Raw genomic sequence first — 72089 nt, 5'->3', positions numbered from 1 at the left:
AGTTAGAAATGTGCCAGGGGATTCCAATACAATCCCATCAAGGTGGCATGTACCAATGCCAGCTCACTAGTCCAAGTGATCAATTTCCGTTCAAATTTGATGGCTCTGATAGGTCTAAGAGTGAAAGGGATAACACAAACAAGACATGTGTCTGCTAATACTAACTGATAGAATCAAAAAGGGAGAGAAGAATCCAACATGGGAAGCGGGATACACAGTAGACTCATAGAATGGCAGACGTCCTAAACAACACTCTGGCCTCAGAATCAGCCCTTAAGGCATTCAGATCTGGCAGAAGAGCCCATGAGAGTATTGTAGGCATGGAAAGCCAAGATACCATGGAAAAGAAAAAAAAGGAAGAAGACCTAAATGAAAGATCTCTGTGAGTGAGATCCCAGTGGAAAGAACGGGGCCATCAAAGAAGGAGGTACCTTTCTCTGAAGGGAGGAGAGAACTTCCACTTTGACTATGACCCTATCGGAATAAGACCAAAGTCAGCGAACTCTAAAGGCTTTCATAGCCCTGGCAACTCATGACTAGAGCCTAGGGAGATTACTGACGCCATGAACAGGAGTGTCAAATTGTTAAGTCAGCAACAGGAGTCACTGTGTACTTACATCCCATGTTGGATCTGTGCTTAATGAGTTGTCTAATGTGCAGTGATGCTATAACTAGTACTGAAACAGTATTTTTACACTTTGTGTTTCTGCGTGGGTACAAACTGATGAGATCTTTACTAATTATATACTGAATCGATCTTCTGTATATAAAGATAATTGGAAATGAAAAAAAAACCTAGTGTTAAATTGGAAATGGCATAGAAAATTAATTAATTTTTTAAAAAAATATTATGTAGGATCTCTGTCTTTAATGTGCTGTACACTGTTATTTAATGCTATAACTAGTACTCCAACAATATTTTTTTTCACTTTGTGTTGCTATATGGGGGCAAACTGTTGAAATCTTTACCTAATATATACTAAACTGATCTTCTGTATATAAAGAGAATTGAAAATGAATCTTGATGTGATTGGAAGGGGAGAGGGAGCGGGAAAGGGGAGGGTTGTGGGTAGGATGGAAGTTATGGGAGGGAGGAAACCATTGTAACTCATAAGCTGTACTTTGGAAATTTACATTCATTAAATAAAAGTTTAATAAAAAAAAAGAAGTACCAAAGTGGAGTAAGACTTCAGGGCTCTGCCAGAAACCCTCAGGAGCTCATCAAATTTGATCATTTCATTCTGCCTGATTACTGGGGGCTTCTTTAACCCTACAGAACACATTGGGTCAAGGATTCTTACATGATAAACCCAAGCAGCAATGTGGCCCTGTACTAGCAGGGAAGCTACCTGGGGCCGAGGGAAACATGGGGCCTAGGGACATACATCTTGAGGAAGCAAATACAGTCAACCTTTGGTATCTTTGGGGTATGGTTCCAGGACCCCTTGCAGCTTCTAAGATCTAGGGATTCTTAAGTCCCTCAAATGAAATGGTTGGTATTTGCTTATAACTTACACATGTCCTCCTGCAAACTTTGTTACTTCTAGATTACTTACAAACCCTGAAACAACACACATGATCTCTAAATGGTTGTTTTAGACTGCATTGTTTGGGAAGCAATGTTGAGAAAAAGCCTGCTCCCAGGGCAATACAATGCCAGGGCTTTTTGATCCAGATATTTTCTATCTGCAGGTGATTGAATTTGAAGATGTGGAACCTGCAGATATGGAAAGCTGACTGCTCTGTGGTTGCCCTTTGACCTCCTGCCTGAGAAAAAGTCTCCCTTCTCCTGTGCTTCTCTTACTCTAGCTCCTTAGCTGACCCTTTTCTCTCCACAATGCTTTTTGGATAGCTCGGAAGGGAGAGGCTGGCTTCTCTCTCCACTAACTACTTTGACAGCTAACCCTCAAGGCTGCCACTAGTACCCCTCTATCTCAAGTCCAAGTCCTGGGTGGGTTTATAATGTGAGTACAGTATTTTTCTTCTACAGACTCTTGAAATCCTTACTCATGGCATAACCATGTCTTTATCTCTACTCGGAATTCTCCTTGTTAACTTTAGAAATAGTTTTGGTGGATGATAATGCTAGGCATGGAAAGCTAAAAAAAACTTGTTAGATTACAAAATAATCATTGGCAGAAAATCCTGGGAAACTCTCGCCCTAGTGGGAAAATTACTGGGTTGTGTATGGTATTAAAAGCCTTCACTAATCCGTGTAGGAGTTGTTAGCTGAGTTGCAAATGGGAAACCAGCAAAGCAAAATTTATTATGAAATATTACCTAAAATGTGGGCTTATGGAGAGCTGGAAATAGAGCTTGACTTTCCACATTAGACCCAGAGCAAAAGGAGCTCAAAGAGTCAGACTCCTGCGGAAGTCAACTCCTACAAGACTCTCATTTGGCAAAGGCAAAACAGAGGGCAAAGAGCTTGGCTCAAGGGTCATAAGGAGCCTGGATTCAAACTCAGATCTTCTAGTTCTCTGTTCTGATGTGTGATGGATTTTCAGCAATCCATTGCAAAATGAGACAAATATGGTCAATTTAGGCAGTTGTTTTTTTCTTAATTGTGAGTCAATTAAATTCAAAGCACTATCCTTTATCATCCCAGATTCATGCACTATCAGCCCTTCTAGCTTTTTATTATTATTATTTATTGTTTTGGTGATAAAATATTGTCTCTATTAGGAAATTATGACTCCCAATGGCTTTGGAATTTTGGGGGTTTCTAAGTATCCTTATTTTGGCAATCCTAAAATAATTCACGACTGCTGCCACTTTAAACAATAAAAATTGGAACCAGTGCAATAGAATGTCTGTACCCAAAAGACAACCGTGGTGTTCCTGTTCCTAGAGAGTAAGGCAGGGTGCACCGGCCTGGAGGGTGAAGGAACTGGAGAGTCATATATGAACAATATCCAGAGACAATGGCTGCCCCACGTTTCTCACCTGGGCTGCTCTGATCCTCCCTCTTCCTTAATCTTCTCTCCCTCATCTCTCAGAACTTCCTGGAGCTTTCCAGAGCCATTGTACATGACTCTTCATAGGGGGCCTTGTTTGATCACCAAAGTGGCCATGACTAGTCTGAGCCAAGACTCCTGGGTATATTTGGTAAGAGTGGGGAGTTATGGGAGTGATGCTCTTTGAGCCATCCATGGTTTTTCCTGCCTGTGACTTACTCTAGAATGCAAGAAGTATTAATGTGTTAGTTATTCCATCTCTTTAAAAGCTTTTTATGTATTTATTTGAGAGGCAGAGAGACAGGTGTGCATGCACACACACGCACACACTCATAGCTCCCATCTGCTGGTTCATCCTCAAATGCCCACTACAACTGAATCTGGGCAAGGAGCTGGGGATATGGGTGGCAGGCACCCAACAACTTGAGCCATCACTGCTGCCTCCCAGGGTCTGCATGAGTAGGATGCTGGAGCCACGTATGGAACCCAGGGGCTCTGGTGTGGGATGTGGGCATCTTAACTTGTGTCTCAGTTGCCACAGTAAACTCATGCCTCCTCCCATACTCGTAAGCTTTCCACCTGAGGAAAGAATGCTATAGTCCAAGGAAAGACTCACAGATATTATAGGAGTGGGTCTGAAACTGCTCTTTCTTTGTCCCATGGTTAGCCTCAAGCTCACTCTTGCTGCTGGGAATAAGAGGGTGAAGTGATTTTGCCAGGTTGAGTGTGCACCAGTGTCCTGATACACCAGCTCCACCAGACCCATCTGATTCCACATTTACGTTCTAAGTCTTCTGTAAAGGAGCAAGCCTGCAGCCCCACCATTGTCATCCACAGTATTTGGGGGCTCATATACCGTGAGCCTATGGGTGTCCTCCAAACCATGAAGCTCAGCAGTTCCCAGCCAGCCCTTCATAGAAGGAAGTTTACGTAGGGTTTTGAAGAAGGAAGGGGACAGTGAGATGTCTCAGAGATCTGAAAGCATCTCAAAAGAAAGGGAAATAAAAAACAGGGAAGAAAGGTGCTGTCCACATTTACCTACATCCTCGTCTTCCTGTTGAATTTCTGTTTGATCAATTCCTGGACTCACAGTTGTGTCAGAGGTCCATGTTTCTTCATCAGGAGATACTGTTCCAGTAACGTTACAGCTGGCCAAGGGCGAGGCTGGCTTTAGGTGGTCTCAGATGAGGTCACCTGCAGATACTTGCAACTCCAGGAAGTGGTAGCTGCAGAGAGGAGAGAAGGGAGAAACAATTCTTAACCTGATTTGCAAAAGGCCAGTTTGGGAGCTCTCCAAGTACGTTCTTGTGTAACCTTCACTGCAATCCCCTGGGGTGGGTTTTATTGTTCACAGAAAAGGTAACTTGTCCCAGCTCACAGGCTTCAAGAGGACAGAACTGGTCCTGTTTCCCCCAGGAGCAACCCAGGATTTGAATCCAGATCCTCCTTCCCCTACAGTGATCCAGGCCATTCGATGCCATTGCAAAACAGGGAAGAAGGGGAGTGTGGTCCCTGAGCACAGAGGGAGTGTGGTCCCTGAGCACAGAGGGAGTCTACAGGGCAGAGGCCAGGAAACATTCCAAGAACAGTCAGCTTCACCACACAAGGTCATGTTAACTGGCATCTCCTGGGCTTCCCATGCCCTTTGTCAACCAGACAGCTGTGTTGGACGGCAAACACACTTTTGATATAGGAAAGGGAGGAATCTATACTCCATAAAAATTAAAAACTTAGATTTCAAATTGTGATTCTTTTTCCATTCTTGCCATTCAGAAGATTTTTTGTGAGTTTGTCTTTCTAGCAGTTTCTGGAGTTAGGAGACATTTGACAGTCATCAAGATGCAGGTTAGGATGCCTGCGTCCCACATCACTGTGTCTCAGTTTGTGTCCTGGCTCCAGTTCCTGATTCCAACTTCGTGCCAATGCAGATGATGAGAGTGAAGAGTGATGGATGAAGTAGTGAGGCCCTGTCCCTGATGTGGGAGACCTGGACTGAGTTCCCCACTCTGGGCTTCAATCCCTGGGTTAGCAATTGCAAGCTCCTGGGGAGTGAACCAGCAGTTAGGAGCTCTCTCTCTCTCTCTCTCTCTCTCTCTCTCTCTCTCTCTCTCTCTTTCTCTCCCTCTCTGTCTGGGCCTCTCAAATAAATAGGTATTTTAAAAAAATGTTCATGGAAAAATGGGATTGAAAGATAAACATAGTGCGTTTTTTTTTCCTGCACAGGCAGAGTTAGACAATGAGAGAGAGAGAGAGACAGAGAGAAAGGTCTTCCTTCCATTGGTTCACCCTCCAAATGGCCGCTACAGGCAGCGTGTGGTGCTGATCCAAAGTCAGGAGCCAGGTGCTTCCTCCTGGTCTCCCATGTGGGTGCAGGGCCCAAGCACTTGGGCCATCTTCCACTGCCTTCCTAAGCCACAGTAGGGAGCTGGATTGGAAGAAGAGCAACCGGGACAGAATCTGGTGCCCCAACCAGGACTAGAACCCAGGGTACCAGTGCCACAGATTGGGAATTAACCTAATGAGCCATGGCACTGGCCTAAACTTATTGATTTTAAAAAACAGGGTAAAATTCTGTTACATCTTTATTATAGAATTACTGTTTGATCAATTAGTTCTTTCCTTTCAGATCATAAATATTAACTGATGTCAGGTATACCATGTATGTGAAGACAGAAAAAGAAGTGTACCTAACAAAGCCTGACTACACCTTGAGATCCAACAAGTGGACTTTGGACAGCTCAGAAAATCTGTTGGCCTGGGAGCTGAAGTCTGTTTACATACCATTGGGATTCCTGGGAAAGTCCAGAGCTCTCTGTGTTTTGAAAACCATGACTTATGGAGCTAAACTCCAACTTCCAGAACCTGAGAGGCCTGAGAGAGTCCCCTGGGCAGGACGGGGCCAGGACAGCATCCCTCCCAGTCTTGGCCTCTTTGCTCCCTGAGCTGAAACAAAAACTGGTTTGCAAGCCTGAGAACTCCTGCCTGCTGAGTGAAGGCTGGGCCTGGGAGGATGCAGCTACATCTCTTGTAATCAGTAGCAATTCTGCATGGATTTTCAGAGGCACAGCCACTCCCTGCACAGGGTGGCTACTCTTAAGGTAAGGGCACCTCACCCTTCATGGGGCAGCTGTGAAGACAGAGCCAGCTGGACTGAGTCCCTCCTTTGGAGGTGAGGAAACTGAGGGCCTGTCAGTTCAATCAACATCTTGAGGCCCCACTTTAGGTTAGGGCTGAGGAAAGGAGTCAAGCTTCATTTATCTACTTGATACATATTGCTTGAGCTTCACCTGATGTGCAAGGTGTCACTCGAAAATCACAACCAAGAAGATGGCTCTTGGACAAACTGAATTTATTGTGAGATGGAAAGGGTTCATGGATCTTTGAGACGTAAGAGATAACAGGAGGCTGGCGCCATGGCTCACTAGGCTAATCCTCCACCTGTGGCACTGGCATCCCAGGTTCTAGTCCCGGTCGGGGTGCCGGATTCTGTCCTGGTCACCCCTCTTCCAGTCCAGCTCTCTGCTGTGGCCCAGGAGTGCAGTGGAGGATGGCCCAAGTGCTTGGGCCCCGCATCCGCATGGGAGACCAGGATGAGCACCTGGCTCCTGGCTTTGGATCAGCGCAGTGTGCCAGTCATAGTGCACTGGCTGCAGCGGTCATTGGTGGGTGAACCAACAGCAAAGGAAGACCTTTCTCTCTGTCTCTCTCTCTCTCACTGTCCACTCTGTCTGTAAAAAAAAAAAAAAGAAAAAAGAAAAACATGTATTTTCTGTTTTTTTTTTATTTTTTAATTTTTTTAAAAAAGATGGCACTTGGGCCATCTTTTAATGTTCTCCCAGACCATAGCAGAGAGCTGGATCAGAAGTGGAGAATCCGGACCTTGAGCTGGCACCCATATGGGAGGCTGGCACTGCAGGCGGCAGCTTTACTTGCTATGCCACACTTCTGGCCCCTGTAACTCATCTTTAGAAGTCTGCTGGGACTTGTGTTTGGTTGTAAATCTAGAAGCAAGAAGGCATAATGGGGTTAGATTCTCCCAAATAATTACCAATGTCTTGTGTGGGAACTACCCCATGGCAACTATTTCCTTAGGCAATTAAAGGTTAATCCCCTCACAAGGGGTTGGAAAAGCCAATATTACTGTAGATTGGAAGGCTGTAGCCACCAGGTAGGGAGAATCTTCTTATGGGGATGGGAAGGCTACTTAACTAGGGGTAGGGAGACTTCTTTCACTGGCAATCACAACTTATCAGAAGTTGGGTTTCAATGTCCACAGGCTCATCAAGGTATCTCCACACACTCCCATCCCAACTTACAGGATACATTCATTCTCCACTAACGGTTTCATTTCATAGTGGACAGCCTGAGAGATTAGAAGCTCATCTTGTTTTGTAATTCAGCCAAATACAGCATGAAGTTTTGCCTTTGGTTTTCCTAAATTTCAGTCCTGGTCTTCAGGAGAGAAAACCATTCTTTAGGGCACATTAAAACCTATTGGGTTGTGTTTGAAGTGATTTGCACTGGGAATTCAAATCCCTGTCTTCATTCTTTTCTTCCCCAGTATTTCCAGCAACATTAATGCAACCCATCAAATTCATCATATCCCTTCATTTTACTGAAAAGTTAGAAAGTATTGTGGCTGGCGCTGTGATGCAGCTGTGGTGGCCTGAAGCACCGGCATCCCAGTGGGCACTGGTTCAAGACCCAGCTGCTCCACTTCCCATCCAGCTCTTTGCTATGGCCTGGCATAGCAGAAGATGGCCCAAGTCCTTGGGTCCCTGCACCCACGTGGAAGACCTGGAAGAAGCTTCTGGTTCCTGGCTTCAGATCAGCGCAGCTCTGGCTGTTGCCACTATCTGAGAAGTGAACCAGCGGATGGAAGACCTTTCTCTCTGTCTCTACATCTTTCTGTAAATCTTTCAAATAAATAAAAATAAAATAAAAAAGAAAGTATTATATGCAGAGTTACTTAGCTCCTTTGCTTCTTATGCATGGTTGAATAGGGAGGAATACCCAATACAGGTCTTTTGTGTTCCTCTAAAACTAGACTATTCCATGGACTATTTGTGCTTTCTTTACTGTTGGAAATTTAGTCATTAACATTTTAAATGTAATGACATTAGAGAACTAGCTCAAAAAATTCCAGAGACAATTCAGAAAACTCATGAAATTCTGTTCTCCTAGAACCATTATTGATATCAACATCAGTCAAGGTCCTCCAGAGAAACCGAATCAATCCCTATCTGTATATTTATACCAATATCTATGAATATAAATCTATAAATATTTCTCTCTCCCAGTTCTCTCACTCAGCACTTCCAAGAGCAAAAATGATAGATGACTCAGATTAGACATGTTCTCCCTTCCTCCATCTTTTTGGTTTATGTGTACCCTTGGAAAGATTGGATGATGCCTGCCCGCATTGGTAGGGGTGGTCTTCTTTGTCAAGTCTACTGATTCAAGTGCTAATTCCTTCTGGAAGCATGCTCACAGATACAGTGAGAAGTAATTTTTTTTTTCCAACCATCATTTAGCCTAGTCAAGCTGACACCTAAAATCAACCATCACACACATCATATCCTTGATGAGTTTGTGCATGAAAGCTGAATTTGTATTTCTCTCCGGGTATGCTCACTTGAGTAATGGCATAGGGAATGTGGGATCTGGGTGCTGAGATGCTGCTGAGGTCATGGGCACGAGACCTGAGATGCTGTGGGAGGAGGCCTGTAGTCCAGGATGGTAAATACATCTTCTATATAGCCTTATCTAGATTCACAGCATTCCTATCTCATATTACTTCTGCCGAGTGCCCTTCTTTGAGGTCCTGCTTTCTAATTGGGCAAGCATGTAAAGAAAGGAGTACTGTTGCCTGAGACATAGTGGTGGCATGGAGATAAAAAAAAAATCTTAAAAAGGTGGAGTGAGTTAGAGCTAAAGTGCCCAACTGCCTCTCTGGACACAGGATTCCTAATCTATTGCTAATGTTGGAAAATCTGGAGGTGACAATCTTCTTCAATGGGCACAACATAGCAACCAAAAACTGAGGGAAATCAAGCCACAAAGCTGCTAAGCAATGAGACTTTCTAATCCTCCACCTACCCTCTCACCGTCATCCGCTCTTGAAGGTGCTCTTGTGTTGATGGTAATATCCATGTGAACACTATCAATTTTGACTCCTTCCTTTTATTTCCCTGATTCACTGATTCCATTAATCACTAAGTTTAGTGGCCCCTTGGGCATGCATGACTGCGCATATGCTTCCCACAGACCTGGCTGAACACAAAGACTCAGTTAAAGTGAGTGTCTTCATGAGTGCCATGAAACTAAGTGAGGAAGAAATAATGAACAATGGATGATTCGCTCAAAATAACTTTGCTGAAATTTGGCTGAGTATCCTAGAAATATCAGCAGGGGAAATTATTTCCTCTGTTTCTCATTGCCAAAGACTTTCTCCCATAAGCACTGTGTTAGTAGTAGCTTCCCCGACTTGCTGAGACTACAGAGCAATATAAGCAAAGCTAACAGCATCTGCTGAAGATCAGAGACGAGTTTAACCAGGACTGGGGAATCTTGGAGGGCCTTCAGCTGGGGTAAAGCTCTGGAAGCATCTCCACTTCTGCTTTGCCTTCCTATTTCTCACAGTGAAGTTTCTCAGACATATTTTAGCCCACACAGAGGTGCTGACACTCCCCCTGACCTTTCCACTTCAGTTATTTCCAAGTTCATCTCCACATTTCCATCACTGTGGGATATGAGCTTATCACTCTGCTCCCAGCTGTTCTGGTCACCATTTGGCATGAGATGATGGGGAGTTCCGTTCCCATTGCCTACAAGCTTCTGATGTGCTTCTGCCTCAGTTCAACCCCCAGAGCCCAGGAATAAAACATTCCACCAGTTGTGACCTCTGGTTAGCCACTGATGCAACTTGCCTCTCTATTCCTTCTACATTTCCTTTCACATAGAAATCTTGGCTGGCTTCATAGGCATTCTGACCACCATAAGGGTATGGTCTGTCTCAGGATTTTTGCTGCCAAATGAAAGTAGGACTGTGATGGGTGACAAAAGGTCATTGTCCATACCATCAGACACCCCATGTGGTTTGGCAGCCTATTGCCATGAAATCAAGCTTTAAATTGACTCAGAGAAGCATTAGGCAGAATGAAAATATAGGAGGCACTGTGGTCTGTGACATAGGTGTTCTAAGGAGAATGGAACTCAAGTTGATAAAGTAGATTGGCCTCTGATATTCTGGGATCAGAAGTTACACAGATTATCATATTTTGATTTGCTAAGTTTAAAAATTTATTTCTGGAGGAGGCAGAGCCAAGATGGTGGAATAGTGAGGGAGAACACTGATAGTCTGAGAAAAGATAGTTTAATAAAAGTGGAGTTACTGTAGTTTCAGGGAAAGGTTCACGAAAACAACTGCGGAGCAAACTCTTCTGGATATAGTGGATGTGACACAGAGGACCTACGGGGAGAGCAAGGGTGCTCACAGCTTGGGAGCCCAGCCACAGAGTCTATGCAACAATGCTGAAGGGGAGGTGAGGAGAAACATCAGTAGCCTGAGACATTGGTAGGGAAATGGCAGAAAGAGCCTAGAGGGAACAAGGCTTGAAGCCCCACTGGGGAAAGTTCACCAGGCTAACTAGAGGAGAGAAAAATAAATAAATAAAAGGGACCAGCACAGACACGATCCTCTGTCTCCACTCACCTTTGAAATGCAAGCAAACTGGGTTGAAGGGCAAGAATATGAAGGGAGCACACTGATAGTCTGGGGAGAGACAGTTCAATAGAAGTGGAGATACTGCCAGTTCAAGAAAGAGTAGAGGAAGAAACAGCAGAAGACACTCTTCCAGAACTAGTTATTCAAAGTGAACCTGTGTGGAGAGCGTGGGAGCCCACAGTTCGGGACACCAGGGGCAGACTCAACACACCAGCACTGGAATGCAAGGTTAGCCTAACCTCAATAGCCCGAGACACCGGCAAGGAAGCAGAAAGAGGAGACTAGAGTGAACGAGGCTTGAAACCCCATGGGGAAAAGTTCACCAGGCTAACTAGAAGAGAGAAAAAAAAAGTGACCAATACGGACATGAGTTTCTCTCTCTCCACCCACCTCTCAAAGGTGAGCAAGACAAAGAGAGGTGCCATTTGGACATACGCCATAAGCAGGGTGACCTCAGGTCTGCACCGGCCCTGAGCCTAGCAAAAACCTGACTCTGGGGTGGGGGCGAAATAACAGGAGATTAGAACCTAATGAATGTGTGGTGCTAATGAACTGAGACTGTGAAAAAAAGAGACGGTGGGGGAGAGAACTCATGGAATTCACGTGAGTACTCTCCAGAGATGCTACAATTCAGTAACCTTGGCAACCCATTGGGAGACTGCAGGAGAATTTGAGCCCACACTGAAGGCAGCACAGACTCCCTGTGTGGTCCTTGGGAAAGAGCTTCTGATCTCTGGCTCCTGTGGGTATATCATTCGCCTGCTAACTACCTTCAATTCCATTCAGCTGTGTGGAATTACTTCCCTTTTGAATAAAAAAAAAGAAAGAAAGAGAGATTTACCATGCCTAACCTGGGAGTGTCACCTTTGGCACACCCTCAACACTGAGGAACCAAACAGAGCTCTCAGGCCACACCCATCTCAAGCCTCTAAGGCTCCATCGAAAGCAGACAGTCCACTTAATCTAAGGGATAGTATAAAAAGAAAAAACACCACAGTGAAGAAACCAAAGAATATCTCAAATATGCCAAACAAATGTAAAAACCGAGGTAACAAGAACAAGGAAGACACTATGACGCCCCGAAAAGAACAAGACACCTCAATTCAAGATTACAAAGATGATGAGATGGAAGAAATGCAAGAAGCAGATCTCAAAAAATTGATAAGAACACTAATAAGTTCTCAAAAACAAATTCTTGAGCTACAGAAATCCTTAATGGACAAGATAGAAAATCTCACTTGTGAAAATGAAATATTAAGGACGAATCAAAATGAAATGAAACTAGTGGAACATAAAACTGTTATCGTGATGAGAAATCATAATGAAATGAAGAATTCAATAAATCAAATGACAAACACATTAGAGAGCCTTAAACAGAATGGGTGAAGCAGAAGAGAGAATATCAGACTTAGAAGACAGAGAACAGGAAAGTATACAATGAAACCAAAGAGAAGAAGAGGAAATTAGAAATCTAAAAAATATTGTCGGGAATCTACAGGATACTATTAAAAAACCCAACATTCGGGTTCTAGGAGTTCCTGAAGGCATGGAGAGGGAGAAAGGATTAGAAGGCCTTTTTAGTGAGATACTAGCAGAAAATTTCCCAGGTTTGGAGAAGGACAGAGACATCCTAGTACAGGAAGCTCATAGAACCCTAATAAAGAACACCAAAAGAAATGCTCACCATGACACATTGTAATTAACTCAACACAGTGAAACAAAAAGATCCTAAAATGTGCAAGAGAAACGCCAGATTACTCTCAGAGGATCTCCAATTAGACTCACAGCTGAATTCTCATCAGAAGCCCTACAAGTTAGAAGGGAATGGTGAGACATAGCCCAGGCACTAAGAGAGAAAAACTGCCAGCTCAGAATATTATATCCAGCAAAGCTCTCATTTATGAATGAAGGTGAAATAAAGACCTTTCATAGCAAACAGAAATGGAAAGAATTTGTCGCCACTCGTCCAGCCCTGCAAAAGATGCTTAAAGATGTGTTAAACACAGAAACACAGAAACATGGCCATCAATATGAAAGAAGGTAACGAAGGGAACCTCACAGCAAAAGATCACAGGGAATTCAAAGCATATATTAGAAAATATCTTTGGCAAATGCAGGGCAAAGTTACCACTTCTCAATAGTCACATTGAACGTTAATGCCCTGAACTGTCCAGTTAAAAGACACCAATTGGCTGATTGGGTTAAGGAAAAAAAGCCATCTCATTGCTGCTTACAAGAAACTCATCTTTCCAACAATGATCCATACAGACTGAAAGTGAAAGGCTGGAAAAAGATACACCACGCCAAAAGAAATGAAAAAAGAGCAGTGTAGGCATCTTAATATCAGACAATATAAACTTTACCACAAAAACTGTTAAGAGAGACAAAGAGGGGCACTATATAAGGATTAAGGGATCAATTCAACAAGATGATACAATATTCAATGTATATGCACTTAATTACAGGGCACCAGTTTATTTAAAAGATTTCTTAAGGGACATAAAGTGAGACTTAGACCCCAATACAATAGTAGTGGGGGACTTCAATACTCCACTCTCAGAAATAGAAAGATCATCCAAACAGAAGTTCAACAAGGAGACAGTAGATTTAAATGACACTATAGCCCAAATGGATCTCTAACAGATATCTACAGAACATTTCATCCTACATCTAAGGACTTTACATTCTTCTCAGCAGTGCATGGAATCTTCTCTAGGATTGACCACATACTAGGCCATAAAGCAAGTCTCAGCAAATTCAAAAGAATTAGAATCATACCATGCAGCTTCTCAGACCATAAAGGAATGAAGTTGGAAATTAGCAACTCGGGAATCCCTAGAGCATGTGCAAACACATGGAGATTGAACAACATGCTCCTGAATGAACAATGGGTCATAGAAGAAATTAAAAGAGAAATCAAAAATTTTCTGGAATTAAATGAGGATAACAGCACAACATACCAAAACCTATGGGATACAGCAAAAGCAGTGTGAAGTGGAAAGTTTATATCAATAGGTGCCTACATCAAGAAATTGGAAAGGCACCAAATAGATGAGCCTTCAATGCATCTCAAGGATCTAGAAAATCTGCAGCAAACCAGACCCAAATCTAGTAGGAGAAGAGAAATAATTAAAATCTAAGAAGAAATCAACAGGATTAAATCCAAAAAAATTTACAAAAAATCAGCCAAACGAGGAGCTGGTTTTTTTTTTTGAAAAAATAAACAAAATTGACACCCCATTGGCCCAACTAACTAAAAAAAGAAAAGACCCAAATCAATAAAATAAGAGATGAAAAGGGAAACGTAACAACAGACACCACAGAAATAAAAAGAATCATCAGAAATTATTACAAGGACTTGTATGCCAGCAAATAGGGAAACCTATCAGAAATGGATAGATTCCTGGACACATACGACCTACCTAAATTGAGCCAAGAAGACATAGAAAACCTAAACAGATCCATAACTGACACAGAAATTGAAACAGTAATAAAGGCCCTCCCAAAAAGGAAAAGCCCAGGACCAGATGGATTCACTTCTGAGTTCTACCAGACATTTAGAGAAGAACTAACTCCAATTCTTCTCAAACTATTCAAAACAATCAAAAAAGAGGGAAACCTCCCAAATTCTTTCTATCAAGCCAGCATCAGCTTAATTCCTAAGCCGGACAAAGATGCAGCATTGAAAGAGAATTACAGACCAATATCCCTGATGAACATAGATGCAAAAATCCTCAATAAAATTCTCACCAATAGAATACAACAACATCAAAAAAATCATCCACCCAGACAGAGCAAGTGGGATTTATCCCTGGTATGCAGGGCTGGTTCAATGTGCGCAAATCAATGTGATATACCACATTAACAGACTGCAGAAGAAAAACCATGATTATCTCAATAGATGCTGAGAAATGATTTGATAAAATTCAACACCTTTTCATGATGAAAACTTAAGCACACTGGGTATAGAAGGAACATTCCTCAATACAATCAAAGCAATTTATGAAATACCCACGACCAGCATCCTACTGAATAGGGAAAAGTTGGAAGCATTTCCACTGAGATCTATACAAGACAGGGATATCCAGTCTCACCACTGCTATTCAACATATTTCTGGAAGTTTTAGCCAGAGCCGTTAGGCAAGAAAAAGAAATTAAAGGGATACAAATTGGGAAGGAAGAAGTCCAACTATCCCTCTTTGCAGATGATATGATTATTTAGAGGATCCAAAGAACTCTATTAAGAGACTATCGGAACTCATAGAAGAGTTTGGAAAAGTACTAGGATATAAAATCAATGCACAAAAAATCAACGGTCTTTGTATACACAGGCAATGCCACGGCTGAGAAAGAACTGCTAAGATCAATCCCATTCACTATAGCCACAAAAGTAATCAAATACCTTGGAATAAACTTAAGCAAGGACATTAAAGATCTCTATGATGAGAATTAAAAATCTTAAAGAAATAGAAGAGGATACCAAAAAATGGAAAAATCTTCCAAGGTCATGGATTGGAAGAATCAAAATCATCAAAATGTCCATTCTCCAAAAAGCAATTTATAGATTAAATGTGATACCAATCAAAATACCAAAGACATTCTTCTCATATCTAGAAAAAATGATGCTGAAATTCATATGGAGGCATAGGAGACCTCGTATAGCTAGAGCAATCTTGTACAACAAAAACAAAGCCGGAGTCATCAAAATACCAGATTTCAGGACATACTACAGGGCAGTTGTAATCAAAACAGCATGCTACTGGTGCAGAATCAGAATGGATAGATCAATGAAACAGAATGGAAACACCAGAAATCAATCCAAACATCTACAGCCAACTTATATTTGATCAAGGATCTAAAACCAATCCCTGGAGTAAGGACAGTCTATTCAATAAATGGTGCTGGGAAAAATATTAGAGAACATTGGAGAAACCCTATAATATATTGGCACTGGAAAAGACTTCTTGGAAAAGACCACAGAGGCACAGGCAGTCAAAACCAAAATTAATTATTGGAATTGCATCAAGTTGAGAAGTTTCTGTACTGCAAAAGAAACAGTCAGGAAAGTGAAGAGGAACCAACAAAATGGGAAAAAAACATTTGCAAACTAAGCACCAATAAAGGATTAATAACCAGAATCTACAAAGAGATCAAGAAACTCCACCACAACAAAACAAACAACCCACTTAAGAGATGGGCCAAGGACCTCAATAGACATTTTTCGAAAGAGGAAATCCAAATGGCCAACAGACACGGGAAAAAATGTTCAGGATCACTAGCAATCAGGGAAATGCAAATCAAAACCACAATAAGGTTTCACCTCACCCTGGTTAGAATGGCTCACATGCAGAAATCTACCAAAAACAGATGCTGGTGAACACGTGGGGAAAAAGGAACACTAACCCACTGTTGGTGGGAATGCAAACTGGTTAAGCCACTATGGAATTCAGTCTGGAGATTCCTCAGAAACTCGAATGTAACCCTACCATACAACCCAGCCATACCACTTCTTGGAATTTAAACAAAGGAAATTAATTGGCAAAGAGAAAAGTGGTCTGCACCTTAATGTTTATTGCAGCTCAATTAACAATAGCTAAGACCTGGAACCAACCCAAATGCCCATCAACAGAAGTCTGGATAAAGAAATTATGGGATATGTACTGTATAGAATACTATACAGCAGTCAAAAAAAATGAAATCCGGTCATTTGCAACAAGATGGAGGAATCTGGAAAACATCATGCTGAGTGAAATAAGCCAGTCCCAAAAGGACAAATATCATATGTTCTCCCTGAACGGTGACAACTAACTGAGCACCAAAGGGGAAACCTGTTGAAGTGAAATGGACACTATGAGAAATGGTGACTTGTTCAGCCCCTATCCTGACGATTAATGTACAACTTAATACTTTATCCCTTTCAGTATTTCTTTTGTCCTACTTAATACTATTGGTTCAACTCTGTAATTAATGCAAAGTCATTATTAAGTGTTGAAATTTAACTGAAAAGTGATCTTTGTTAAATATAAGAGTGGGAATAACAGAGGGAGGAGAGGTACAGTTTGGAACATGTTCACCTGGACTTACCCCTAATGGTAGAGTTAGAAACATGCCAGGGGATTCCAATTCAATCCCATCAAGGTGGCATGTACCAATGCCATCTCACTAGTCCAAGTGATCAGTTTCAGTTCATCATTGATCATAATGAAAGGATTAACAGTCAAAGGGATCATATAAACAAGACTACTGTCTGCTAACACTCACTGATAGAATTAAAAAGGAGGGAACCATACAACATGGGAAGCAGGATACACGGCAGACTCATAAAATGGCAGGTGTCCTGCTAAACAGCACTCTGGCCTCAGAATCAGCCCTTAGGGCATTCGGATCTGGCTAAAAAGCCTATGAGAGGATTTCAGGCATGGAAAGCCAAGACACTGTGGCAAAAAAACAAAACAAAAATAAACAAAACAAAATAAAAAACAAAAAACAAAAAAACAAAACCTAAATGAAAGATCTCTGAGTGAGATCCAAGCAGAAAGTATGAGCCATCACAGAAGGAGGTACCTTTCACTGAAGGGAGGAGAGAACTTACACATTGACCATGGCCATGTCTAAAAAGATCAGAGTTGGCAAACTCAAGAGGCTTCAATAGCCATGGTAGCTCAAGACAAGAGCCTCGGGTGATTACTGATGTCATAAATAAGAGTGTCAATTGTTAAATCAAAAACAGGAGTCACTGTGCACTTACTCCCCATGTAGGATCTCTGTCCTTAATGTGTTGTACTATGTGAATTAACAACATAACTAGTACTCAAACAGTACTTTATACTATGTTTCTGTGTGTGGATGTAAAGTGTTGAAATCTTTACTTAGTATATACTAAATTGATCTTCTACATATAAAGATAATTTAAAATGAACCTTAATGTGAATGAGATGTGAGAGGGAGTGAGAGATGGGATGGTGGAGCGTGGGAGGGAGCTTATGGGGGGAAAAGCCACTATAATCTAAAAGTTATATTTTGGAAATTTATTTATTAAATAAAAGTTAAAAAAAAGAAACCCTCATCTGAATTCTCTGATGTATGACAGATTTCTGACAGGTGGCTTTTTTCACACTATTAATATTTATAAGCTTTCTCCCTTACATGAGTCCCTGTTGGATAAGATGTGATTTCCAGCAGATTTTGTCATAATACTTAATGTTATTTGAGGGAAAACTCTTCCACATTCATTATTTTATTTATTTATTTCACAGCATTAGAGACAGAGACAAAGGTCTTTCTTCCATTGGCTCACACCCCCAAATGACTGCTATGGCTGGAATTATGCCAATACGAAGCCAGGAGCCAGGTGCATCCTCCTGGTCGCCCATGCGGGTGCAGGGGCCCAAACACTTGGGCCATCCTCCACTGCCCTCCTGGGCCACAGGAGAGAGCTGGACTGGAATAGGAGCAACCGTGACTAGAACCTGGCAGCACCACAGGCAGAGGATTGACCAAGGGAGCCACAGCACTGGCCCCTCATTATATTCTCAGTCTCTCTTCTGTTCAAATTCCATGATGGATTATGAGGTATGACCTATGACAAAAAGCTTTCCCATGTTTATTTCATTCATGAGATCTCCATTTTATGAATTCTCTAATGTTGTAACTGAGATTTTGGCAAAGCTTTCCAACACTCATTACATTTATAAGATTTCTCCCCCACGTGAATTCTCTGATGTATTATGGGGTATAACTTCTAAGTGCAGGCTTTTCCACATGATTACTTTCAAAGGGTTTTTTCCCTGTATGGATTTGATGATATGAAAGGAGGGCTAAATTATGGTAAAAGGCTTTGTGAATCATTACATTCATAAGATTTTTCCCGTGTGAATTGTTATGATTGATGAGGTATGACTGGCACCAAAGGCATATCTACACTTATAATAATCTTATTGTTCTTCCTTGATGAATTGTCATTTGACAAAATGAAACTTGCACAAAAAGGCAATTGTGAGAAAAATTCCCTGTGTGAATTCTGTGATGTCTTGTTAGTTGTGAATTATACCCAAAGGCTTTCTACCATCATTATTCATGATATTTCTCCCCTTGTGAATTTTCTGATGCTTTCTGGTGTTTGACATATTACCAAAGGCTTCTGCACAGTTATTGCCATTATAAGGTTTCTCTCCTGTGACTTCTCTATTTTATTGAGTTCTGAATTGCACATAAAGGCTTTTCCACAGTCATTACATTCATAAGGTTTCTCCCGTGTGGCTTCTTTAATGATTTACAAGGCTTGACTTTTAGCTAAAGGCTTTACCACAGTCATTGCATTCAGAAGGATTATCCCCTGTGTGACTTCTCTGATGCCTTTTGAGGTTTGACTTATGGGCAAAGACTTTTCCACAGCCTTTACATTCATGAGGTTTCTCCCCTGAGTGACTTCTCTGATGTAGGATGAGAACTGACTTCCTCAGAAAGGCTTTTCCACAGTCATTGCATTCATGTTTTTTCCCTGTGTGAATTCTCTGATGGTTTATGAGGTGTGCCTTCTGGACAAAGGTTTTCCCGCAGTCATTGCATAAATAAAATTTCTCCCCTGTATGAATACTCTCATGCTTAATGAGGTGTGACTTAAGGCCAAAGGCTTTTCCACAGTCATTACATTCATAAGGTTTCTCCCCTGTGTGAATTCTCTGATGTCTTATGAGGTTTGACTTCTGGCCAAAGGCTTTTCCACAGTCACTGCATTCATAAGGTTTCTCCCCTGTGTGAATTCTCTGATGCTTTCTGAGGTGTGCCTTCTGGCCAAAGGCTTTTCCACACTCATTGCATTCATAAGGTTTATTCCCTGTGTGAATTCTCTGATGCTTTCTGAGGTTTGTTTTATAGCCAAAGGATTTTCCACATTCATTGCATTCATAAGGTTTCTCCCCTGTGTGAATTCTCTGATGTAGGATGAGATCTGACTTCCAAATAAAGGATTTTTCACACTTATTACATTCATAAGGTTTATTCCCTGTGTGAATTCTCTGATGACTTATGAGGTTTGACTTCTGGCCAAAGATTTTTCCACAGTCATTGCATTCATAAGGTTTCTCCCCTGTGTGAATTCTCTGATGACTTATGAGGTTTACTTTATAGCCAAAGGCTTTTCCACAATCACTGCATTCATAAGGTTTCTCTCCTGTGTGAATTCTCTGATGATTTATGAGGTGTGCCTTCTTTCCAAAGGCTTTTCCACAGTCATTACATTCATAAGGTTTCTCCCCTGTGTGAATTCTCTGATGCATTATGAGGTTTGACTTCTGGCCAAAGGCTTTTCCACAGTCATTGCATTCATGAGGTTTCTCTCCTGTGTGAATTCGTTGATGAGTTATGAGGTGTGACTTAAGGCCAAAAGCTTTTTCACAATAAGTACATTCATAAGGTTTATTCCCTGTGTGAATTCTCTGATGATTTATGAGGTTTGTTTTATAGCCAAAGGTTTTTCCACAGTCATTGCATTCATAAGGCTTTTCCTGTTTGTGAATTCTCTGATGTTTAATCAGATGTGACTTCTGGTAAGTAGCTTCTCCATGTTCATTAAACACATGAGGGTTTTCCACTACAAAAGTACCATGATGGATGGCATGGCAGGATTTATAACTGAATGATTTTCCACAAGGCTTACATGCATATAGTTTCTTCCCTATAAGTGGTCTATTATTTGTTTTAAGATGTGATTGGTCAATGACAGGTTCCAAAGAACTAGTATATTCATAAACTTTCTCTCTTCTGGGACTTTGTTGATGCATACTGAGTTTAGAATTTTTATGGGAATCTTGTTCTATTTGAGTTGTCTTGCCAATAGTGGCAGTTGATGTATTACTTTCTACCATAAAACACCTCTCCGATTTACAAAATACATTTTTCATTTTGAAGACTTTCCCTTGTCCAGTTGGTTCAAAAGCCTGTTGCACAGTCTGAATTTTGTGCTGTTGATTAAGAGCCTCACAGAACTTTAGAGTGTTCCCAGGTACCTTAGTAGCATCAAATTTTTCTCCAGTTTGTAGTTGATCAGGCCCACAGTGGGCATGCACATTGTGATATACATTGTATTCTTCAGGTTTCATTCCTGAATAGATTCTCTTTTTGATACTCAGTTTTGGAATATGGTTTGAACTCAAATGAAGTGTTTTTCTTAATTCAACGATGTTGGGAGTTGATGTCTTCTTATTTTTCATAACATCCTGAGTCAGATTTTTGTCCTGACTTTTCTGGTTGTTCCTAATCAGGTCATCCCTTTTCATGGCAACTGAAGAGAGAAAAAAAATAATGTTGTCAATAAATCAATATTCATGCAAAAGGAATGAAGTTACTTCTATTTAAGAGAGAAAATAAAATTAACAAAATGAATACAAGTCACTGCTTGGAATGTCTGCATCCAAAAACAGTGCCAGTTTAAGCCCAGGCTACTCTGCTTCCAATAGAGGTCTCTGCTAATGTATACTAGGGGGCAGCAGATAATGGTTCTTGTGCTTGTGACCCTGTGATACATCACATTTGAATAGTTGGAATGCCAGGCTTTTGGCTTCAAATTAGTCAGACCTAACTCTTGCAGGTATCTGGGGAGGTAGCTAATAGGAAATCTCTTGCTCCTGTTTTTCCTCTCACTGACTTTCTGCCTTTCACAAAGATGAAACACCTATTTAAGATTTTAAAGAAATGACATATGTTTAGTAAAAATAATCACCTATTACCTAGAAATCAATTTTTAACTATCCCATTATTCCCAGTTCATTTTTATAAAATAGTGTGTTTTTTACTCTCTGGTATTTCAACCATCAAGGTGGGAAACTTTTACTGGATCATTTTCTTGCAGGTGGAGAAGAGTGAAATTGTCTGTATTCCAAGCAGGATCACATTTAAGGGACAAGATTTGCATCTGTGGTTGTCTCATGTTCTGTCTTCCCAAGGAAACAGCATTTGTGGGATTTTTCTAATGAAAAACTGATTTATCTGCACTCTATTACAGTTTCCCCATATTTCTAAGGAAACCTGACAACCTCAGCTTCTGAAAACTACAACAGTTACAGAAAGTCCCAATGTACCACCTTGGTTATATATTCAGAACAATTTAAAGAATTTCTTTCTGGAGACCACAATCTGCACAATTTCATGAAAATTATTTCTATCTCATTGTGAAGTTGTCAAACAGGGTTACCTCCTTTCATTTCTTTCTATGAACACTCCTCTGTGATAAAACGTAATTCTGGAGGTTTTGATCAGTTGTTGATTTTCACATGAAACTTCATTTCCTTTGCCTTTACCAGAGATACTGATCTCCATAGATACTGTAGAATAACTGGGTCTGAAGTAAGATTTGGGAAAAACCCATGGAAAGAGCACCATTCAACATCTGCTGCACTACTTCTACCTTGGCCTCCCAGCCTGAAATATGCACACTGACCTGGAAGGCTCTGATGTAGGCATTCTTCCCCTATCCAGGGCTCTGCTCTTTGCTCCAACTTGAAGATCAAGTCAGGTTTGGTCACGCAGTGTCCTAATAAGCGAAACAATGTAAGACTTTGTGAAATCACTACGTTGGGTTAAATGAAGGTGAATAGCTTGGTCTAGGAGCTATGCAACCAGTGTTCCAATTTGAATTCCTTTTCAGATGGTAGATATTCAGACTCTACATGGACTCCAATTCTATACCTGTCCTTCATTAAACTTTATAAATACTGCTCACTTATCTGTCAAATAGTGAGAAAATGTTACCATTGGGCATGTGATGAGTGTCACTCACCCATGGAGGAGAGGCTGCTGTAGGTCTCCAGCATCACATCCCTGTACAGGGTTTTCTGAGCTTGGCTCATGTTCTGCCATTCCTCCCAGGTAAAGTACACAGCCAGCTCTTCAAATGCTATCATCACCTGGGATAGAACACTCCTGGTCATCAGGTCAACTCTGTCATATAACAAACAATGGCAGTTGCATATCTTCTACATGGGTATGGAAGAAGAAGGAAGGATGCTATTTCATTTCAGATTTGTTGAGCATTTGGACAGCCACACAGAAGCATTCAACAGGGGGTCAAACCTATGGTATAAAGGCTGGGGAAAAATGCCCAAGCTGGAGGGAAACAGGAGTTTCAGCTCAAAAGACCAGACTACGTCAATGGTCATTGCACAGTAGGTTGAAAGGGGGACAATATTCACTCTGGAATGAGCAATGTTCAGAAGAATGTAGAAGTATTCAGGGAAAAAGACAAGAAACCATCAGGGAAGCTATGAAGGGATTGAACAGAGAAGAATTTCCAGGGAAACACCATGCACAGTCAATGCAAAGAAATGCAGAGAAAAAATATTTTAAAAGAGACAGTAGGCATTTAACTTAGTGTTTATGATGCTAGCTCAGATACTCTATCTCTGCATCAAATTTCCAAAGTTGGATTTCAGTGCCAGCTCCAGTTTCCAGCTCCCAGCTAACACAGAACAGGGGAAGCAAGGTGATGCCAACCAAGAGGAAGTCCTAGATTCCATTCCTGACTCTTGGCTTCAGTTGTGCCCCACCTCTGCTTGGCATGATTATTTAGGCAGTCAATAAGTGCATGGGAGCTCTCTAGCTTTCTCTCACTCCATCAACTTCTTTCTCTATCAAGCTCATAAATACTTTTAAATAAGGGAGGAGATTCAAGAAAAAATAGAAAGTAGCTTTTGCTTTTTCTATAATTATTCTACTCATAAACATTTAAAGAACTGAAATAACATTATAACAAATTAAAGTAAAAGCAATGAAATTATTTACCCAAGAACAAACCTTGAGAAATTCTGCAGTATAATTTGCATTTGTGACTGAGGGAAATGTAGAGAGATTTGTTTGAGAGGTTCGTTTGAGAACCAGCATTGTGGTGCGGCCGGTAGGCCTGCACCCTCCACCTGCAATTCAGACATCCCATGTGGACAGACAATTTGAGTCCTTGGTACTCCACTTCCAAGGTTATGGGAGACCCAGATAGAGTTCCTGGCTTCTGGCTTTGGCCTGGCCAACTATTGTGGCCATTTGGTGAGTGAACCAATAGATGGAAGGTATCACTTCCTCACTACCCATCCCGCCCTATCTCTACTTTCCTTTCAAATAAATTAATAAATAATTAAATCTTTGGGCCAGCAACCTGAGAATAATTTAAAAAACCCCTTACAGGGGTCAGTGCTATTGCACAGTGGGTTAAAGCCCCAGTCCTCAGAGCCAGCATCCCATATGAGTGCCAGTTGGAGTCCTGGCTTCTCCACCTCAAATCCTACTCCTGCTAATATAACTGGGAAGGTACTGGAGGATGAACCAAGTGCATGGACCCAGGCACCTATGTGAGAGACACAGAAGGATCCTGCCTCTTGTCTGTACATTGGCTCAGCACTGACCATTGTGGCCTTTTGGGGAATGAACCAGCACATGGAAGACTCTCTCTCTCTCTCTCACTCTCTTTATCACTCTCTGTGACTCTGTCTTTCAAATGTATAAAATAAATATGTTTTTAAAAGTACACAATTAGCAGGTGATGTATTAATTTTCTTTGAAATATCTGGAGGTGCCCTGAATCATACCTGGAAGAAAACGTGAATGAAAGGATTTAAAAGAAAATTTCTTGGCTTTCTTTCTACATTGCACTGCAGAAAAAGGAGTGATAGAATGAATAAAGAATCATGAATACATAAATAGAGAAAATGTCAACTTCACCGTGGAAGAGTAACAGACTTTCTACAGAACTTTTGGAGCTGTCTTCTGTACAACTGGAGACACATTGGTTTCAGTGTACCAATTTTTGACAAACATATCTTTAAAGTCTCAACCTTATTCACCCTTTCTCCAGCTCCAGAACTGAGGATGTGGCATTGGTGTCCCTTCCTGGACCAGCCAAGATCTACAGGGTGCACCTAAATGACATAACACCTCAGATCTATGACTGTCACCTATGCCACCAAGAGACAGACACCTGTCCTGCTCTCCAAGGTTCCTTTCACCCTCACACTAACATCCACAGACACAGAAACCAACCACACAGCTCTCGAGCATATGAGGAAAGCCCCAGGGTCAGGAATTCTGTGAAGATGGTGGGATTGTTTGGAATGGCACATGCTGAGAAGGAGGCCAGGAGAGATTTCCCATGGTCCTGACCTGCTGACATCATGGGCAGATGAGGCTAGATTCCCAGATACCAGTGCAGGCCTCCATTAGGAAGCAATGAAGATGATCCATATATCGGCTGGATGATCAGCCTCCTGGGACATGGAGGGGATACATCAGAACTTGTCTAATCACATGAGATACCCATATAATAATCAAGTCCTCATTAATCTTTGAAATATATACAACTGAAAGAAACATAATATAAGTGGAGAAATTCAAATGTGGAAAGAATTCTTGGGAATTGTATTTAAATTTATCATTATTATTTTTTTGACAGGCAGAGTGGACAGTGAGAGAGACAGAGAGAGAAAGGTCCTCCTTTTCCATTGGTTCACCCTCCAATGGCCGCTGCGGCCGGCACACCGTGTTGACCTGAAGTCAGGAGCCAGGTGCTTATCCTGGTCTCCCATGGGGTGCAGGACCCAAGCACTTGGGTCATCCTCCACTGCACTCCCTGGCTACAACAGAGAGCTGGCCTGGAAGAGGGGCAACTGGGACAGAATCCGGCTCCCCGAACGGGACTAGAACCTGGTGTGCTGGCACTGCAAGACGGAGGATTAGCCTAGTGAGCCGTGGCGCCGGCCTCATTATGTTTAAATCTCTTAATTAAAATATGGTTCTAAAAACTTCTCATATTTCTTGTTCCTTTTGTAAATTTTATCTATTTGAAAGATAGAGTTACAGAGAGAGGTAGAGCAAGAGAGAGGTCTTCCATCTGCGAGTTCTTTCTCCAAATGGCCACAACAAACAGAGCTGAGCTGATCCAAAGCCAGGATCCAGGAGTTTATTGTGGGTCTCCCATGCAGCTGCAGGGGCCCATGGACTTCAGCCTACTTCTACTGCTTTCCCAGGCCATAGCAGAGAGCTGGATCAAAAGTAGAGCAGCTATGACTCAAATTGGTTTCATATGGGATGTCAGCGCTGCAGGCCAGGGATTTAATCTGCTGCACAAAAGTGCCGGCCCCCCTAATTATCATATACTCTCAGAGATACTCAGGAAAAGACTTTTAGGACTCTTTTAACCTAAAATATTCAAAGATATCAATATTCCTGAACAACCCATTTTTAATACATTAAAATGATGCTTGATCTTACCTACTAAAACAATTTTTCATCCATCAATGCATCATATTTTGCAGTAAGGAAAATTTTTGAATACATTTAGTGGATTATTATGGCTGGAAATTGGGGTGAGTGCCTTCTAAAACCTTCATGAATACTTGGAATTGCACTTCTTGGTAATTGTTTATCCAAAAGTTCCTGAAATTAATCTATTAATCACTCCATTTAGTTAAGTACTTAACAAAACTTTATTTTTTGAGATCTGCACTTAATTTGTGGTTTCCCCCATGAATTAGGAAGAGAGACAGATATACAGGTGCAAGGACCTCCTGCTTCTACTCCTTTTCCTATATAAAATAGAATGGACATGAAATTATGTTCAAGCTCTTGAGGATTTGAGTGGTAGTGTCATCAGGCACTGAATCTTGACCCACAGGTATTGGTCAAAATTTTATTTTTTTAAATTTTTATTTATTTATTTATTTTGACAGGCAGAGTGGACAGTGAGAGAGACAGAGAGAGAGAAAGGTCTTCCTTTACCATTGGTTCACCCTCCAATGGACGCTGCAGCCTTCGCACCGCACTGATCCAAAGCCAGGAGCCAGGTGCTTCTCCTGGTTTCCCATGTGGGTGCAAGTCCCAAGGATTTGGGCCATCGTCCACTATACTCCCAGGCCACACCAAAGGGCTGGACTGGAACAGGAGCAACCAGGACAGAATCTGGTGTGTGGACCAGAACTAGAACCTGGGGTACCAGCACTGCAGGTGGAGGATTAGCCTAGTGAGCCATGGCACCAGCCAAATTTTTTTTTAAACATAAAATTTAAACATATTTTTCTGGCCGGTGCCATGGTTCACTAGGCTAATCCTCCGCCTGTGGCACTGGCACCATGGGTTCTAGTCCTGGTTGCTCCTCTTCCAGTCCAGCTCTCTGCTGTGGCCCAGGAAGGCAGTGGAGATTGGCCCAAGTGCTTGGGCCCTGAACCCGCATGGGAGACCAGCAGGAAGCATCTGGCTCCTGGCTTCAGATTAGCTCAGTATGCCAGCCATAGTGGCCATTGGGAGTGAACCAATGGAAGGAAGACCTTTCTCTCTGTCTCTCGCACTAACACTATCTGTCAAATAAAAAAAATTAGAGACTGAGAAAGTCCTTCCTTCCATTGGTTCACCCACTAAATGGCTGCTATGGCTGGTGCTATGCAGATCTGAAGCCAAGAGCCAGGTGCTATCTCCTGGTCTCTGATGCGGGTGCAGGGGCCCAAGAAATTGTGCCAGAGTCCACTGCCTTCCCAGGCCACAGCAGAGAGCTGGACTGGAAGAGGAGCAACCGGGACTAGAACTGGGCACCCATATGGGATGCTGGCACCGCAAATGGAGGATTAACCAAGTGAGCCACGGCGCTGTCCCCAATTTTTCTATATACAATGTCTGAACCGTGCCGTTCAAATTGCCATGTGATCTCTGGGCTGGTAATTACCTTTCAGTGACTTTATTCTGCAAATTGAGAAAGATCAGACTTCTTTGTTTTTTATTTTTAAATATTTACAGCATTTCTTTATTTATTCATCTGAGAGGAAGAGTTATAGATAGGGAGAAGCAGAGACAGAGATGTCTCCATGCCACTGGTTTACTCCCAATTGGCCACAATGGCCAGAACTGGGCTGTACCTGCTATATCACAGCAGCAATCTCAGTAAAGCTTTTTAAAAATCTAAAGAAGGAAAATGTAAAATACATAAATTAGAGTTCTCCGTATGTATACATTTCTGAGAAGTACACAATTTGATCCTATTGAAAAACCTAAAATTTGTTTTTAAATTATATAATGAAAAAGGATAAAAAAGATGTTCCATCTTATGTCTGTACAGCATAAGATATATATCAGCTTTCCCAGGTTCTATATGCATTTATGAACAAAGTTTCATAGGTGTAATCAATAGAGTGGCTCCAATAAGTCCTAACTAGGGATTCAACTAAATTTAACAAGGCCACTCAATAGGAATTTTGGAAGAATTCCAAAATATGTATCAGAAGAAAAATAAATACTTTACTTGGTACATTTCATTTTATCTATACTATTGTCTACATTTCCAATTGTCAGATGTACTAACAAAATGCCAGAAGTGGCAGAGTTAACATGATGAGGAATAAAATAAAGTTTTTAAGATACAACTTGGCTAGAGAAAACGAGAATACACAGATCCCAGATTAAAATAACAAAGATGGCCCAATAAAAGGAAACTCAATGTCTTCATACACCAACATTTATTATCTCAGATTTATTTAACAAAAAGCTGATTACTCCAGCTATTTCCCATTAGGCATCCCAATTTTATCTGCTAAATCCAGTAAAAAAAAATAGCACCTCATGATAGATTACAAAAATCATATTGCTGTAGTGGAATGAGAAGGCCATGCGAAGGTGGCCACTGGCAAGTGAGCATCAGTTAGTCTGGAATGGCTTTGAAACCCACCTGGCAATGGAGCCTGCCTGGCAACAGGCTGTGATTTGATGGCTCTGGAAACTGCCTGGCAACAGGCTGTGATTGGATGGCTCTGGAAACTGGCGACAGGCTGTGATTGGATGGCTCTGGAAACTGCCTGTTGACAGGCTGTGATTGGATGGCTCTGGAAACTGCCTGGCAACAGGCTGTGATTGGATGGCTCTGGAAACTGCCTGGCAACAGGCTGTGATTGGATGGCTCTGGAAACTGCCTGGCAACAGGCTGTGATTGGTTGGGGTATAGACCGCCCCTTGACCAGATTGGCTGGTCTTGGCTATATAAGCTGTTGTACCAACTGTAATAAACGAGTCTGTGGGCCGCTCGCCTCAAGCCTGCTTTCACCTGACTCCCGGGGTCTGTGTGGTGACTCCGCACCTATTGCCCACACCACGCTGCTCCTCTCAGAAATGAACCCACTGCAACATTGTTGAGAAACCAACAGCAACATCTGGCGCACCAACGTGACTGAGAAAGAGACAGTGTGTCGGACTCGGCGAGGTCCCCCCTGGATTTCGGCAAGTAGGCCCCTCGGTGTTTTGTGTGCTGTTCGGTTCTGTGAGGGTGAGCACAGAACCCCCTTCTACGCCCCTTTCCTTGTCCTTGTCCTCGGTCTAAGTGACCCCAGGTTAGCACACACCGCCCTGAAGTGTATGTCGCTTCTCGGCTCCTCCTTTTACTTTCGGTTCACCTGGCGAATTCACATAAGAGACTGATCATCCCAGAATTCGGAACCAAGTCATCTTCCCTCACTTGAGAGAGATGACGCTCCAGAGACACCGTGTGGGGATACGGCCTTGACCTAACGAATCAAGGAAGTCCCCACTAAGCACAGGACATATGTGCGATCTGATACACCACTATCTGTTTGTCTAACGTAGGGAAACCTCCTGCAAAATGCCATCCACAGCTGAGGTGCTAGGAATTTGCTTTGTTACGGCAGCTGTGCTGTACATGTCTTTCCTTTGGCTAGAGTTGGTGTACCGTTCCGCTGTTAAGCGCTCAGACATGGAAAAGATACCCCCCTCTCAGAATCCTGTGCAGATTATCAAAGATAGTGAATCTGTGAGTGATAGGAGCCTGACACTCCAGGTCCCTGTCTCACAGACAATGGTTGATGACTTAGGGAGAGAGAGCTCCGACAGTGAAAAAAACAATGTAGCAAACAAGGTAGCAATGCCTAGTCAGCCACTCCCCACATACCGGTGGGATGAACTAAGAGGACCTCTAGACAATAACTCATTCGAGGTAATCCCATCTGCACCCAGTGAGGATCCCCACATTTGTGGCAGTCCTTGGGTACCCCAATCTCTCAGGGCAGCCGCTAGATCCCATGCCATCAGCATGTTTGCTGTTAATGTAGGAGTGGATGCAAAATTCAGGCCCTGGATTCCAACGCCTGTAAAAACGCTTCTATTAACCAAAGGTCGAGGATATGCTTGTGTCTTTCCAGAGAATGCGGAACAGCCCATTTGGGTACCAGCCAGAAACATCAAGCCTGCAACTGACAGCCAACCAGAACCAGCTGAACAAGACCGAGACTCCGCCTTGTTAGCAGACACACCTGCCCTATCATCCTACCCTGAGAAACTGCCCAAAACCATATCTGTTACTGTTGTGTACCCCACTAGCTCTGGTCAGCCACTCAAATGGCCCACAGCCTGTGTGTGGTCATGCCATTCCTGATACCATTATTCCTCATTCCTACCCCTATCTGAGCAAGCAATCCTGTGGTCTCTCGATTTGAGCGCTGGTTAGTCAATGATGGGTAAGATCCCCTGGGGGACAACCTAAGACAGGCACAGCTGCGTACGGAGACCACATGGAAACGGGGTCAACAATGGTATGGCCAAGAATCATGCCTCCCGTTGCTCAAAAATAAACAAAAAGGGGGAAATGTAGTGGAATGAGAAGGCCATGCGAAGGTGGCCACTGGCAAGTGAGCATCAGTTAGTCAGGAATGGCTTTGAAACCCACCTGGCAATGGAGCCTGCCTGGCGACAGGCTGTGATTTGATGGCTCTGGAAACTGCCTGGCAACAGGCTGTGATTGGATGGCTTTGAAACTGCCTGTTGACAGGCTGTGATTGGATGGCTCTGGAAACTGCCTGTTGACAGGCTGTGATTGGATGGCTCTGGAAACTGCCTGGCAACAGGCTGTGATTGGATGGCTCTGGAAACTGCCTGGCAACAGGCTGTGATTGGATGGCTCTGGAAACTGCCTGGCAACAGGCTGTGATTGGTTGGGGTATAGACCGCCCCTTGACCAGATTGGCTGGTCTTGGCTATATAAGCTGTTGTACCAACTGTAATAAACGAGTCTGTGGGCCGCTCGCCTCAAGCCTGCTTTCACCTGACTCCCGGGGTCTGTGTGGTGACTCCGCACCTATTGCCCACACCACGCTGCTCCTCTCAGAAATGAACCCACTGCAACATTGTTGAGAATTCAACGGCAACAATATTGCTATATGCCATCCACCATGTCCACTGTACCTTATATCTAATGTTAACAAATCTGATGCATCTCAATAGATAAATGATGTGTCTTAACCAAGTGGCAAATGTGTTTTGTTCAAAGTTTTTCCAAAAGCCCCTCAGTCTCAGTTTGTCTTCACCTTGAAGATACTTCTTCTGAGGTATACATGGACACCTCATTGACTTTGCCATCAAACAGAATTTTTGCAAAAAAAAAAATTAACCACACCCACCACTTATCAGGACCAAAAGCATGCATCACATAGATGACAACCTCCCTGAATGAGATGATTTGACACACTTCTCAAGTACATACAAGCCTAATCATCCTACTTGGGTTTTAGTGCAATCCGTACCTCATTTACAAAATTAATTGTCACCTTTGCTACAAATCAGTCCCACTTATATGGGCCTCCCCCAATGAAAGGGGCTAAAATCCATCAAAATAAACTCTGGGCACTGTCCTTGTGCTCTCAGTGACTTTTTCACTCTAGGTGCTCATAAACCTTCTAAATTCTCTAGATCACCTGTGATGTCCATTAGTTCTCAAACTATGATGCAAGTAATTTCCCTCTTGGATCAAAACCAATAGCAGACTCCATCTCCGGGAGAGACAATATTTGAGTTTTCATTTGTGCAACAAGTGGGTTTATAGGACCCTGCTCACCTCTAGAGGACAGAGTCTACATGGAAATAAAGAAACCTTAATGTTTTCCTAATGGGCTTATTAAATTCTTGACCAGTGCCTATTACCTTTGCCACAAACTTTCCAGTCTCACTACTTTCCTTCTCCCTCTTCTCTGTGGCTTGCAAAAATAGTATACCTTCTATATACTGAGGATACTTTTGTTTTGTTTTATTCCGTCTGTCATGGCTTAGGTGAAGGTGTGAAGGTGAAACTAGATGACATCTACTGAATTTTACTTTTTTTTATTTTTTTATTTTAATTTTTTGACAGGCAGAGTGGACAGTGAGAGAGAGACAGAGAGAAAGGTCTTCCTTTGCCATTGGTTCTCCCTCCAATGGCTGCTGCACTGATCCGATGGCAGGAGCCAGGTACTTATCCTGGTCTCCGATGGGGAGACCACATATGATTATAACTTATCTGAAAAACAGGAATGAGAGCAGTGGGGCAGATTTTAGTCAGATCCTCCTTCCCACCCCTCAGCTGCCCCAGGCTCCCTGCTGAAGGCCATCCAGCCCCACCCCGCAGGAGCCAGCCCAGGAAACAGCAGGAGGCCCGGCCAGACTGCATTCTGAGACCAACAGCAGTGGGAGCCCGGCTTATTTAACTGGAGAGCAGGAGTCTCCCCGCCTTCCTTCCCTGTGCTCGCAGCTGCCCTGCGCGTGCAGGTTCCCAGATCGCTGCCCTCTCTCTCCTGTAACCACTAAATAAAGCACCTTAGGGACAGTTTGGGTGAGTATCCGCAGGGGACTGGCCGGGCGCTGGGAGCCTGGGAAGCGGAGATGGGACACAGAACAGCCCGGGTCCCAGCCCTGACCTTGGCGGAAGCTGCCATGATCATTGTGAAGTAAGTGAGCCTCACTGGGGGCCGCCAGCCGCCCTGGCACCCACCCTTCTCCCACACGCGTCCCCGCCCCTTCCTGTACCCCAAACCTGCTGCAGAAAGTCCCGGGGGCAGGTACCCTTTCTTCCGAAAACACGGGGAGCGAAGCGGGGAATGCGGGGCAGAAGAGTCCCTGGCACGCGGGACCCACAGGCGGACGATGAAGAGGGAAGCAGCAGGAGGCAGGCTCCGGGTCAGCGCTCGGAAACCGCCTGGGACCGCACGTGCAGAGCAGGAAATGCAGTAAATCCGGGGGAAGGAGCAGCACAGCCCTGGGGCTGACCCCGAACAAGAAATGAACTCCCTCTGATCCAACTCAGAGCCCCATGGGCGGGCACTAGCACGCGCATGCGCACAGGCACACGGAACGCAGATTACGTCGGAGCTCCTAGGGACTCTGGGAAATGGAGTCCAGGCCGCAGCATCCCAGAGACACCTGCTGGCCCTCCCCAAGGGCTGCAGGCTGGGGTGGGTGCCCACCACCAGAGGGCGTTGGCTTTTGTTAAGTCCCTCTTTCCTGTCCTTCCCACCCCAAAATCTCAAGGATCATTTGGTGACCTTCCTTTCCAGAAGCAAAATCTTTTTTTTTTTAATAATATGAATTTTCTCTTTTTTAAAAATTTTTTTTTATTTTTGACAGGCAGAGTGGACAGTAGAGAGACAGAGAGAAAGGTCTTCCTTTTTGCCGTTGGTTCACCTTCCAATGGCCGCCGCGGTAGGCGCGCTGCGGCCAGCGCACTGCGCTGATCCGATGGCAGGAGCCAGGTGCGTATCCTGGTATCCCATGGGGTGCAGGGCCCAAGCACTTGGGCCATCCTCCACTGCACTCCCTGGCCACAGCAGAGAGCTGGCCTGGAAGAGGGGCAACCGGGACAGGATCGGTGCCCTGACCGGGACTAGAACCCGGTGTGCCAGCACCGCAAGGCGGAGGATTAGCCTGTTTTGCCGCAGTGCCGGCTCTTTTCTCTTTTTTTAAAGATGTATTTGTTTATGTATTTGTAAGTCAAAGTTAGGAGAGAAGGTGAGGCAGAAAGTGAGAGAGAGAGACAGGGAGAGAGGGAGGGAGAGGGAGAGAAAGGTCTTCCATCCACTGGTTCACTCCCAAATTCGTCGCAATGCCTAGGGCTGAGCCGATCCAAAGCCAGGAGCCAGGAAATTTTTCCAAGTCTCCCACGCGAGTGTATGGGCCCAAGGACTTGAGTCATCTTCTACTGCTTTCCCAGACCACAGCTGAGAGCTAGATGGGAAATGGAGCAGCTGGAATTTGAACCGACGCCCATATTGGATGCCGGCACTTAGGCAGTGGCTTTAGCACAGCGCCAGACCCAGAAGCAAAATCTTATGGAGTGACACCCACTGCTGCTAATTGACCCCAAATCCTGACTCCCTTATAACCTCTATCTTCTTCCAGAAAAATTTTATTTGCTGCATTGTCCCTGGAAACTTCTCCGAAATCATAAATGACTATGAATAAAATGTAACTTTTAACACAGGTGTAGAAGACAGTTTAACATCCAGTTCTGAGAATAAAACTTTTATTTGCGTTGTATTGATTGTTCTTTACAAATCATTTTACACCTTCTTTTAATTTACTAAGTACAGAGACCAACAGAGGAATTGGATGCAGAGCCAACATTGCTGAGTATCTTCAAGGAGCCAGGTTAGGTGGCTAAATGTCTTACATCATGTCATTTATACCTTAGATCAATTCTGGGGGCAATATTATCAATTTTCAAACAGGAAATTGAGTGGAAAGAGTTCAGAAAAAGCCCATGACAATAGCATTAAAAAAGTCTAAGCTAAAAGCCAATGAAAATATAATACTGGTTTTAAAAAATCATTCTTTCATCTTGAGGCTCAGTTTCTAAACCTTAAATTTCTCATAGGGCAAAAAAAAATGAGAGAGAAGAAGAGTGCCTACAATAATTTACACTGTAGAGAACCACATATGATTATAACTTGTCTGAAAAAGGAAGGAGATTCAAAATTGCTATTATTCCATGGTAATTTTTTCTTATGTTTAATATCAAAATGGAATGTATGTATTAAGAATTCTTAGGTAGTTCTGTTTTTTGGATTGTTTGATTTTTTAAGTAGAAGTTCAAATGGATAACTGATTACTTCTCTGAATTAGAGTTCATGGAATTAAATTTGTTGCTGGATTAGGTGTGGTTAAATCTTTATCCACTGACTTCACACTAGTATTTACAAGGTCAGGCAATATTCTTTGGATAGATTGCTCCTTCTTGCCAGATGGAAAACTTCATGGGGCAATAAACATATTTGATGTGAAATTAAAATTCAGCATCTTGACAGAGTCAGTATTTATTTAAATGAATATTTGAGGATATACAAAATATATAAATAAATAAGATTTCTGAGCTCCAAGAACTACCTAATAGATGGGCCTAGGAAATAGAGATCTATTTGATGACTGCCACACTTAAGTGAATATATAATTTGTTCTGATGCAAGTTTGATCATAAAAAGGGCATATTAATAATTATACACTGTTGATACGTATAAACCAGAAACATCTTGGGCCAAACAAGTTAAACGTTCACCCTAGCTATGGAAGGCATTCCATTTCTCTATTTAATAAGCATTTCTTTAAATATTTATTTGAAAGTCAGAGTTACACAGACTGAAGGAGAGGCAGAGAAAGAGAGAGAGAAAGAGAGGGAAGAGGGAGGGAGGGGGAGAGGAAGAGGGAGAGGGAGGGAGGGAGAGGGAGAGAGAGAGGGAGAGAGAGAGAGAGAGAGAGGTCTATTATCTGCTGGTTCACTCTCCAATTGGCCGCAATGGCCAGAAATGTACCAATCTGATGCCAGGAGGTAGGAGCTTCTTCTGGGTCTCCCACATGGGTGTAGGGCTTAAGGGCTTGGGCCATCTTCTACTGCTTTTCCAAGCCACAGGCCACAGCAGAGAGATGGATTGGAAGTGGAGTGCCCAGGGCTTGAACCAGCCCTCATATGGGATGCCAGCACTGCAGGCAGCGCCTTTACCTGCCTAGCCACAGCACCAGTCCCTTCAATAAGCATTTATCAAACATTCCTTTGTGTGGTATGTTGAAAGAATTAGCAGCCACTTGATTTCCCTAGAAATTGGAGTAAGAGATACTCAGCAGCATGATGTAGGCAGGGAGAGTGGGCTGATTGACAAAAGGCTTTGGACATAAAGGAAAGGAAACGAAAGGTAGGGAGGATAATGAAAAAGTCTATTAAAGGTAATTTAGTAGGACCTGAACCAAGGAACTGTGGCAGTGGGAATGTAGAAGAAGCAAGATTACAATGAGATCTAAAAGCTAGAATCAACAGGAGTTCAATGCTTTACTATGGTAGATGAAAGCAGGAGAAAATTCATGTGTAAATCTGAATTTGGATTGTATTATTAAAGGACAAGGTGTTCTCAGCATATTAATGTTCACCAGTAATAAATACTTCCTCCAATCCACTTATAAAAAGCCCATAAAGTCAGGACACATTCTCATAGGAAGATGTGATCTGTAATCCCTATGTCAATCATCAAGCCAAACATTTTTAACTGCTACTATATGCCATTGTCCTCATTATGATGCAGTTATTTAGAAACCAGAAGGCATAATCAGAGGCTGTAAGAACAGTCTTTAAAAAGTTAAATTCAAAGCCCACAAAATTATTTAATTCAAAGCTAAATTTGGAATACCTCACAAATTCAGAGTTCATGTGTCTACCAACCTCAGGTACTCAAAGTACAATAAAGGAGAACATAAGTAAAAATTTTTCCCAGAATAGCCAAAATATGCATTATAAGGCTCCAGTGAGGTGTCCTGCCACAGGCTCAGCATGGTGATTCTTAAATAAACTCACTCTGTCTTGGCCGCTCTGGCAGGAATGGCTGGGCACACAGAGAAGAGAGCAATAGATGTGAACTATGAGTAAGTTGAAAGGGTTCCAACAAGAGTGCTGCGGAGCTCCATGGCCCCAGCTGAATGTAATATGCAGGCAGGCATCTGATTTCTGGGAGACTGCAATGCTCTAGGAGAACTGAGCACTATCAGAGCATTCAAGGCCAACATCCACAACTCACTGAGTGACGATGGATCACAGTATCTCGGCTTCATGGATAGAACTAAGCTTGACTCACTTGCTGCATCTTTCTGTTTGGAGCCACTGGAACTGAAGAGCACATGGGGTCATAGAGGGTGGAGCATGGTGTGTGTGGGTCTCAAGGTGGTAGCTGTGCAGAGGGAGGGATGGAAGAGGAGGAGATCGAGGGCCCTTAGCACTGTGGGAGTGTGGAGCAGAGAAGGGAGGGAGACAGGGCTGACTTGTCTGCATCATGCCTGGTACTCTCTTGGGTGTAAGTGACAGAACATGAATGGTGGGAATATAATGCTTACCCTAACAGCACTTCCAGTCCTGGTGGACAGATGACAAGACATAGACAACTACAAAACCATGTGAGAAAGGATGTAGGTGCATGAGAGATTCTCCTACATCATTCGTGAATGCCATGCCAGTGTCAGGTAAGAATATTGGGTTAAGGTCAGATCTCAGGGGTAGCAGAGCCCAGAAATGACAGCATTGTCTGAAATGAGAACAGGGAGATGGTAGTCAGAGGCAGGAGGGGCAGCACTGTGAGGGCTGCATGAAGAGCCCTGGTTGCCAGCACAGTGCCTGCCACCCACCGTGCATGTGAATTTGCCACAATGGCAGGGAGGGCAAATGTTGTGACAAAGGTAGGAGGGGAGCTCATGGCTGGGGCTCCACGTGTCTCCAGAGAAGTTTCATATATTTATTGAATACATATTGCATACTGCTCACTCTCAAACATGTGATAATTAACCATTTTGAAAATATAATATCTGTTGACAAATCTTCATATAAATCTAAAAGTAGGGGAAAGCAGCTGCTAAATATTATGCTTACTTTACAGGTGATGAAATTGAGGCCCATAGAAAAGCTCTAACTTGTACAAAGACATTTTGTGTGAGACACACTCAAGAGAGCCAGGGCCAGGAGTCTCCTGACTCCAAATTCGATGTGGTTTCCCCCAGAACACTACACCCACTTTGGGGCTGGCTTCTAATATGAGTCACATCCATGGAGCCTTGAGTCTGGAGGACCTGTTAAGTCGGGTTCAATCATGTCTGAGAACCAGATGTAAGAAGCTTTCCCGCATGTCTCCTCTCCTCTCCAGATGAGCATGTCTGTAGCACACACCGCCCCACCACAGAACAGCCAGTCCATGTATGACAGAGTCAGGGATGACTGTGGGCACAGGATGACTGTGGACTCTGCCTTGTGCTGCACTGCAGATGTCAGCATCAATATCTTCTTTCACTCCCCACGCCAGAATGGCAGGTGGTTCTAAGATGTCCATGACTTTGTCATCAACTTCACTTGCCCCTGCCTGGTGGGCTTTGTGGGTGCTGCTACCAGGTAAATGTGATGGCTGTCCAACATAGCCTTGTGCTAATGGTGCCACATGCCTTGACAGCATAAACTGCTTCTCCTACCTCTGCTCTGTAGGCTTTAAGGGATTCTTGTGCATGACTAAGCTAGATAAACTCTCCCAGCTGCCCATGCTAGAGGGGACTGCTGTTGGGATCACATGCATTTGGACTTTCTCTGCCCCAGTGACTATGTTAGCAAGATTTGTGAGCTTTTCTTATCTTCCCAAACCAACTCATCATGTTGGATACCCATCCAGGGCTCACATGAGCTCTGGTATCACCTCTCATGAGGCCAGCCCAACACCATGCAGGTGCTTGTCTATCATAAGTTTTGGTGAAGGAGATGGTGAGGAGACAAGAGGCTGACCTAGGGGCTATAATATGGTGGACTTGATGTCATTTGGGGCACTGACTGCTGCTGTGTTCCCAGCCACCCTGAGGGGCCATCACTAGCATGTCTTCCCCCAGACCCTGTTGCTACCCTGCCCCACACTATGCACCAGCACGCCAGGACCAAGAATATCAGGTTAGCAGCTGTCAGCAGTGCTGGTGCTTGGAGAGACACTGAAATGTTTCCATTTATCAAGATTGGGAGAAAAGTGAACCAGGGAGATTTTTTTTTTAAATAAATCATTTATTTTTAATTTTTTTTTTTATGTCTTTACCTGAGAGGTAGAATTACAGACAGTGAGAGGGAGAGACAGAGAGAAAGGTCTTCCATCTGTTTGTTCACTCCCCAAATAGATACAATGGCCAGAGCTGCATCAATTTGAAGCCAGGAGCCAGGAACTCCTTCCAGGTCTTTCACCTGGGTGCAGGGGCCCAAGGATTTGGGCCATCTTCTACTGCTTTCCCAGGCCATAGCAGAGAGCTGGATGGGAAGAGGAGCAGCCAGGACTAGAACCGCTGCCCACATGGGATGCCAGTGCCGAAGGTGGAGGATTAACTGATTGCTCCACAGCACCGGGACCAAACCAGGGAGATTTTTAAAGAAATATTTATTTTTGGCCGGTGCCGTGGCTCAACAGGCTAATCCTCCACCTAGCGGCACCAGCACACCGGGTTCTAATCCCGGTTGGGGCGCCGGATTCTGTCCCGGTTGCCACTCTTCCAGGCCAGCTCTCTGCTGTGACCAGGGAGTGCAGTGGAGGATGGCCCAAGTGGTTGGATCCTGCAACCCATGGGAGACCAGGATAAGCAACTGGCTCCTGCCTTCAGAACAGCTTGGTGTGCCGGCCACAGCGTGCTAGCCGTGGCGGCCATTGGAAGGTGAACCAACAGCAAAAGGAAGACCTTTCTCTCTGTCTCTCTCACTGTCCACTCTTCCTGTCAAAAAGTAAAAAAAAAAAAAAAAAATTATTTGTTTATGTGAAAGCAGTTACATAGAGAGAAGTATGGACAGAAAGAGACGTCGAAGCGAGGGAAAACTTTTTAAAAGCCCTGTGATGAAATCAGTGATAGGGCATTTTGTAAATTACTTTCTATTTAGATGTGAGAAGAATAAGTAGTCAGAAAATAAATTATGAATGCATAGGCCAGGATGATAAATGCCTCAAAGGCTTCACAGCATTCCCCCATTCTGTTTTCCCAGGAAACACATTGCTAATCATGGAACTACATTCCTGCACTTTCTGATGCATCTTCTGAATCCTTTGCAACAGTGTTCAGAGTCAGAACTGGCCTTGGAGGTGGAGCACCAGGAAGTACCAATCTCACTCTGATTCTTGGTTCTGGGTAAAATTGAGATCCAAAATGCATCTTTATAAATCTATCTTGCATGCTGCACCTGGGTGCAGGGGCCCAAGGACTTGGGCCACCTTCCACCTCTTTCCCAGGCCACAGCAGACAGCTGGAGGAGACATGGAGTAGCCAAGACAAGAACTGGCACCCATGTGGAATGCCAGCCCTGCAAGCAGCAGCTTTACCTGTGATGCCACAGTGCCAGCACTGGAAATATCATTAATTTCTATTGAAATTTCATAAAATCTCAATTAATAAGAATGATGTGAAATATAGGGTAATTTCAAGGGTGACAGTGTGAAGGTAGAATGTTGTTATCCTTGTCCTGATTTTGGCTGTAGGTATGCTTTTAACTACCAATTTTCTATTGCTTGCTGGAGTTTCTATGTAATTATTTCATTAATATGTCTGTTTTTTAATTAATTTATTTATTTGAAAGGCAGAGTTACAGAGAGGCAGAAGCATAGAGAGAGAGAGAGTTCTTCCATCTGCTGGCTCACTCCAGAAATGGCCACAGTGGCCAAAGCTGAGCTGATCCAAAGCCAGGGGCCAGGAGCCTCCTCTAAGCACTCACACCCAGGTGAAGGGGTCCAAGTACTTGGGCCATCTTCTGCTCTTTTCCCAGGCCATAGCAGATATGTGGATCAGAGTAGAGCAGCAGGGACTCAAAACAGTAACCACATGGAGTACCAGAACTGCAGGTGTTGACTTTACTAAGCCACAGCACTGACCCCATTAATATGTCTTAACATTGTTTTTTCCTCTCAGACTTTTCTCTATTGTTATAGTTAATACCTTTTTTTTACATTCAAACTCTCTCAGCTGTCAAAGCTTATTCATCTTAATTCTGTTGTTCCTATTTCCCTCCCTTTTATTCTGTCCCTAGGCTGATTGAGGTCAAGATTCTCCATTCCTTCTGTGTGGTGTCACAGTAGCCTTTAAGTGTTCTTTTTCTCTTCTGATTTCTAAAGAAAGAAATTATGTATTCCCCCAGTTTAGATATTTTAGGAGTTTATTCTAAAACAAAGGTGAAATTTTCTTAATTTGACAAGAATATTGGGGGTCAGCACTATGTTGTAGTGGGTAAAGCCACCACCTGCGGTGCCAGCATCTCATATGGGTGCTGGTTGGAATCCTGGCTGTTCCACATCCCCTCCAGCTCTCTGCTATGGCCTGGGAAAGCAGTGGAAGATGACCCAACTCCTTGGGCCCCTGCACCTGCATGGGAGACATGGAAGAAGCTCCTGGCTCCTTGCTTTGGATTGGTGCAGCTCCAGCCATTGCAGCCATTTGGGGAGTGAACCAGTGGATGGAAGACCCCTCTCTCTGTCTCTACCTCTTCCTGTGTAACTCTTTCAATTAAATAAATAAACATAAATCGTTAAATTTTTTTTTCTAATTTTATATTTGTTCTACTTCATTGCTTCTTCAGGATATGTGTAAGGAATGCATATCCAGTTTTTCTATTTTGGAGTTTTGGGATTTTGTATTAGCTCTACTGTTGAGCTTATTCATTTTTCTTCAGCATTGGTGATATCTTCTCCTTAATCATTTCAAGAGAGACAGCAATAGCCCTCATGTCTTTTTAGGCAAGCAAGACATTAAAAACAGAGCATTCAGTATACATTCATAGTATTTTGACTTGTTCAATTGATTTTCCTGACCTCCCTTGCATATTCTTGGTCTTTGCTGTACAACAGTCTATACTCATTAATTCTTTGATATTCCCAAATCTGGAAAATGAATGATTCAGCAGCTGTGTTTCTGTATTTGCTGGGACTCAGGGTAAGTGAGAAGCAAAGCGGAGGTGTTCAGGAATCTAAAGTTACATGCTACATAGCAAAGAAAACCATTTCCTATACAAAGTGACTGGGAAATCCAGAATCTTTTGCACACTATATTGGATCCTGTATTATCATGAACTATTCAGTAAGATTTTAATGTATTTATTTTCTGTGTGTGTGTGTTTGTATTTCTAAATAAACTCTGCTGGGCTACTTAACATTAACATGTATTGCAGAATTCTTTCATCAGTTTTTACTTTTAAAAAGTTTCTGTTTCAGTCTTATGGGAGAAGGTATAAGTTTTCTGCTATGTAACTGAAAATTCATCATTAATTAAAGTTAAAAATATTTATTGGAAATTGGTGGAATACTATTAATTCTCATGTGATTTACATGAAACTAAATACACATTCTCTATTTTGTTTTGCTTAAAATTTCTGCATGTATGGGCTTCTTTTTTCCTTATTGCCCCAAATCCCTTTGTGTATTGGGATGGAAAATGGGTTTTACGCTGGACAAAACATGTTATTTTGGCAAAGAATTACTTAGCTTTCCTGCTTCAAGTACTCAAATATTACATCAGAAATCAGTATATTTGTTTACTGTACAAATGCCCTTCCTACAATTTTGTAATCTTCATCTTCCTTTGTAGTTAGTCCTTTTTTAAAAAAGATTTATTTATTTTACTTGAAAGTCAGAGTTACACAGAGAGAAGGAGAGACAGAGAAAGAGAGGTCTTCCACCCACTGGTTCACTCCTCAATTGGCCATAATGGCTAGAGCTGTGCCGATCCGAAGCCAGGAGCCAGGAGCTTCTTTTGGGTCTCCTATATGGGTGCAGGGGCCTAAAGGCCTGGGCCATCTTCTACTGCTTTCCCAGGTCATAGCAGAGAGCAGGACAGTAAATTGAACATCCAGGACTAGAACCGGCACCCAAATGGGATGTCGGCACTGCAAGCCACAGCTTTACCCGCTATGCCACAGCACCGGCCCTTGTATTCTTATGACTATTGCTATGCTATTGGAATTTATAATTGATAATTATTCCAAAATATTGAAAAGTGGCATGGTACACATTTGAATGTGAGTTGTTTTGTACTAGTTGTAGAAACAGTTAAAATATATTTATTTTTAAAAATGTAAGGTTTGATCTAAAGTTTTACATTACCTTAAGGTGCCTGTTTGGAAACTGAGAGATCTTTGAAGTCTATCTTGAGTACAGATGATCTTATCCAGACCTCCTTTTTCACATGAGGATGCTAAATGCCAAGGCCCAGAGAAGTAAAGTGAATGGTTCAAGGTCACATAGGTAAGTTGTAGCAGTGATAATTCTGTATAGAATTAAATATCCTGATACATAGGCCACTGTTCTGTCAATTTATTACTCATCCTGCAGTTAAAGATCATAAGTTGTGGAAAATTAAGGTTGGAAATTTAGTGGCAGTTATGTTGTTATGGTGAGAAATTTCTTCGTATACTTTTGAGTTGCTCGAATTTTATTCAAGATATTTTTCTAGTATGTTTGCTATTTATTTGAAATGTATAAAAAATAGCTTCATCTATTTGCCCAAAGATTTTTTTTAAAAAGATTTATTTATTTTATTTGAAAGTCAGAGTTGCACAGAGAGAGAAGGAGAGGCAGAGAAAGAGAGAGAGTGTGTTCTTCCATTCACTGGTTCACTCCCCAGTTGGCCACAACCACTGGAGCTGTACCGGTCTGAAGCCAGGAGCCAGGAGCTTCTTCTTGGTCTCCTACGCAGGTGCAGGAGCCCAAGGACTTGGACCATTTTCCACTGCTTTCCCAGGCCACAGCAGAGAGCTAGATTGAAAGTGGAGCAGCCAGGTCTCAAATTGGTGCCCCTATGGGATACTGGCACTGCAGGCAGCAGCCTCACACACTATGCCACAGTGCCGGCCCCTTGCCAAAAGAATTTATAGAAGCTGTTACATATATACACTTAATTATTTGGTTACTTGACAGGAACTATCCCTGCATATTTGAAAACTTTGAATGTAGTCACTTGAGTTTTAAGAATGTTATATTTTAGGTCTCTTAATATTTTCAGTGATGATGGTTTTTTGTTTTGTTTTGTTTTTTATTTTTGACAGGCAGAGTGGACAGTGAGAGACAGAGAGAAAGGTCCTCATTTCGCTGTTGGTTCCCCCCCCAATGGCCGCTGCGGCCGGCGAACTGCCCTGATCCAAAGGCAGGAGCCAGGTGCCTCTCCTGGTCTCCCATGGGGTGCAGGGCCCAAGCACTTGGGCCATCCTCCACTGCACGCCCAGGCCACAGCAGAGAGCTGGCCTGGAAGAGGGGCAACCGGGACAGAATCCGGCACCCCGACCGGGACTAGAATCTGGTGTGCCGGTGCCGCAAGGCAGAGGATTAGCCTGTTGAGCCACGGCACTGGCCTCAGTGATGATGTTTTAAAGGCCCTTGGTGTTTTATGAGAAATAATAAGGATTTTGTATTTCAGTGGTCATAGTATTACCACTTAAAGCAATATATTAAATAACACTTTAAACAAAATCATTTAATATTGAATTCTTTTGTTTTGTTTTGTTTTTTTGACAGGCAGAGTGGATAGCAAGAGAGAGAGAGACAGAGAGAAAGGTCTTCCTTTTTGCCGTTGGTTCACCCTCCAATGGCCGCTGCAGCCAGCACATCGCGCTGATCCGAAGCCAGGAGCCAGGTGCTTCTCCTGGTCTCCCATGTGGGTGCAGGGCCCAAGGACTTGGGCCATCCTCCACTGCACTCCCTGGCCACAGCAGAGAGCTGGCCTGGAAGAGGGGCCACCGGGACAGAATCCAGCAGCCCGACCGGGACTAGAACCCAGTGTGCCAGCGCTGCAAGGCGGAGGATTAGCCTGTTAAGCCACGGCACCAGCCTTAATACTGAATTCTAATACATTGGTATATTTTAAAGTGAGAAACTGGATTTCTTTCAGATATCCTAAATAAGAATGATAATCAAAATTGAAGATATCTACAGATTTTCATCATTTGTTTTTTGTTTTTTGTTTTTTTTTGACAGGCAGAGTGGACAGTGAGAGAGAGACAGAGAGAAAGGTCTTCCTTTTTGCCGTTGGTTCACCCTCCAATGGCCGCCACGGTTGGTGCGCTGTGGCCGGCGCACCGCGCTGATCCGATGGCAGGAGCCAGGGGCTTATCCTGGTCTCCCATGGGGTGCAGGACCCAAGCACTTGGGCCATCCTCCACTGCACTCCCTGGTCACAGCAGAGAGCTGGCCTGGAAGAGGGGCAACCGGGACAGAATCTGGTGCCCCGACCGGGACTAGAACCCGGTGTGCCGGCGCCGCAAGGCGGAGGATTAGCCTAGTGAGCCACGGCGCCGGCCTCATCATTTGTTTTAAATATTGGTCATATTGGTCCAATTAGAGTTTTTTATTTTAATTTTAATTAGCTTTAAAAAGATTCAGTATGGTTTATAGATATAATTCAAAGAACATAATTATATACTCAACCACCCTCCCTTCCTCTTTTCCTTCTTTCTTTCTGTGTTTTTTTTTAGCTTATGAGATAACATTTTAAGTTTACATTACAGTAAAAAGGGTTGTTGAATCAAGGGACAAGTTTAACAGGTAAAAAGTAAAAAGATCCTAATTTAGAAGGAATACAGACAATGGCTCTAAACAATATTTGAATATCGAATCTAAACAATATTTGAAGAAATTGATAAAAATATTTTTAATTTATCCTACTAAAATGCTCAGAGAAAGTCTTTCATTATTTATCAAATATTAGTACAAAAATATGGATTTAAATGACCCCAAAAATTGTGTAATAAAGTGCAATTTTTGTCAAGGCTTCTTGACAATCTCACAGAAAGCTTGTTTGTGGATAGGAAGAATAATATCAGCAAAATGTCCATACTACCAAAAGCAATTTACAGATTCAAGGCAATCCCAATCAACATACCAACAAAGTTCTTCTCAGAGCTAGAAAAAATGATGCTAAAATTCATATGGAAACATGAGAGACTCTTAATAACTATAGCAATATTATAAAGCAAAGAAAGCTGGAGACATCACAACACTATATTTTAAGACATATTACAGGGGTCGGCACTATGACAAAGCAGGTAAAGTCATCGCCTGCAGTGCTGGCATCTCATTTGGGTGCCAGTATGTTTCCCAGCTGCTCCACTTCTTATCCTCCTCTCTGTTATGGCCTGAGAAAGAAGCAGAAAATGGCCAAAGTCTTTGGGCCCCAGCACCTGCAAAGAAACCTGGAAGACGCTCCTGACACTTGGATTTAGATCGACACAGCTCCAGCCATTGCGGCCCTTTGGGGAGTAAACCAGTGGATGGAAGACCTCTCTCTATTTCCCTCTTTCTCTCTGCCTTACATCTCTGTAACTCTTTCAAGTAAATAAATAAACTGTAAAAAAAAAAAAAAAGAAGAAGAAGAAGAAGCAATGTTAGCACTAACATAATAACAGACACAAAGTTCAATGGAAAAGAATAGGTAGCACAGAAATAAACCCAAATTTCTACCGGCAACTCATATTTAACAAAAGAACTAAAATGAACTGGAGAAAGAAGAATCGCTTTCACAATTGGTCCAGAGGAAGTAGAAGCCTGAAAATATACTCCAATATCTCTTACACTATGTTAAAGTGAACTCACAGTGAATTAAAAATCTAATCCTAAGACCAAAAACTAAGTAAACATAGGGAAACTCTAAAATACAGTCAACAGATAATAGCTTTTGGGTAAGATTCCAATAGCAAAAGTAACAAAAATAAAAACAGAGAAATCTGAGTATATCAAACTAAGATACTTCTTCACAACAAAGTAAACATCACAGTGTAGATACTTGAACAGAATGGCAGGAAAAATTGAAAACTCTGAATATGTTAAAAGATTGATTCCCAGAACATGTACATAAATTGAAAAAAAAATCCAAAAAATACAGTGAAGAAATGGGCAATGATCTGAACAGACATTTCTCAGAAAAAATATAAATGGTCAAAACCCAAGTAAATATGCCCGATGTCACTAGCCATTAGGTAAATATAAATCAGAACACAATATAAGTCTCCAACATGTGTGGGAGAATACAATGCTCAGGTTTGTTTGTGTGCAACAAATGGGAAATGAGACAAACATATCAAAGAGAGCAATTTTCCCATAACACAGTCACTATAACACAGTTCACCACAGCCATGATTTGGAACCAATCTAGCTGTCCATCAATGAAAATATGGACAAGGGAACATCATTTAGATACAAAAAAGAACAAAATATTGTTAAATTAATTGAAATATGCCAGAAATAGAAATGTAAATGTCACATGGTCCTTGTCACATGTAGAAGTGAAAGGAAATAATGGATCTGAACACAGAACTGTGGTTATTAGAAGCTGAGAAGGGAAGCAGCTAGGGATAGAGGGGGATTGGATAACAGGTAACAAAATACAAAGAGGCAGAAGGAACTTCTGATGACTACATTCAACCATATTAGGTTCTGTGTAAAGAACTGGAAGAGAGGAGCTGGTAGCTTCAAATCATGAAGAAGAATTATAAACTGTAGTTGCTTGGGGGCCAGCACTGTGGCACAGTGGGTTAAAGCCCTGGCCTGAAGTGTGGCATCCCATGTGGACACCAGTTCCAATCCTGACTGCTCCTCTTCCGATCCAGCTCTCTGATATGGCCTGGGAAAGCAGTAGAAGATGGCCCAAGTCCTTGGGCCCCCGCACCCAAGTAGGAGACCCAGAAGAATCTCCTGTTTCCTGGCATCAGATTGGTGCAGCTCCGGCCATTGCAGCCATCTGGCGAGTGAATGAGCAGAGGAAGACCTGTCTCTCTGTCTCTACTTCTCCCTGTAACTCTGTCTTTCAAATAAATAAAATAAATCTTTAAAAAAATTTTTAAAAAACTGTAGTTGCTTAGCTTGATCAGTTTCTACTGTCCATTTTTTTTTCCAGACAATTTTTAATGTTATTTATTTATTTATTTATTTGACAGATAGAGTTAGTGAGAGGGAAAGAGAGAATGATCTTCCTTCCATTGGTTCACCCCATACATGGTGCTATGGTCGCAACTACACCAGTACAAAGCCAAGAGCCAGGTGCTTCCTCCTTATTGCCCATGCAGGTGCAGGGGCCCAAGCACTTGGGCCATCCTCCACTGCCTTCCTGGGCCAAAGCAGAGAGCTAGACTGGAAGAGGACCAACTGGGACTAGAACCCGCTACCAATATGGGATGCTGGCACCACAGGTGGAGGATTAACCAAGTGAGCCATAGCATCAATCCCTTTTTCAGTTCATTTTTACAAAAATTGTGGGTTTTGTACTTCTGTGATATTTCAACCACAAATATGGGGAAGTTTTACTGGATCATTTCCTTGCAGGTGGAGAAGAGTGAAATGTGTCTATACTCTAAGCAGGATCACATTCACAGGACAAGATTTGAATATGTAGTTGTCTCATGTTCTGTCTTCCCAGGGAAACAGCATTTCTGGGATTTTTAAAAGGAAAATCTTTGTTTAGTTGCATTCTATGACGGTTTCCCCATATTTCTAAGGAAACCTGAAATCCTCACTTCTGAACTAACTTCATTTCCTTTGCCTTTACCAGATACTGATCTCCATAGATACTGTAGAATAACTGGGTCTGAAGTAAGACTTGGGAAAAACTCATGGAAAGAGCACCACTCAACATCTGCTGCACTACTTCTACCTTGGCCTCCCTGCCTGAAATATGCACACTGACCTGGAAGGCTCTGATGTAGGCATTCTTCCCCTATCCAGGGCTCTGCTCCTGACTTGAAGATCAAGTCAGGTTTGGTCACACAGTGTCCTATTAATGGAAATAATGTAAAACTTTGTGAAATCACTACGTTGGGTTAAATGAAGGTGAATAGCTTGGTCCAGGAGCTATGCAACCAGTGTTCCAATTTGAATTCCTTTTCAGATGGTAGATATTCAGATTCTTCATGGACTCCAATTCTATACCTGTCCTTCATTAAACTTTATAAATACTGCTCACTTATCTGTCAAATAGTGAGAAAATGTTACCATTGGGCATGTGATGAGTGTCACTCACCCATGGAGGAGAGGCTGCTGTAGGTCTCCAGCATCACATCCCTGTACAGGGTTTTCTGAGCTTGGCTCATGTTCTGCCATTCCTCCCAGGTAAAGTACACAGCCAGCTCTTCAAATGCTATCATCACCTGGGATAGAACACTCCTGGTCATCAGGTCAACTCTGTCATATAACAAACAATGGCAGTTGCATATCTTCTACATGGGTATGGAAGAAGAAGGAAGGATGCTATTTCATTTCAGATTTGTTGAGCATTTGGACAGCCACACAGAAGCATTCAACAGGGGGTCAAACCTATGGTATAAAGGCTGGGGAAAAATGCCCAAGCTGGAGGGAAACAGGAGTTTCAGCTCAAAAGACCAGACTACGTCAATGGTCATTGCACAGTAGGTTGAAAGGGGGACAATATTCACTCTGGAATGAGCAATGTTCAGAAGAATGTAGAAGTATTCAGGGAAAAAGACAAGAAACCATCAGGGAAGCTATGAAGGGATTGAACAGAGAAGAATTTCCAGGGAAACACCATGCACAGTCAATGCAAAGAAATGCAGAGAAAAAATATTTTAAAAGACAGTAGGCATTTAACTTAGTGTTTATGATGCTAGCTCAGATACTCTATCTCTGCATCAAATTTCCAAAGTTGGATTTCAGTGCCAGCTCCAGTTTCCAGCTCTCAGCTAACGCAGAACAGGGGAAGCAAGGTGATGCCAACCAAGAGGAAGGCCTAGATTCCATTCCTGACTCTTGGCTTCAGTTGTGCCCCACCTCTGCTTGGCATGATTATTTAGGCAGTCAATAAATGCATGGGAGCTCTCTAGCTTTCTCTCACTCCATCAACTTCTTTCTCTATCAAGCTCATAAATACTTTTAAATAAGGGAGGAGATTCAAGGAAAAATAGAAAGTAGCTTTTGTTTTTTCTATAATTATTCTACTCATAAACATTTAAAGAACTGAAATAACATTATAATAAATTAAAGTAAAAGCAATGGAATTATTTACCCAAAAACAGACCTTGAGAAATTCTGCAGTATAATGTGCAATTGTGACTGGAAAATGTAAAATACATAAATTAGAGTTGTCTGCATGTATACATTTCTGAAAAGTACATAATTTGATGCTATTGAAAACCTAAAATTTGTTTTTAAATTATATAATGAAAAAGGATAGAAAAGATGTTCCATCTTATGTCTCTATAGTATAAGATATACATCAACTTTCCCAGGTTCTATATGCATTTATGAACAAAGTTTCATAGGTGTAATCAGTAGAGTGGCTCCAATAAGTCTTAACCAGGGACTGAACTAAATTTAACAAGGCCACTCAATAGGAATTTTAGAAGAATTCCAAAATATGTATCAGAAGAAAAATAAATACTTTACTTGGTACATTTCATTTTAACTATATTATTGTCTACATTTCCAATTGTCAGATGTACTAAAAAAATCCCGGAAGTGGCAGAGTTAGTCTAACATGATGAGGAATAAAATAAAGTTTTTAAGATACAACTTGGCCAGAGAAAATGAGAATTCACAGATCCCAGATTAAAATAACAAAGATGGCCCAATAAAAGGAAACTCAATGTCTTCATTTACTAACATTTGTTATCTCAGATTTATTTAACAAAAAGGTGATTATTCTAGGTATACCCCATTAGGTAGCCCAATTTTACCTGCTAAATCCAGTGGAAAAAAAATAGCACCTCATGATAGATTACTAAAATCATATTGCTATATGCCATCTACCATGCCCATTGTACCTTATACCTAATGTTAACAAATCTGATGCATCTCAATAGATAAATGATGTGTCTTAACCAAGTGTGGCAAATGTGTTTTGTTCAAAGTTTTTCCAAAAGCCCCTCAGTCTCAGTTTGCCTTCACCTTGAAAAGATACTTCTTCTGAGGTATATATGGACACCTCATTGACTTTGCCATCAAACAGAATTTTTGCAAAAAAAATTAACCACACCCACCACTTATCAGGACCACAAGCATGCATCACATAGATGACAAGCTCCATGCATGAGATGATCTGACACACTTCTCAAGTACATACAAGCCTAATCATCCTACTTGGGTTTTAGTGCAATGCATACCTCATTTACAAAATTAATTGTCACCTTTGCTACAAATCAGTCCAGCTTATATGGGCCTCCCCCAATGAAAGGGGCTAAAATCCATCAAAATAAACTCTGGGCACTGTCCTTGTGCTCTCAGTGACTTTTTCACTCTAGACGCTCACAAACCTTCTAAATTCTCTAGATTACCTGTTATGCCCATTAGTTCTCAAAGACTATGATGCAAGTAATTTCCCCTCTTGGATCCTTGTTATTAACTGTGCTACATGGGAAATGAAGTTCCCACACACCTTGTGCTTAGGATTCTCCAAACCATGTTGTCTGCTAGGACTTTGGCCATGAATATAGGACAGTAAAACCTGAGCACAGTTACTGAGGTCTCCTTAATAAAGGATGGACTGGGGCCGGCACTGTAGTGCACTGGTGTAATCCTCCACCTGCAGTGCTGGCATCCCATATGTGCACTAGTTCTAGTCCCCACTGCTCCTTTTCCCATCCAGCTCTCTGCAATAGCCTGGGAAAGCAGTAGAAGATGGTCCAAGTGCCTTGGTCCCTGCAAAAATGTGGCAGACCTGGAAGCTCCTGGCTCAGATTGGCCCAGCTCCAGCCATTGCAGTCATTAGGGGAGTAAACAAGCATATGGAAGACCTTTCTCTCTGTCTCTTTCTCTCACTGTCTGTAACTATATCTGTCAAATAAATAAGTAAATCTTTATAATATATATATGATATGTTTTATATATATATATATATATATATATATATATATATATACACACACACACACACACACACATGTATATATATGACGGACCAAAATGTGGCATTCTCCATTTGGCAGAAGGAATGGGCTCCAATATCTAATGTCTATGTCAGTATGTCAGTATAATGCAGGAAGTAACCCCTCTACCAAACAAGAAAAGCTATTCAAGTTCAGAGGACACCATTCTGCTGCCTGTTGACCTTACTTACTGTTAGTCTGGATGCTTTCACCCATTGCAATCCAGAGACCCAATTTTCCCTTAGATATTAACATCAGCAAACATGGGAAAATATGCTAAGAAAAGCTTAAACTGAGAGTTATGATTAATAACTATTTTAACAAAATTTCTTAGAACCCATCTAGTCCAAACCTTGGACAATTGGAAGCTGTTGTACTTGGCCCACCCATAATCGAGATGCATTCTAAATCCTTTAACTGCAAGCAGAGTATCATAGACATTAATGGTCCAAACTGATCCAGTTCCCTGCTAATGTGTCTGTAAAAGCAGCACAGGATGACTCAAATATTGGGGCTCCTGCACCCATGTGAGAGACCTGGAAAAAGCCCCCAGCTCCTGACATCAGCCTGGTTTAGCCACAGTCATAGCAGCCATTTGAGGAGTGAACAAACCAGGAGGAAGATCAATCTCTCCCACTCTCTCTTTCTAGCACTGCCTTTCAAATGCATAAATAGATCTTTTAAAAAGTAGATCACATCAATATATTTGCCATTGCTCAGTCATGATGACTTTTACTACCTTAAGTTCTTTTTCAAAAGATTTATTTATTCAAAAGGCAGAAAGAGGAGCTGGTGTTGTGGTGCAGTGGACAAAGCTGCTATCTGTTACATTGGCATCCTGTATGTGCACCAGTTCAAGTACCAGCTATTCCATTTCTGATCCAGCTCCCTGCCAATGGACTGAAAAAGCAGTGGAAGATGGCCCAAGTGCCTGGGCTGCTGCCACACACATCAGAGGAGAAGCTCCTGGCTTCAACTTGGCCACACTCTGGCTATTGAAGTCATCTCAAAAATGAATTAGGTGGTGGAAGATTTCTGTCTCTTCCTCTCTCTATAATGCTTTCAAATAAAATAATTAAATATTTTAATATGATAAAAAAAAAGCAGAGAGACACAGAGACAAAGAAAGAGGGAAAGAGAAGCAGAGAGATCTCCCATCTGCTGGTTCATTTTCCACATGGCTACAACAACTGTGCAAGACCAGGTTCTCAAGTCCTCATTTAGGCTACAGTTCTCCAAATTAGATGACAGGAATGAAAGAATTTGAGCCATCATCCATTGCTTCCCAGGGATATTAACATGAAACTCATTTGGAAGTGGAGTACCTAACTCAGATTAGCACTGCAATATAGGATGTGGGCATCTGTTGTGATGGCTAACAAATTGGAAAACCTAGAGGAAATCAACAGATTCCTGGACATACACAATATACCAAAATTGAGTCATGAAGACACAAAGAAAAGCTAAACAGATCAAAAACCAAGACAGAGATTGGGTGAGTAATAAAGACCCTCCCAACAAAGAAAAGACCAGGATCAGACAGCCTCACTATTGAATTCTACTGGACTTTTAAAGAACTAATTCCAATTCTTCTCAAACTATTCAAAAATAATTCAAAGAGAGACAATCCTCTCAAATTCCTTCTATTAAGCCTGCATCATCTTAATTCTTAAACTAGAAAAAGATACAGTGGAGAAAGAGAACTATAGAAAAATATCCCTGATGGGGGCCGGTGCCATGGCACACTGAGTTGATCCTCCACCTGCGGAGCCAGCAACCCATGTGGGTGCTGGTTCTGGTCTCGGTTGCTCCTCTTCCAGTCCAGCTCTCTGCTCTGGCCTGGGAGAGCAGTGAAGGATGGCCCAAGTGCCTGGGCCCCTGCACCCACATGGGAGACCAGAAAGAGGCATCTGGCTCCTGGCTTCAGATCAGCACAGCTCCAGCCATTGCGGCCATTTGGACAGTGAACCAGCAAAGGGAGGACCGTTCTCTCTGTCTCTCTCTCTCTCTCTCTCTCTCTCACTGTCTGTAACTCTACCTGTCAAATAAAAAAATTAAAAAAAAAAAAAGAAAAATATCCCTGATGAACATAGATGCAAAAATTCTCATAAAAAACATTACTAATTGAATTCAAATGACCACAATACCTGGAGCTGGGCTGATCTGAAGCAAGGAGCCAGGAGTTTCTCCAGGGTTTCCCATGTGGGTGCAGAGGCCAAAGTACTTGAGCCACTTTCCACTGACTTCCCAGTCCATTTGCAGAGAACTGGCTCATTAGAGGAGCAGCCAGGATACAAACTGATGCCCATGTGATATGCCAGTGTGGGTGGGAGAGGCTCAATCTAGTATACCGCAGCACCAGCCCCCCAAAAGCAATCACAGATTCAATACAATCCCAATGAAAATACCAACAACATCCTGAGATCTAGAGAAAATAATACTAAAATTGGTATGTAAATGCAAGAGACCCCAAATAGCTAAAGGAATCTTAACAAAAACAAAGTTGGAAGCCTCACAATACCAAACTTCAAGACCTATTACAAGACAGTTATAATCAAAACAGCCTGGTACTGGCACCAAAAAGTCGTGTAGATGAATGAAGCAGAATAGAATCCCGAGAAATCAATCCAAAAATGCATAACCAACTAATTTGTGACAAATGATCTAAAAGAAATCCCTGGACAAAGAACAACCTTCAAAAATGTTGCTGGGAAAATTTGACCTTCTCATGCAGAAAAATGAAACAAGATCTCTACCTTACAACTTATATAAAAATACAGTGTAAATGGATCAATGATCTAAATCTATGATGTGATACCATCAAATTCCTAGAGGGAAACTCTGCAAGATATTGGCATCGGCAAAGCCTTCTTGGAAAAAGCTCCCAGAAGCACAGAAGAAAAGTATAAATGGGATTACATCAAGCTAAGAACCTTCTGAACTGCAAAGTAAACATTCAACAAGATGAAGCAACTGACAGAATGGAAGAAAATATTTGCAAACTAGGCAACTGAAAAAAAGAATAATATCCAGAATCTAGAAAGAGCTCAAGACTCAACAACAAACAATCCAGTCAAGAAATAGGCAAAGGATATAAATCAGCATTTTTCCAAGGATGGATTTCAGTTAGCAAGCAGATACATGAAAACATGCTCAGGAACAATAGCCACCAGAGGACTGCAAATAAAAGCCACAATGACCTTTTGCCTCACAAAGTTAGAATGGCTCTCATACAGAAACCAAAAGTCAGGGGAGGGAGGTTTTGTGTAGCAGGTTAAGCTGCTGCCTGCAGTACTAGAATCCCATATGAATGCCATTTTGAGTTCTGGATCCTCCACTTCTGATCCAGCTCCCTGCTAATGTGCTTGGGAAGGCAGCAGAAGATGGCCCAAGTACCTGGGCCCCTACACCCACTTGGGTGACCAGGGAGATGCTTCTAACTCTAGCTTCAGATTGGACCAGCACCACCTGTTGGGCCATATGGAGAATAAACTAGCAGATAAAATACTTATGTCTCTCTGCCTCTGCTGCTGCCTCTCTGTAACTCCACCTTTCAAATAAATAATTCTTTTGAAAAAGTTAACAAACAATAAAGGCTGGTGGAGAGGTAGAGAAAAAGGTACCCTAACCCACTGTTAGTGGGAATGAAGCTAGTACAGCCATTATGGAAGGCAGTATAAAAGTTCCTCAGAAATCTGAAAACAGATATACCATATGATCTTGCCATCCCACTCCTGGGAATTTATCCAAATGAAATGAAATTGAATATGCATGAGTTATCTGTACCCTCATGTTTATGACAGCTCAATTCACAATAGCTAACATGGAATCAACCTAGATGTCTATCAACTGGTGACTGGAAAAAGAATATGAGCTATATATACAGTGTAAAATACCATTCAGCCATAATTGAGAATGAAATCCTATCTTTTGCAACTAAATGGATGCAACTGGAAACAATTATGCTTCATGAAAGAAGCCAGTCCCCAAAAGACAAATACCATATATTTTCTCTGATTTGTGGTAATTACATCTGAGTTAAATTGATATTTTGAGATTTGAGTATTGTTCATAGCCCTTTTCTGTACTCTTTGATAGAGTATAGAAAATATACTCATTGATATTTCTGCTACTACTTGCTGAATTTTTTATTTTGTAGAAGGTTAAAGCTTGTGATTCTAAAATAAACTCAAAGCATGCAGTTGTAAAAATTAAAAGAAAATAAAACAAGAAGGAGGGAGTTGGAAGTATGAGGCAAAGGAAGATAGAGTAAGAGGTATCATTTTGCTCTTATATCTATATATATAAATTACATGAAATTTGTTCACTTAATATGAATTTTAAAATATAAACTTTTTTTTTTTTTTTTTTTTGGCATCTATCACATCAATTTATTTTTTTTTTTTTTATTAAACTTTTATTTAATGAATATAAATTTCCAAAGTATAGCTTATGGGTTACAATGGCTTCCCCCCTCCCATAACTTCCCTCCCGCCCGCTACCCTCCCCTTTCCCGCTCCCTTTCCCCTTCCATTCATGTAAAGATTCATTTTCAATTCTCTTTGTATACAGAAGATCAGTTTAGTATATATTAGGTAAAGATTTCAACTTTTTGCCCATATAGCAACATCAAGTGAAAAAACTACCATTGGATTACTAATTATAGCATTAAATAGCAATGTACAGCACATTAAAGACAGAGATCCTACATAATTTTTTTTTTCAAATTAATTAATTTTCTATGCCATTTCCATTTTAACACCAGGTTGTTTTTTTTTTTTTTTCATTTCCAATTCTCTTTATATACAGAAGATCACTTCAGTATATAATTAGCAAAGACCTCATCAGTCTGCGCCCACACAGAAACGCAAAGTATAAAAATACCGTTTCAGTACCAGTCATAGCATCACTTGGCTTTAGACGACACATTAGGGACAGATCCCACATGGGGTGTAAGTACACAGTGACTCCTGTTGCTGATTTAACAATTTGACACTCCTGTTCATGGCATCAGTAATCTCCCTAGGCTCTAGTCATGAGTTGCCAGGGCTATGGAAGCCTTTAGAGTTCGCTGACTTTGATCTTATTCCGGTAGGGTCATAGTCAAAGTGGAGGTTCTCTCCTCCCTTCGGAGAAGGGTACCTCCTTCTTTGATGGCCCCGTTCTTTCCACTGGGATCTCACTCACAGAGATCATTCATTTAGGTCTTTTTTTTTTTTTTTCCATGATATCTTGGCTTTCCATGCCTGCTATACTCTCATGGGCTCTTCAGCCAGATCTGAATGCCTTGAGGGCTGATTCTGAGGCCAGAGTGTTGTTTAGGACATCTGCCATCCTATGAGTCTGCTGTGTATCCCACTTCCCATGTTGGATCTTTCTCTCCCTTTTTGATTCTATCAGTTAGTATTAGCAGATACTTGTCTTGTTTGTGTGATCTCTTTGAGTCTTAGACCTATCAGAGCTATCAATTGTGAGCTGAAATTGGTCACTTGGACTAGTGCGATGGCATTGGTACATGCCATCTTGATGGAATTGTGTTGGAATCCCCTGGCACGTTTCTAACTCCACCATTTGCGGCCAGTCCGATTGAGCATGTTCCAAATTGTTCATCTCCTCCCTCTCTTTTTCCACTCTTAGATTTAACAGGGATCACTTTTCAGTTAAAATTTAAACACCTAAGAATAATTGTGTGTTAATTACTGAGTTCAACCAATAGTACTAGAACAACAACAATAACAACAAATACTAAAATGGATAAAGTATTACATTGTACATCTAAAGTCAGGACAGGAGCTGATCAGTTCATTGTTGCTTATAGTGTCCATTTCACTTAACAGGTTTCCCCTTTGGCACTCAGTTGTCACCGATCAGGGAAAACAAATGATATTTTTCTCTTTGGGTCTGGCTTAATTCACTCAGCATGATGTTTTCCAGATTGCTCCATCTTGTTGCAAATGACTGGGTTTCGTTGTTTCTTACTGCTGTATAGTATTCTATGGAGTACATGTCCCATAATTTCTTTATCCAGTCTACTGTTGATGGGCATTTGGGTTGGTTCCAGGTCTTAGCTATTGTGAATTGAGCTGCAATAAACATTAATGTGCAGATGGCTTTTTTATTAGCCAAATTAATTTCCTTTGGGTAAATTCCAAGGAGTGGGATGGCTGGGTTGTATGGTAGGGTTATGTTCAGGTTTCTGAGGAATCTCCAGACAGACTTCCATAGTGGCTTAACCAGTTTGCATTCCCACCAACAGTGGGTTAGTGTCCCTTTTTCCCCACATCCTCTCCAGCATCTGTTGTTGGTAGATTTCTGAATGTGAGCCATTCTCACCGGGGTGAGGTGGAACCTCATTGTGGTTTTGATTTGCATTTCTCTGATTGCTAGTGATCTTGAACATTTTTTCATGTGTCTGTTGGCCATTTGTATTTCCTCTTTCGAAAAATGTCTATTGAGGTCCTTGGCCCATCTCTTTAGTGGGTTGTTTGTTTTGTTGTTGTGGATTTTCTTGATTTCTTTGTAGATTCTGGTTATCAATCCTTTATCTGTAGTATAGTTTGCGAATATTTTTTCCCATTCTGTTGGTTGCCTCTTCACTTTCCTGACTGTTTCTTTTGAAGTACAGAAACTTCTCAATTTGATGCAATCCCAAATGTTAATTTTGGTTTTGACTGCCTGTGCTGTTGGAGTATTTTCCAGGAAGTCTTTGCCTGTGCCTATATCTTGCAGGGTTTCTCCAATGCTCTCTAATAATTTGATGGTTTCGGGTCGTAGATTTAAGTCTTTAATCCATGTTGAGTGGATTTTTGTGTAAGGTGATAGGTATGGGTCTTGCTTCAAGCTTCTGCACGTGGAAATCCAATTTTCCCAGCACCATTTATTGAATAGACTGTCCTTATTCCAGGGATTAGATTTGGATCTTTGGTCAAATATAAGTTGGCTGTAGATGTTTGGATTGATTTCTGGTGTTTCTATTCTGTTCCATTGGTCTATCCATCTGTTTCTGTACCAGTACCATGCTGTTTTGATAACAACTGCCCTGTAGTATGTCCTGAAATCAGGTATTGTGATGCCTCCGGCTTTGTTTTTGTTGTACAGGATTGCTTTGGCTATTCGAGGTCTTCTGTGTCTCCATATGAATTTCAGCATCGTTTTTTCTAGGTCTGAGAAGAAGGTCTTCGGGATCTTAATGGGTATTGCATTGAATGTATAAATTGCTTTTGGGAGAATAGACATTTTGATGATATTGATTCTTCCAATCCATGAGCATGGAAGATTTCTCCATTTTTTGGTATCCTCTTCTATTTCTTTCTTTAAGGTTTTGTAGTTTTCATCGTAGAGATCTTTAACGTCTTTGGTTAAGTTTATTCCAAGATATTTGATTGTTTTTGTAGCTATTGTGAATGGGATTGATTTTAGAAGTTCTTCCTCAGCCGTGGCATTGCCTGTGTATACAAAGGCTGTTGATTTTTGTGGATTGATTTTATATCCTGCTACTTTGCCAAACTCTTCGATGAGTTCCAGCAGTCTCTTAGTAGAGTTCTTTGGGTCCCCTAAATAAAGAATCATATCATCTGCAAAGAGGGATAGTTTGAGTTCGTCCTTCCCGATTTGTATCCCTTTAATTTCTTTTTCTTGCCTAATAGCTCTGGCCAAAACTTCCAGAACTATATTGAATAGCAGTGGTGAGAGAGGGCATCCCTGTCTGGTACCAGATTTCAGTGGAAATGCTTCCAACTTTTCCCCATTCAATAGGATGTTGGCCGTGGGTTTTTCATATATTGCTTTGATTGTATTGAGGAATGTTCCTTCCATACCCAGTTTGCTTAGAGTTTTCATCATGAAAGGGTGTTGTATTTTATCAAATGCTTTCTCTGCGTCTATTGAGAGAATCATATGGTTTTTCTTCTGCAGTCTGTTAATGTAGTGTATTACGTTGATTGTTTTGCGAATGTTGAACCATCCCTGCATACCGGGGATGAATCCCACTTGGTCTGGGTGGATGATCTTTCTGATGTGTTGTTGCATTCTATTGGCCAGAATTTTATTGAGTATTTTTGCATCTATGTTCATCAGGGATATTGGTCTGTAATTCTCTTTCAATGTTGCGTCTCTTTCTGGCTTAGGAATTAAGGTGATGGTGGCTTCATAGAAAGAATTTGGGAGGATTCCCTCTTTTTCGATTGCTCTGAATAGTTTGAGAAGAATTGGAGTTAGTTCTTCTCTAAATGCCTGGTAGAACTCAGCAGTGAATCCATCTGGCCCTGGGCTTTTCTTTGTTGGGAGGGCCTTTATTACTGTTTCAATTTCTGTGTCAGTTATTGGTCTGTTTAGGTTTTCTATGTCTTCCTGGCTCAATTTAGGGAGGTTGTATGTGTCCAAGAATCTGTCCATTTCTGATAGATTTCCCTGTTTGCTGGCATACAAGTCCTTGTAGTAATTTCTGATGATTCTTTTTATTTCTGTGGCGTCTGTTGTTACGTTTCCCATTTCATCTCTGATCCTATTGATTTGGGTCTTTTCTCTTCTTTTTTTAGTTAGTTGGGCCAATGGGGTGTCAATTTTGTTTATTTTTTCAAAAAACCAGCTCCTCGTTTGGCTGATTTTTTGTAATGTTTTTTTGGATTCAATCCTGTTGATTTCTTCTCTGATTTTAATTATTTCTCTTCTCCTACTGGGTTTGGGTTTGGCTTGCTGCAGATTTTCTAGATCCTTGAGATGACTTGAAAGCTCATCTATTTGGTGCCTTTCCAATTTCTTGATGTAGGCACCTATTGATATAAACTTTCCTCTTAACACTGCTTTTGTTGTATCCCATAGGTTTTGGTATGTTGTGCTGTTATCCTCATTTACTTCCAGAAAATTTTTGATTTCTCTTTTAATTTCTTCTATGACCCATTGTTCATTCAGGAGCATGTTGTTCAATCTCCATGTGTTTGCACGTGCTCTAGGGATTCCTGAGTTGCCAATTTCCAATTTCATTCCTTTGTGGTCTGAGAAGCTGCATGGTATGATTCTAATTCTTTTGAATTTGCTGAGACTTGCTTTATGGCCTAGTATGTGGTCAATCCTAGAGAGGGTTCCATGTACTGCTGAGAAGAATGTAAAGTCCTTAGATGTAGGATGAAATGTTCTGTAGATATCTGTTAGATCCATTTGGGCTATAGTGTCATTTAAATCTACTGTCTCCTTGTTGATCTTCTGTCCTGTTGATCTGTCTATCTCTGAGAGTGGAGTATTGAAGTCCCCCAGTACTATTGTATTGGGGTCTAAGTCTCCCTTTAAGTCCCTTAACAAGTCTTTTAAATAAGCTGGTGCCCTATGATTAGGTGCATATATGTTGATAATCGTTATATCTTCCTGTTGAATGGATCCCTTAATCATTATATAGTGCCCCTCTTTGTCTCTCCTAACAGTTTTTGTGGTAAAGTTTATGTTGTCCGATATTAAGATGGCTACGCCCGCTCTCTTTTCATTTCTGTTGGCGTGGTATATCTTTTTCCAGCCTTTCACTCTCAGCTTGTATGGATCATTGTTGGATAGATGGGTTTCTTGTAAGCAGCAAAAGGATGGGTTTTGTTCCTTAACCCAGTCAGCCAATCGGTGTCTTTTAACTGGACAGTTCAAGCCATTAACATTCAATGTGACTATTGAGAAGGAGTAACTTTGCCCTGCCATTTGCCAAAGATATTTTCTAATATCTGGTTTGAGATTCCTGTGATCTTTTGCTGTGAGGTTTCCTTCCTTTAACTTCTTTCATATTGGTGACCGTGTTTCTGTGTTTCTGTATGTAACACATCTTTAAGCATCTTTTGCAGGGCTGGACGAGTGGCGACAAATTCTTTCAATTTCTGTTTGCTGTGAAAGGTCTTAATTTCACCTTCATTCACAAATGAGAGCTTTGCAGGATATAATATTCTGGGCTGGCAGTTTTTCTCTCTTAGTACCTGGGCTATATCTCGCCATTCTCTCCTGGCTTGTAGGGTTTCTGATGAGAAATCAGCTGTAAGTCTAATTGGAGATCCTCTGAGAGTAATCTGGCGTTTCTCTCTTGCACATTTTAGGATCTTTTCTTTGTGTTTCACTGTGGTGAGTTTGATTACGACGTGTCGTGGTGAGGATCTCTTTTGATCATGTTTATTAGGGGTTCTCTGAGCTTCCTGTACTAGGATGTCTCTGTCCTTCTCCAAACTTGGGAAATTTTCTGCTAGTATCTCACTAAAAAGGCCTTCTAATCCTTTCTCCCTTTCCATGCCTTCAGGAACTCCTAGAACCCGAATGTTAGGTTTTTTAATAGTATCCTGTAGGTTCCTGACAGTATTTTTTAGATTTCTGATTTCTTCTTCTTTTCTTTGATTTGACTGTTTCCTTTCCTGTTCTCTGTCTTCTAATTCCGATATTCTCTCTTCTGCTTCACCCATTCTGTTTTTAAGGCTCTCTAATGTGTTTGCCATTTGATCTATTGTGTTCTTCATTTCATTGTGGTTTTTTGTCAGTATCGCGAATTCCTGCTCCATTAGTTTTTTCATTTCATTTTGATTCCTCCTTAATATTTCATTTTCACGGGAGAGATTTTCTATCTTGTCCATTAAGGATTTCTGTAGTTCAAGAATTTGTTTTTGAGAACTTCTTAATGTTCTTATCATAAATTTTTTGAAATCTGTATCTTTCATTTCTTCTATCTCATAATCTTCATAATCTTGCATTGGCGTGTCTTGTTCACTTGGGGGCGTCATAGTGCCTTCCCTGTCCTTGGTACCTCCGCTTCTATGTTTCTTGCTTGGCATGTTAGAGATAATTTGTGGTGTTTTTGTTTATTGTTTTTTTCTCTCGTTATACTATGCCTCTAAGTGAGCTGTCTGCTTTGTTGGAGCCTTAGGGGCTGTGATGGGTGTGGCCAGAGAGCTATGCTTGTTTCTTCAGGTTTAAGGCTGTGTAAAGAGCAACTCTCCCAGATTTCTCACTCACTTGCTCCTTGCTGGCTCGCTCTCTCTCTCTCTCTTTGTTTTTTTTTTGACTCAGTTGGGAGTGGGGTTGAGTGTAGTTGAAATCTGGCCTTTGTGAGTATTCGTTTGATCTACCCCTGGGACCATCCACAGAGATTATGCAGCCCTCAATGTGTTCTCCAGTTTCGCTAAAGATACTGAGTTTGGCTGAGCTTTACATATGTAAATTCGCAGTGTTCTTTGTTTTGCTTGGTGAGTGAAGGGAGAGGCCTCTGTTCCCCCTCCCCCCAATGTCTCGGACTTCTCAGGTCTTTGTCTTACCCTCCTCCTCCGTTCCCGCGCTGGCGAGATTCTGAGGCTCTGGCTCCTCTCTCGCCGCTGCCACTCGGCTCCTCTCGGTTGGTTTTCCACGCGGTGGGTTCCCTGTAAGTCCTCTGTGTCTCATCCACGAGATCCGGAAGCGTTTCCTCTGCAGTTTTTTTCTTGAGTCTTTTCCTGATGCTACAGTAATTCCGCTTTTATGAAAGTTTATTTTCCCAAACTAAGGCACACGTCCTCACTATCCGCCATCTTGGCTCCGCCCCCCTAAAATATAAACTTAACACTAGAAGAAAAAGACCTGATCAGTGTTTTCTGGATCACCACTAATAAAATTTAGTCTTCATTTATGTCTGACCATATTTGATTTTATATTTATTTATTTTATAAGAAAATTAACATCACCATTCCTAATAAGCCATCCTGAATCATCTATATCTATCAGTTCCTACTATGCTAATAATTTCTCATGAACTTACATCCATATCATCTTAAAAAGATGCAATATGTGACTGGCACTTTGGCATAACAGGTAAAGCTGCTGCCTGCAGTGCTGGCAACCCATATGGGTGCCAGTTCAAGTCCCAGCTGCTCCACTTCTGATCCAGCTTTCTGCTATGGCCTGGGAAAGCAATAGAAGGTGGCCCAAGTCCTTGGGTTCCTGAATACATGTGGGAGACCCAGAAGAAGCTCCTGGCTCCTGGCTTCAGCCAATTGGGAGTAAACCAGCAAATGGAAGACCTCTCTATCTATCTCTGTCTCTCTCCCTCTCTCTGTCTCTCCTCTATTAGTGCAACTCTGACTTTCAAATAAATAAAAAAATCTTTAAAATAAAAACCTGATTCATGTTATTATTTATGTGTTGGAGGCTTTTCAGATATTGATTACATGTGCCATTAAAATGCATTAAAATGCAAATCCTCTAATAGGCAACTCCATGTTCACTAAACTGGTAAAATCCAGGGCATGTGTTGAAAAGAACACACTAGCAATAAATTTGAAAAAGCATTATAAGTGGCTGTCAAAGAGCTAAAAATCATACAGTGACTCATTATGTCATTAATTTAGTACATAATGCTGAGAAAATCAGAAGTATTTGTTAAAATCTCTGCTACAATGCACTAGATTTATAATTTTTGAATGCATCTTTCCTACGTGTAATGTAGTCCTGAGCTAGTTAAGAGTATCAGAAATTTAAAATGTTGCGCTGGCACTGTAGCAGGGCAGGTTAATGCCCTGGCCTGAAAGCACCTTCATCCCATATGGGCACCAGTTCAATAGCCGGCTGCTCCACTTCTGATCCTGCCCTCAGCTATGGCCTGGGAAAGCAGTAGAAGATGGCCCAAGTCCTTGGGCCCCTGCATACATCTGAGAGACCCGGAAGAAGCTCCTGGCTCCTGGCTTTGGATTGGCACAGCTCCAGCAGTTGTGACCAATTAGGGAGTTAACATCAGATGGAAGACCAATCTCTCCTCTCTCTGTGTAACTCTGACTTTTATTTAAAAAGTAAGAAATTTAAAATGTGAAAGGTTTTTGAAAAATTTATTAATTTATTGTGAGACAGAGTTACAGATATAGAGAGGAAGAGAAAGAGACGTCTTCTATCCACTGGTTCAACCCTTAAGTAGCCACAATAGCTGGAGCTGGGCCAATCTGAAGCCAGGTGCCAGAAGCCAGGAGTCAGCAGCTTCCTCCAGGTCTCCCATGTGGGTGCAGGGGCCCAAGCATTCAGGCCATATTCCACTGGTTTCCTAGGCCATTCGCAAAGAGCTGGATTGGAAGTGCAGAAGCAGGGACTCAAACTGGTGCCCATATGGGATGCTGGTGCTGCAGGTGGAGGCTTAATCTACTGTGCCACAGAGTGGGCCAGTGAAAGATTTTAGGAAGACATCTTTCATATAGATTAGGCTGCAATATTGTAAGGTAAGGTTTAGCTTTTATTTCCCACACGTCAGTATTCTTCTTTTAGCAACTATTAATATTGAATATCATATATATATATATATATATACATAAATATAGGTACCTTCAGATTTTGTTGTCATTCTTTCTAATTCTCTTTTTAATATCTGCTTATAGGCCGTCTTATGGATTATTATATCAATGTTACCTTTACACAACCATCAGGCATTTACACTGTAGAATGCATTTATGTGTACAGGTATTTTTGTTTGTGTGTACATGAATGCACATTGGATGGAGATAGCACTGACAGTAATACTGTAAGAAATCCTAACACTGATTTCAAAATTTCTGTCCTTAGAGTTGGCTGTCATTGAAATAGACCACAGGGCCCCTTTTGCCTCCCTTATACTCAAACATTGAAGTGCTAACCACCAACATGACTCTAACTGAAGAAAGTGCTTTTAAGCAGGTAAAATGATATATGTCTGTCACATCCGGAGAAAGGCTTCTGGAAAAATCAAGGCTATCAGGACCTTGATCTTGTAGTTTCAACCTCCACAACACTCAGAAGTAAAATTCCATGATTTAAATCACATTATCTGTGGTATTTTCTTAGCAAATTAATACATCCTCATTTCTGCCAGCATTTTCTACAGTCATCTAGAAGGTCCTCATGATTAGCAGAAAATATAGAAACTAAAAACTATGTCTTTAGATTACCAAGTATGTACTAACGTAAACAAACATATCCCAGAAGCAACCTACCACCATTCCCCAGGACCCAGAAAAAAACAAGAATGAGTCAAGTTGCAGGACAGTAGAAAAACATGAATAATGAAAGATCAGAGCAGAAATAAATAAGGAAGGGGCTGGTGCTGTGGTGCAATGGGTTGAAGCCTTGACCTGCTGTGCATGTATCCCATATGGTGCTGCTAGGAGACCAGGTGCTCCACTTCCAATCCAGCTCCCTACTAATGCACCTAGGAAATTGGTGGAAGATGGCCCATGTTCTTGGGTGCTGGCACCCACATGAGAGACTTGGAAGAAGCGTCTGGCCTTTCAAATAAATAAATAAATCTTAAAAAAAAAATAGAAGCAGTGTTAGCACTGTTGTAAAAACAGACACATAGTTCAATGGAAAATAGGTAGCCAAAATAAACTGACTTTTCTACAGGCAACGTACATTTAACAAGGGAAATAAAACAAACAGGAGAAAGAAGATTCCTTTTAGCAAATGGTCTAGAGGAAAGTGATTATCCATATGTAGAAGCCTGAAAATATACCCCAACACCTCATACACTATGTAAAAGCAACTTAAGGTGAATTAAAAGTCTAAATATAAAACCAAAACTAAGTAAACATAGGAGAAACTGTAAAACATTATCATAGACAACAGTTTTGGGTAAGATTCCAAAAGCACAAGTAACAAAAATAAAAACATACAAATTTGAGTATATCAAATTAAGATACATCTTCACAACAAAGTAATCATCAGAGTGAAGATACAACGAACAGAATGGCAGAAAACATTGAAAACTCTGAATATGACAAAAGATTGATAGACAGAACTTACATATACAGAACTGTAAAAACCCCAACAAGAAGCAAAATGTACAGTTAAGAAATGGGCATGATCAGAATAAATGTTTCTCAGAAGAAGAAATCTAAATGGTCAAGACATATATGAACATGCCCAATGTCGCTGGCCATTAGGGAAATGTAAATCAAAACCAATAGCAGACTCCATCTGTGGGAGAAGACAATGCCTGGGTTTTCATTTGTGCAGCAAGTGGGTTTAGAGGACCCCGTTCACCACTGGAGGGCAGAGTTTACATGGAAGTAAGGAAACCATAATGTTTTCCTGATGGGCTTGTTAAATTCTTGACCAGTGCCTATTACCTTTGCCACAAACTTTCCAGTCTCACTACTTTCCTTCTTCTTCCTTGCTCTGTGGTTTGCAAAAACAGTATACCTTCTATATACTGAGGATACTTTTGTTCTGTTTTGCTTTATTCCTTCTGCCTCATGGTGTTCCTCTAAAAAATCACAACCCTCAAAGTATTCATTCATTTATGCAGTCTACAGTTTTCATGGGCTACTACATGGCAAAGTACTAGGTTAAAGGAAAGGTATAGGCCAGGAACTGAGCAAAGTTCACAACGATGAAGCCACTGGGGGAATGAACCCCATGGAAGGCTTCTTTCTCTTTCTCTCTCTCTGCCTCTCCTTCTCTCTCTGTGTAACTCTGATTTTCATATAAATAAATCCTTAAAAATAAATAAAGTAGTAACCTGGTGGCAACACCTTTCTATCAGAACAGTTTGTCATGGAAGGTCAGCCATAGTTTTCAAGGGCACACCTTCTACTCCACTATGTGGACATCTCTGTCGGGGGTAAGGGGCACTTATTTCTTCCCCTCTTCTTTCTTACCACTCTCACAGTTATAACTTCTATAGATGCTTCCACAGATCAGTCTCTATGAAAATGTAGAACTAATATCCTCCCATGCCAAAAATGTCATGGGTTTAAACACAGAACCCAAAATAAGACAAGTAACTGGCCTTCTTAATTACACAGTGTGGAATATAAGATTCTCAGTGGATCACTGGGGAACTGAAAAGACCTGGACAGAGGAAAACTGTTACTAATCTGTATTCATGATGCTGTAATTCTCCACTTTATGCAAACTCAGATTAAAAGAGCTCCAGTTAGTGGGCAGCACTGTTGCATAGTGGGTAAAGCTACTGCCTGCAGTGTCAGCATCCCATATGGGTGCTGGTTGGGGTCCTGGCTGCTCCACTTCCCATCCAGCTCTCTGCCCTGGCCTGGAAAGATGGCCCAAATCCCTTATCTCCTGCACCCACCTAAAGGACCTGGACAAAGCTCCTGGCTCCTGTTTTTTGGATCAGAACAGCTCCAGCCATCTATCTCTGCTTCTGCCATTCTGTAACTCTACCTTTCAAATAAATAATTATTTTAAAAAATAGCTCCAACCCAGAAGAAGCTCCTGTCTCCTGGTTTCAGATTAGCACAGCACCGGTTGTTACTGCCAATTGGGAAGTGAACCACTGGATGGAAGACGTCTCTCTCTCTCTGCTTCTCCTCTCTCTGTGTAACTCTGACTTTCAAATTAATAAATACTTCTTTAAAAACATAGCTCCAGTTATTGACAACACAGTAGACTGGAATTAATTTTAGTTCACTTGTCATTTTACAAAGGGATCAGTGGCAGGTAAAACAGTTGACAGCCTTGCTAACAGGGGAAAGAAAAGCAGAGGACAGAAAATGAAAAGCAGCCAAAGAAATCATCAGCCACGATTCCATGACCTTGCAGAAGAAATATGGCCACAATCTGAGACAAAGAAAGAGAAGTGGTCCCCATCCAACACAAACCTTGAAAAGTGGATGTTCACAATTAACGAGTGAAACAGCTGCCCACTGAAATCTTGTCTAGGGAGGGAAGATGCCCTAAGTTCTGCTTCTGTAAACTCCAGTCATAAATCTGTCCTCATAAATCTGTCCCTGGCATCTCTTTTACAAACATACTGGATCCACCGACCTTTGGAAATGTGCTCCTAAGTCATGTAGGCTGCATTTAAACCCACCAATGCTGTAACAGCTGAGGTATGATGCTGATGATCCTATACATATTTTAAAAGCTGAATTTAGGCTCAATTCTCAGGAAATCATTGCAGCTGAGCCCAGGGCCATTAATATAAACTCCTGGGATCCTCCACTCTCTCTGTGCCTGTTTGAAAGAAGGGAGTTTTCCCACCCCAGGTTTCTGCAACAGCCTCAAATTCCAGATTGGAAAATCAGATAATGAAATACAGAAATGGGATCAATCCCCAAAGCTACTGCACACACTTCACACTGCTCCCTCTGGGAAAAAGCTGAACACGCAGGGCTACACCCCGCAGGTGTGTCCGCGGGGACCCCACCAGGAAGATGAATTGCAGGATGAGAGCAGTAGGCAGATCCTAGTCAGTTCCTCCTTCCCACCCCTCTGCTGCCCCAGGCTCCCTGCTGAAGGCCATCCAGCCCCACCCTTCAGGAACCAGCCCAGAAAACAGCAGGAGGCCCGGCCAGACTGCATTCTGAGACCAACCACAGTGGGAGCCCGGCTTATTTAACTGGAGAGCAGGAGTCTCCCCGCCTTCCTTCCCTGTGCTCTCAGCTGCCCTGCGCGTGCAGGTTCCCAGATCGCTGCCCTCTCTCTCCTGTAACCACTAAATAAAGCACCTTAGGGACAGTTTGGGTGAGGATCCGCAGGGGACTGGCCGGGCGCTGGGAGCCTGGGAAGCGGAGGTGGGACACAGAACAGCCTGGGTCCCAGCCCTGACCTCGGGGGAAGCTGCCATGATCGTTGAGAAGTGAGCCTCACTGGGGGCCGCCAGCCGCCCTGGCACCCACCCTTCTCCCACACGCGTCCCCGCCCCTTCCTGTACCCCAAACCTGCTGCAGGAAGTCCCGGGAGCAAGTACCCTTTCTTCCGAACACACGGGGAGCGAAGCGGGGAATGCGGGGCAGAAGAGTCCCTGGCACGCGGGACCCACAGGCGGACGATGAAGAGGGAAGCAGCAGGAGGCAGGCTCCGGGTCAGCGCTCGGAAACCGCCTGGGACCGCACATGCAGAGCAGGAGATGCAGTAAATCCGAGAAAAGGAGCAGCACAGCCCCCAAGGCTGACCCCGAACAAGAAATGAACTCCCTCTGATCCAACTCAGAGCCCCATGGGCGGGCACTAGCACGCGCATGCGCACAGGCACACGGAACGCAGATTACGTCGGAGCTCCTAGGGACTCTGGGAAATGGAGTCCAGGCCGCAGCATCCCAGAGACACCAGCTGGCCCTCCCCAAGGGCTTCAGGCTGGGGTGGGTGCCCACCACCAGAGGGCATTGGATTTTGTTAAGTCCCTCCTTCCTGTCCTTCTCACCCCAAAATCTCAAGGCTCACTTGCTGTTCTTCCTTTCCTGAATCAGAATTTACAGAGTGACATCCACTGCTGCCACTGACCCAAATCCTGGCTCCCTCATTACCTCTGTCTCTTCCAGAAAAATGTTTACTGCCTTGTTCCTGGAAACTTCTCGCAAATCATAGATGGCTATGAATACAATGTAACTTCTAACAGAGGTGTAGAAGGCATGGTTTAACATCCATTTTGGAGAATACAGCTTTTATTTGTGTTTTATTGATGTTTACAGTTCTTTTGTTTAATAAATTTTTATTTATTTATTTGGACATCACAGTTACACAGAGAGAGAAGGAGAGGTAGAGAGTGAGGTCATCCATCCACTGGTTCACTCCCCAATTGGCAGCAGAGCCACAGTGCTGACCCCTTATAGTTCTTTTCAAATCACTTTACAGTCTTTTAATTCACCATGTACAGAGACAAAAAAGGAATGGGACACAGAGCTAACATAGCTGAGTATTCAGGGAGACAGGTTAAGGGGCTAAATGACTTACATCATATCATTTATACCTTATTTAATTCTGGGGACAGTATTATATGGAGTTTACATAGCAAAAACTGGTGCAAAGTGTTCAGAATTTGCCCATAGCAATATCATTAAAAAGTCTAAGCTAAAAACCAATCAAGGGGCCAATGCTGTGGCATAATAGGTAAAGCTACTGCCTGCAGTGCTGGCACTGCATATAGGGTGCCAGTTTGAGTCCTGGGTGCTCTACTTCTGATCCAGCTCTCTGCTATGGCCTGGGGAAGTGGTGGAAGATGCTCAAGTCCTTGGACACTTGCACTTGCGTGGGAGACCTGGAAGAAGCTCCTGGCTCCTGGCTTCAGATGGGTACAGCTCCAGCCCTTCCAGCCAATTTGGGAGTGAACCAAAAGATGGAGGATCTCTCTCTCTCTCTCTTTCTCTCTCTGTATCTCTTTCTCGCTGCCTCTCCTACTCTGTGTAACTCTGACTTTCAAATAAATAAATAAATCTTTTATAAAAAGCAAATCAAAATATAATACTGGTTTAAGAAATTGTTCTTTTGTCTTGTGGCTCAGTTTCTAAAATCTCAGATTTCTCATAGGGGAAAAAATGTGAGAGAGACAAAGAGTACCTACAACAATAATTTACACTATAGAGACACGTAGGATTACAACTTGTCTAGAAAAGAAAGGAGATTCAAAGTTGCTATTATTTCATGGTTATTTTGTCTTATGTTTAATATCAAGATAGCATATAAATATTATGCATTCCTAGGCATTTATGTGTTGTTTCGTGTGTTTTATTTTTTAAGCAGAAATGCAAGTGGATAACTGGGTAACATGGACTTCTGTTTCTGATTACTTCTCTCATTAGAGTTCATGGGATTAGAGTTGGTTCTGGATTAGGAATGCTTAAATCTTTATCCGCTGACTTCACACTACTATTTACTGTGGCAGACAATAATCTTTGGATAGATTGCTCTTTCTTGCCAGTCTGTATACTTCATGGGGGCAAGGAACGTATTTACTTTGACACTAAAACTCAGCATCTTGACAGAGTCAGTCTTTTAGTTGAATGAATAAATGAGGATATACAAAGTAAATAAATAATATTTCTACCCTCCAATAACTGCCTAATAGAGGAGACAAGGAAATAGAAATTTATTTCATGACTGTCACTATTAGGTGAATATATAATTTGTTGTTCTGACACAAGTTTGTTCATAAAAAGGGCATATTAATAATTACACAGAGTTGAAGTGTCTGAACAGGAACCAGCTAGGGCCAAGCAGGTTAAATGTTCACCCTTGCTATGTAAGGCATTCCACATCAAAAGAGGAAGGAGGAAGAGGGTAGGGAGTGTGAGTGGGAGGGTTGTTACAGTGGGAAGAATCACCATGTTCCTAAAGTTGTAATTATGAAATGTATGCAGTTTATATTCCTTAAATCAAAGGTTTCTGGGGAAAAATAGAATTTTTTGTAGATGTTATAACTTTTACCAAGATACTAAGAGAAATGTGTGAAATTCTATTTTTTTTAATATTTATTTTATTTAGGCTGGCGCTGCGGCTCAATAGGCTAATCCTCTGCCTTGTGGCGCCGGCACACTGGGTTCTAGTCCAAGTCGGGGTGCTGGATTCTGTCCCAGTTGCCCCTCTTCCAGGCTAGCTCTCTACTGTGGCCTAGGAGTGCAGTGGAGGATGGCCCAAGTCCTTGGGCCCTGCACCCCATGGGAGACCAGGAGAAGCACCTGGCTCCTGCCTTCAGATCAGTGCGGTGTGCCGGCCACAGTGCGCCAGCCATGGCGGCCATTGGAGGGTGAACCAATGGCAAAAGGAAGACCTTTCTCTCTGTCTCTTTCTCTCTCACTGTCCACTCTGCCTGTCAATATATATATATATATACATATATATATATATATATATATATATTATTTTTTAGGGTTACAGAGAGAGGTAGAGCCAGAAAGAGAACTCCTAACCTGTGGTTCACTCCCCAAATGACTGCAACAGCCAGAGCTGAGCTGATCCAAATCAGGAGCCAGGAGCTTCTTCCAGGTCTCCCACGTGGGTGCAGGGACCCAAGGACTTGGGCCATCTTCGACTCCTTACCCAGGCCATAGCAGAGCACTGGACTGGAAGTGGAGCAGCCAGGA

General features: G+C 42.0%; 1 protein-coding gene across 9 annotated transcripts; it reads right to left on the bottom strand.

Annotated features, from left to right (window-relative positions):
- Window positions 1-17803: 17803 nt before the first annotated feature.
- On the bottom strand, window positions 17804-69328 carry LOC133777157 (zinc finger protein 345-like). Of its 9 annotated transcripts, none has more exons than XM_062216622.1 (5): window positions 68946-69328; window positions 48472-48632; window positions 22460-22586; window positions 22121-22213; window positions 17804-20965 (listed from the first exon to the last, which is right to left on the bottom strand). In XM_062216622.1, exons 3-5 carry the CDS (start codon window positions 22581-22583, stop codon window positions 18972-18974), a joined length of 2211 nt encoding a protein of 736 aa, XP_062072606.1. In that variant the 5' UTR covers window positions 22584-22586; window positions 48472-48632; window positions 68946-69328; the 3' UTR covers window positions 17804-18971. The 9 variants fall into 9 exon arrangements, with proteins under 9 accessions (XP_062072606.1, XP_062072604.1, XP_062072608.1 ...); XM_062216620.1 differs by having other exon boundaries at window positions 48472-48598; XM_062216624.1 differs by having other exon boundaries at window positions 68953-69328.
- Between the last annotated feature and the right edge of the window lie 2761 nt (window positions 69329-72089).

This window comes from Lepus europaeus, chromosome 18 (assembly GCF_033115175.1).
Source record: "Lepus europaeus isolate LE1 chromosome 18, mLepTim1.pri, whole genome shotgun sequence".
In the NCBI taxonomy this organism is placed as follows: Eukaryota; Metazoa; Chordata; class Mammalia; order Lagomorpha; family Leporidae; genus Lepus; species Lepus europaeus.
The sequence above is the reverse complement of the archived record's forward strand: the minus strand, read 5'-3'. Positions and strand labels throughout refer to the sequence as shown.

Bases quoted from the DNA above. Each gene is read 5' to 3' on its own strand.
- LOC133777157 (XM_062216618.1), bottom strand. From the start codon at position 69,253: ATGCGCGTGCTAGTGCCCGCCCATGGGGCTCTGAGTTGGATCAGAGGG. The intron at 22,214-68,952 runs GTTTGGGGTACA...TTCGCTTATTAG, and splicing joins CCCGGGACTTCCTGCAGCAG to GACACTGCGTGACCAAACCT. The intron at 20,966-22,120 runs GTCAGTGTGCAT...TTCTCTCTTCAG, and splicing joins CCTACATCAGAGCCTTCCAG to TTGCCATGAAAAGGGATGAC.